This window comes from Colossoma macropomum, unplaced genomic scaffold (assembly GCF_904425465.1).
Source record: "Colossoma macropomum unplaced genomic scaffold, Colossoma_macropomum, whole genome shotgun sequence".
In the NCBI taxonomy this organism is placed as follows: Eukaryota; Metazoa; Chordata; class Actinopteri; order Characiformes; family Serrasalmidae; genus Colossoma; species Colossoma macropomum.
The window spans coordinates 1,416,590-1,488,678 of record NW_023495515.1 but is presented as its reverse complement, the minus strand read 5'-3'; the positions used below and the strand labels follow the sequence as shown (position 1 = coordinate 1,488,678).

At 40.6% G+C, this 72,089-nt stretch overlaps 3 protein-coding genes across 5 annotated transcripts in view; 1 reads left to right on the top strand and 2 right to left on the bottom strand.

The window, feature by feature from the left end:
- The window catches only part of clcn2c (chloride channel 2c), a 158,002-nt gene extending 154,027 nt beyond the window's left edge, over positions 1-3,975 (top strand). The window contains exon 23 of the mRNA XM_036562790.1: positions 225-3,975. Coding sequence (XP_036418683.1) covers positions 225-419 — 195 coding nt within the window. The 3' untranslated portion in view covers positions 420-3,975. The remainder of the gene's footprint in view (positions 1-224) is intronic.
- Positions 3,976-19,562: 15,587 nt separating this feature from the next.
- On the bottom strand, positions 19,563-29,311 carry hspb12 (heat shock protein, alpha-crystallin-related, b12). Its single transcript, XM_036562755.1, has 3 exons — positions 29,138-29,311; positions 22,955-23,097; positions 19,563-19,755 (listed from the first exon to the last, which is right to left on the bottom strand). Exons 1-3 carry the CDS (start codon positions 29,283-29,285, stop codon positions 19,573-19,575), a joined length of 474 nt encoding a protein of 157 aa, XP_036418648.1. The 5' UTR covers positions 29,286-29,311; the 3' UTR covers positions 19,563-19,572.
- Positions 29,312-41,716: 12,405 nt separating this feature from the next.
- zgc:165508 (uncharacterized protein LOC100101652 homolog) lies at positions 41,717-69,698 on the bottom strand. 3 transcript variants are annotated; one of them, XM_036562757.1, is made up of 5 exons: positions 69,633-69,698; positions 56,516-56,609; positions 53,108-53,290; positions 46,384-46,515; positions 41,717-42,981 (listed from the first exon to the last, which is right to left on the bottom strand). In XM_036562757.1, the coding sequence occupies exons 2-5, from the start codon at positions 56,583-56,585 to the stop codon at positions 42,458-42,460; spliced, it is 909 nt and encodes a 302-aa protein (XP_036418650.1). In that variant the 5' UTR covers positions 56,586-56,609; positions 69,633-69,698; the 3' UTR covers positions 41,717-42,457. The 3 variants fall into 3 exon arrangements, with proteins under 3 accessions (XP_036418650.1, XP_036418651.1, XP_036418649.1); XM_036562758.1 differs by lacking the exon at positions 69,633-69,698 and adding an exon at positions 69,428-69,465; XM_036562756.1 differs by lacking the exon at positions 69,633-69,698 and adding an exon at positions 58,531-58,637.
- Between the last annotated feature and the right edge of the window lie 2,391 nt (positions 69,699-72,089).

Here is a 72,089-nt window from a genome sequence, read left to right as displayed (position 1 = left end):
GTGCCATTTTTAAAGTCACTGAGCTTTTCAGTACAACCCACTACTGCTAGTATTTGTCCCTGGAGAAGCATGGGTGTGGCTGAAACACCGGAACTGGATAATTAGGAGGGCTGTCCACATACTTTTGGCCGTATAGTGTAGCTAAGTCTTGTTGCTAGCTGAACAGTTTGCCCTCTGATTTTTAGCATGGGCTCTTGTTAATTCGCAAAACGATTGTGTCGTAGCTCCGCAAAGCCATCGAGGGCTCCGTGACGGTGAAGGGGGTGAAGGTGCGCCCCCCTCTGGCCAGTTTCAGGGACAGCGGCACCAGCAGCAGCGACGCAGAAGTGACGGAGCTCCACAAACTGTGGAACCGTCACACCAACCTGACCCTGCCTCAGGACCACCAGCCCTCAGACTCTGATGAGAAGTCCCAGTGAAGGGAGATAAGAGAAGAAAAGGGAAAAATGGAGGGAAAACAGATGAATGAAGAGGACAGAACGGACGAGAGTTGTAACCGACGGCCGAATTTTCATCTTTTAAGAGCGACGGACAAAAAAAAATGTTCTGTATTCGCGGAGTGCTTTTGTCCCCGCCCACTCAGACTCCACCCCCTTTCTGACCCATTCTATCATGTCCCGCCCCTCCTGCACTGATTCCTTTCTTTATTTGAGAAGGCGAGGACCTTTTAGAGCTCTCTTTGCTGTTGGTTTTGAAAAGGGACCTACTTTTTTAACACTAAGCGCCACTTTTCTTCTGTTCTTCTCCGTCTCTTCTTCTCGAGCGCGTCTTCCTAATGAATGCGTCCCTCGCCAGAAAGTGCGATTATGTGAGTGAGTCAGAGAGAGAGAGAGATGAAGAAAGAGAATTTCAGTCCTCAGTGCTGCAATTTTTTTTAAAAATTGCAGAACTTTTTTAGAAATTTTTGAATATTTTCAAAATACAGATTTAGCTTTTTTCTCGTACACTAAGACACGCAAAGATAAACACTCATTTAGTGAGATCTAATGTGTCCTTAAATACTGACCAGTATCCTTTGTCACATACACTGACCACTAAACAGGCTAGTTTCTCCGCAGCCTCATTTGCTTTCATGTATATGTAATTTAATTCCGAACGCTACAGATTTTTGTACTAATTTAGCTAACAGCGATGCACTTTTATTTTGTAAAACCCTTTTTTTTTGTTGAACTAACAGCTACAGGACACTTCGCTTGGGCAAAGTGCCAAAACTTGCACGAGACTGACCAAACGCTAACACCACAGTTTAGTCGGAAGTGGCAGATTAACCTACGCTATCTATTTATTAGTATTTTCTCTATTTATTTAACTGACTGCAGTTATTAACCCGATGCTTTCTGCTGCTTAAAAATGGCAAGATTAAAGTTGTAGTTCGGCGAAAAGTGTAACATACACAATCCCAGCCTTTTCCCACATGTAGTCAATCAGCCAAGACACGTTTGGTGCCTTTAGTTTAGGCTAATGTAGCTAATAAGTAACATAAATATATTAGCATTAGCATAATGCAAACCACAGGCCTAAACTATCTCTCACTTGCCTCAAACAATGTCCAGCTGTCATTTCAAACAGGCACGCGGTTCACATAATGCTAACTGGTGAAAATAAGCTTCTATTGCTTGTTAGCTACATTAGCATCATAGCACAAGTGCTAAAACTAAAGAAGCAAAATTGTCTTTGGTGATTGGCTACATGTGGTTTAAGGGGGAAACTTCAATTGTGAATTGATTTTCCTCCAAACTATCACTTTAATTTCTCTATTGGCTCGAGTGAATTGTCTTGTATTCTGTGTTTATTCCTGTATTTAACATCCGTCTTACGATGTCATGCTGATTCGCTGATCTTTAAACAGTGTCCACCAACAGTATTTAATCTTTACTGTGCACAAAACATTGTAACGTTACTCGAACATCAGTGAATCTGAATGTCGGAACGTCTGAACACGCAACGCACTTGAACAAACATTTCTAATTCCTGCTGAATTCCAGCCTGCTCTTTTCTGAAGGATAGTGACCTAAGATGACCCGCTTCCAGTCCAGCCCTTATGGGTCCAACCACCTGTCCACGTTTTAGTCCGAACACACCCGGTAATCAGCACTTGTATGACCCAAGGTAGGTCTTAAAGGGAGAAGGTGATGCTACTTCTAATCTTCATGAGATGGAGGTAGAAATGATTAACAGTATTTACTTAAAGGAGTAGTTCAGTGAATAGTCCACATGTGCGCAGCTCACTCCATAACCTGAATGTAGTCAGTTAGCCAAGACACTGAAGTTTGCTTCTTTAGTTGTAGCACTGGAGCTATGGGGCTAACATTGCTAACAAACACTAGAAGTCAGTAGTCACCCAAATCTTTTCAGTTTTGCACTGGAGCCACTTTTTTGATATACAAACAACAACACGGGGTTAAATATTTAAAAATGAATTTATTTTAAACCAATTTTTACTAATATTTTCCAACTTAAGTGACCAAATTCTCATTAGCGCAGCATTAGAAGAAAAATGTGTAAACAGTACTTTTGTAACCAGTTTTGGTTTTCATAATCTGTATACAGTTGTAACTTAGTAAAACATATAATATACAGACATATAATGACTATATATAAGTATTTTGCAATTTTTTCTCATTACAGCAACACGTTGACAGACATTGGGGTTAGTCTTTTTACTTGTTTTTACAGTTTACAGTTAAGGAAATTAACAGTGAAAATTAATGCAGACTCAATTTTTTTTCTAATTAAAAAATAAAAAAATTGACACATCACAGTGATGAGAATTAGGATTAAAAAATTCTTAAAAAATAATAGAAATAATAAAATTAATGATTAGTCATTTTGCTGTACCTGACAGAGCTCCAGGTGATCTACAAAGTTATATAAATGTAGTTTATCTCTGTGATGATTATGACCGGATTTTTCGGACATGGTTTGAAACGGCTTCGTAAGAATGATGTCACACGACCGTTTTCCAGTGTCTCTTTAGCCTTTAGAATTAAACCAGCTAATCATGCTTTACCAGTTGCAGAACACTGTTGATTGTTTTGGATAACATTATGCTTAATGAATTACTGATATAACCTAATTGAGTTAATGTAGAGTAATTCCAGGTAGTTGCTATGGTGTTGTTAGGGCATTGCTTGGTGGTTGTTAGGTGGTTCCTAAGGTGTCACTAGGCTGTTATAAGTGTAATATCCCAGGTGGTTGTTAAAGTGTTGTTAGGCCATTATTTTGGAAATCCCAGGTGGTTGCTAAAGTGTTGCTAGGCTGTTAGTGTTGTATCCCAGGTGGTTGTTAAAGTGTTGTTAAGCCATTGCTTTGGGTATCCCACATGGTTGCTAAGATGTTGTTAAACTGTTGCTATGGTATCCCAGGTGGTTATTAAAGTGTTGTTAGGCCATTACTTTGGGAATCCCAAGTAGTTGCTAAAGTGTTGCTAGGCTGTTAGTGTTGTATCCCAGGTGGTTGTTAAAGTGTTCTTAGGCCACTGCTTTGGGTATCCCAGGTGGTTTTTAAAGTGTTGTTAGGCCACTGCTTTGGGTATCCCAGATGGTTATTAAAGTGTTGTTAGGCTACTGCTTTGGGTATCCCAGATGGTTGCTAAGGTGTTACTAGGCTGTTGCTATGTTATCCCAGGTGGTTGCTAAGGTGTTGCTAGCATACTTGGTGAAACAAGCCATAAGAAATAAGAGGAATGTACAGAAACATTTGGCTACAGAGTGTATACTCACTGGTGAAATAAAAAGTAGAAGTATAGTGATTTTAGAAGTGGAAGGTCTCATTTTCAGGATGTTGAGCATTCGTTCTTTCATTCCTAACGAAAAATCTAAGACTGTGTTTGAGTGCTGTATGAACACTAAGTCAAATTTTAGTCAAGTTAAAAAGGAAAAGCAACCTAATAAGGTATATCCTCTGTGATCCTACAAAGTTTGGCAGTTTTAAAGAGCTGTAGAAGGAGTAAATGTTTGACTATAGAATAATTATTAAAAATAAAAATAAAAAACGCAGAACATTAAGTTGGCTTTTTCAAGTCAGAATCAGAAAGTGACAAAAATTCTGTTTTGTTTGATATGGGCCCTTTCAGAAATCTCAGACTTCTGATACTGTACTGTACTGTACTGTATGGGGAAAAACTAAGGCTCCAGGGTTAGTTTAGCTACATTAGCCTCGTAGCTCCATCACAAAACTTATGAAGCGAATTTTAGACACGCCACATCTTACCTCACGGTCTACATTAGGAGTAAGTGTGTCAGTTTTTCACTGAAGTATTCCTTGAATATGTCTTAAGGGGGAATCCTAATGATTTTTAAAAATCTCATCATTTACATAATTCAGTCACTGAGATGTAAAAGTAATTCAGAGTCGTTTGATATGAAATGCTTCATTATAGAGGAACATAGTCAGATTGCTTTACATGGGGGGTTCTTTAAGGACTGTTTCGCCCTCCACCATGAATGGACTTTTCTCAAAACAATAAGTGCATTTACATGCACTTAATTATGCGATAACTGCAGAAAATCAGATTTTGTCAGTAGTCCGATCAATGTGCTTACATGCACTTGAGTAATCAGGGGGAAACTTCAGGTCTACATGAGTCAGGCAGTAATCAGATTTCTGTTTTGCAACCAGCAATAAATTCACAGAAACATCGCGCCACTTTACCTGAAAATATGAACATTCATCATCTAAAAGATTAAGAACATTTTAATCCGTCATTTCGTCAAGCATGTAGTCGGTTTCAGCGTCGCTCCAAAAGTGTTTTGCTGTGTCTCGCTTATTTCCAGTACCGTAGCCTGTTTTCGCACATGCCAGACTGAGAAATCTGAAAGAAATCAGAGTAAGAGTCACATGCACTGAGAAATCTGATTACTGAGCTAAATCCAGCTCTCTTTATCGAATTTCTTAATCGGATTTCTAGACCTCTAAGAAATCGGAGTGTGCTGTTTAAACGCACTCAGTGTCTCAGGTGTCAGGCAGTGTATTTGTAACTCATGTATTGTCTTTATGTGAGGGAGCTTTTAAAAGCTTTAAACTCTTCAGACGTCTGGTTCCTATCACCACCACTGTAAACAGCTCTTACTCTGGGTTACTCTAGAACAAAGCATTTCACATCAAACCACTCTGAACAACTTTACATCTTAAAAACTGAGTTATGGGAAGATTTAGAGAAATAAGTGGAGTTTCCCTTTAACCAGCACATTCCATAAGCACTCAACCTCTCTCTGTCTATCTCTCTCTCTCAACACAGCTTGATGTCCAGCTTGTTTCCTATGTTGTGACCAAAAACAAAAGTATTTTGAGACATAACAAGACCTAACGAGACAAAACGAGTCTCATAGAACAAAAACAGAGAAGGACAGTTCTAACGTCATTGTTTGACGGTCGTCTTATTCGTTATTATGAACGTTTGTTCTGTGCCTTTTGATTTTTGTACCTTTTTTTTGTTTGGTTATTTAATCAATCGAGTTGATTTGATATTGATTCGCCATTGACGAGTGTCCATCATCTCACCTTGACCAATAAGCTTTAATCGCCGGTTATTTGCGTGTGGGTGGAGGGCGGGTCTAACGTGTTTGATGGCGCACTGTAGAAGTATGATTTTAGGTTTACAGATTTAATATATATTTAATGTCATTTAACATATCATAACTGTAATGAGCGAATTAACTTAAGATCATACTTTTGTTTTAGTTGCCTTTTTCTTTCTTGTTGTTTGTTCGTGTTTGTTTTTTTGGTGACTCCAGTCCCTGTTGGGAAATCTGTTCATATTGTATTCGCAATCTCCAGAAATGTTTCTTGAACTTCGGCCCACGTTGCTATGGCAGCAGCGTAACGTTGCCTGAATGTTTGGTCTGTTTTCCAAAATGGAAAAGATGTTTAAAGAAATAGTTTGGCGAAAAATCAACCAGTTTTCCTCTCACCGCAGATAGAGTCAATGTTTGGTGTCCAAATTTTACTGCTTTAGTTTAGAACTGAAAGTACCAGAATGTTGCTAACAGACACTTGAAGTCAATAGTCACCCAAATCCTTTCTGTAAATAAATGGGCTAAACTTCTCTCATCTTGTTCAAACTGCATCCAAGTTTACTGTGAGCTATTAAAATGAACAACATTTCATCGTGCGGCTGCGGGCAGCAACAGGGTCAAGTTTTGTTCATTTTTATGAGTCATAGTAACTCATATTGGACCATATTCATCAAAGCTGCGTATGGTCAAATCTGTAAAATAAGAGTATGCAAATTTCACAGATATATTACTCATAAGTTTCATTTCTGGTGTAGCTGTACAATCACATCTGGTAGAAGTTTCAAATCTTATTTTTCCCAGTCTTGGTAAATTTAAACACTATAAAGTTTGATCAGTAGGGGGAGCAGCGCACTCACTGCTCAATCTCAAACTCCGCCTACAAGCTCAGCAATTGGCTTACGAGCTGCTGAATGCCGTCGTCTGCCAAAACATCTGCATGAATTAGGGCGTGCTTCATGTAAATGAGATGTAAATGAGGCTCGGGCGCTTGATTTCACGCACGGAACCTAATTGATCATTTGTGCTTAAATCTCCACTCGTTCGAAACGTTCACGAAAGTTTCACAAGTCAGATGCAAAGCGCACTTTTGACACATCTTTAAGGAATAAGGGTCCCAATGTTGCATAATGACCAACGACAAAGTGGGAACTGGGATGTTTCTGACTTCTGAGTAGGAAAATTCCCCTTTGAGCAGCCAGTTTCTGGAGTTTCTGAACGGAGTTTCTTTCTAAGTTGAGGTTTCATGATGTCACAACATGGCGGCCCATAGAACAAGAAGCAGCAGTGTGTTGTGAGCTTTTAATCAGACGTCTGAGTTGATGTTTTTATATGATATCACTGAATACAGAGGGATACTAGGATAACTGCAAGCTTGAGTTGAATCCAGCTGTGCACTTTCATGAAATTGGTGTGGTTTTACTCACATATAAAATAAAAGAACACTAACAAACAGCTCCGTTCTAAGAGCTTTCTAAACATCCACGACAGCCAACAACAGGTTGCTAGCAACACGGTGCTAGATCCAGTTTTCATCAACCTCAAACAGTTGCTTGAACGCCTTCAGATGGGAAACGTGAGTTTGAAAAGAGTTTCCAGTTGACATGAACACAGCTTCTAGTTTAAAACTAATGTGGGAAAATTTGGACACCAAACATGCCTTGGTTGATCGACTGCATCAGGGCTAAGTGAGTTCTCAGTTGTCATGAACGTCACCTACAAACCACATCAGCAAGTGACTTTAATGCAGAGCTGGATGTGGTTTGAGATGTTTCGTGCATATATTTACAGATAAGATTTGGGTGACTATTGACTTCAAGTGTTTAGCAACTTTAGCCTCGTAGCTCCAGTTTGAAACTAATGAGGGAAAATTTGGACACCAAACAAGCCTTGGTTGATCGACTACATCAGGGATAGGTGAGTTCCCAGTTGTCATCAATGTTGACCATTTGGGTGACTATTGACTTCTAGTGTTTAGCAACGTTAGCCTTGTAGCTCCCGTTTAAAACTAATGAGGGAAAATTTGGACACCAAACATGCCTTGGTTGATCGACTGCATCAGGGTCGGGTGAGTTCCCCACATTAGCTTTGTAGCTCCAGTTTAAAACTAACAAGGCAATGTTTATCCTGGCTGACTGACATCTAGGTTGAGTGGAGAAAATTGGGTAAATGAGATTTTTCGCCAAACCGTTCCTGTAACGTATCATCTCACTTAAGTGCCTACAACATCTCAGATGAATGTGATCTCGGCAAGGGTTGCAGAGTATATACGGAAACACAGGTCCATGCTACCCACACTCCTTACTCACACTTTCCTCACACATGTAGCTGCGGCGTGACGTCACTCGCAGTCACGTCAGGTAACCATGGTAACAGCATCTCTCCTCCTAACGATGGGACAGGACCGTTTTGCGTTTTTGTGGTCTGTTTCATTTCATCCACTAGCGAAATCACAAGTGCGTATTTATTAACAATCATCTATAAGAAATCGAGTAGAGCAATATAGAAGTTTTATTTTTGTTATTAATGTCATTGTTGTATTTTGATGAACGATCTAAAGGTAATGAAGATGTGCAATAACGGTTTGTGGGGTTTGTGCGTAACTATATTTGAAATCTGGGACTTGACATGGATGGGAAATAACCTTAAAAAAGAAAACAGACAGCCAAAAAGGGGCATAGTAGGCCTAGCCATGGCTGAGTCTCCAATGGCTCCCTGTTCCCTACATAGTGCACTACATAGGTCTTAAAGTACTGGCTCCTGCACCCAAACAGTGCATAATACGTCTAACAAAGATATATATATATATATATATATATATAAAGTATGCACACATCCCGAGTGAATTCCAGACAATAAACAGAACACGCACACGTGCGCCTTGTTATTTTTCAAAAAGAAAGGAGTAATAAAGCATTGTTTTTTGTATCAGGGATGAATAAAGAGATTTTAACATACAAACCTGTGTTTTCCTGTCTTTCTTCCCCTCATTTGGGCCTGTCGTGGCCTCCCCCAGCCGTCATCTGTCCTTTCTTTTAGCCCCTTGTGTTTTTAAACGGATAAACAGCATATGCTCCCGCAGACTGAGTTGTTACTGTTGCCGGGGGGGGCGTTCCCGCCACACTTTCTCGGCTTCTGTTTGGTTGTGAACGTTACGCGCGGACCCCGCTGACGCTCGTCCCGGAGCTGTGATTGGTCAGTGGAGAGTAAGTAGGTTGCTAAGCCCCAGGGTGTGTTTCAGGCGTGAGTTACTCTGTTCTCTAGAGAACCCGAGGAGAAAAAAGAACAAAACGTCTGAAATTATCTCGGCCTCTCTGGGATTAGCACCGTTAGCCTGTAAGTAATACTCCTGATAAACTGTTGGGGATTTAGCACCGTAATCTGAGGTGATGCCTACATGCCGTAATCCCCTTTAGAGATTATGCATGTGCGTGTATGTACACTATAGACCGACCAGCCATAACATTAAAACCATCTCCATGTTTCTACACTGACTGTCCATTTTATTAGCTCCACTCACTATATAGTATATACTATATACTTTGTAGTTCTACAGTTACAGACTGTAGTCCATCTGTTTCTCTAAATACTTTGTTACCCTGTTCTTCAGTGGTCAGGACCCCCACAGAGCAGGTACAATTTGGGTGGTGGATCATTCTCAGCACTGCAGTAACACTGACGTGGTGGTGACTTGTTAGTTTGTGTTGCACTGGTGCAAGGGGATCAGACACAGCAGTGCTGCTGGAGTTTAAACACTGTCCACTGACTGTCCACTCTATTAGACACTCCTACCTTCTAGATGTAAAGTCAGACACTGTAGCTCATCTGTTGTTGCACAGTTTGTTTTGGTCGTCCTCTAGTCCTTCATCAGTGGTCACATGATGATTTATCAGTCTACTCAGGCTTTAGCAGAGCTCAGTAACACTGAGATTAATAACTGATCACATTGATGTATCAGTCTACTCAGGCTTTATCAGAGCTCAGTAACACTGAGATTAATAACTGATCACATTGATTTATCAGTCTACTCAGGCTTTAGCAGAGCTCAGTAACAGATTAATAACTGATCACATTGATTTATCAGTCTACTCAGGCTTTAGCAGAGCTCAGTAACGCTGAGATTAATAACCGATCACATTGATTTATCAGTCTACTCAGGCTTTAGCAGAGCTCAGTAACACTGAGATTAATAACTGATCACATTGATTTATCAGTCTACTCAGGCTTTAGCAGAGCTCAGTAACACAGATTAATAACTGATCACATTGATTTATCAGTCTACTCAGGCTTTAGCAGAGCTCAGTAACGCTGGGATTAATAACCGATCACATTGATTTATCAGTCTACTCAGGCTTTAGCAGAGCTCAGTAACGCTGAGATTAATAACTGATCATCACATTGATTTATCAGTCTACTCAGGCTTTAGCAGAGCTCAGTAACACTGAGATTAATAACTGATCACATTGATTTATCAGTCTACTCAGGCTTTAGCAGAGCTCAGTAACACTGAGATTAATAACTGATCATCACATTGATTTATCAGTCTACTCAGGCTTTAGCAGAGCTCAGTAACACTGAGATTAATAACTGATCATCACATTGATTTATCAGTCTACTCAGGCTTTAGCAGAGCTCAGTAACGCTGAGATTAATAACTGATCATCACATTGATTTATCAGTCTACTCAGGCTTTAGCAGAGCTCAGTAACGCTGGGATTAATAACTGATCATCACATTGATTTATCAGTCTACTCAGGCTTTAGCAGAGCTCAGTAACGCTGGGATTAATAACTGATCATCACATTGATTTATCAGTCTACTCAGGCTTAAGCAAGAATATTATACCTATTATTATGAATATTGCACTAATTTTAAAGCGTTAATGAACAAGCATTGACGGTGACTTTTTTGAAGACTTTATTTTAATTTTTATTTGGTTCGAAGTTATGCTAGAAATATTCTTCAAAAATATGTCAAAAGTAACTATATTCTGAATACTGCCTTCTGAAAAGATAATGTATGTATACTTCATTTCTGTATTCTTGATATAAATATACACATCTTACAGTGTCATAAACCACATATGCAAGCCTCTGAGATTACTTAACAGTTTTAAGCAAGTTTTGATGATTTAAGCATGCCGTTAGCATGTTGCTAATTGCTAAGGTATAAGGTCCATTACTCTTTAGCTACATTATCCTCAGTGCAAAACTGAAGAAGAAAACTTAAGACACTGATCGATTACATGTAGGGTAAGAGAATAACTGTTTAAATTGAATTTTATTGGCAAACTATCGCTTTAGGAAGAATGGGGTTCCAGTGCGCTGTGCTCTTGTCAGCCTTGTAGACCAACTTCACAATGATACGTCTGGACAGCAAAGAGAAATGGCCATAACAGGTTTGATTTTCCTCTTTGCCTTTTCATTTCAGATGCAGTAGCAGCCCCTGACCATTTACTGAAATGACAGTCACCTTAAGGCTGTGCTTCAAATTGGAACTGAAAAGATTTGGTTAGATTTGACTGTCTTCTTTTTGGACTGCAAGGAAAAGGGCAGATAAATATTGGACATGTGGAACAACAAATTTGATTTGACTGTCTGTCTAAACCAGTTCCAAGCAAAAGCCAATATGCTTTTGCTTCAAGACTGAGACACAACAGCTGTTCTCCATTTCGATAGCACCATTTTATATGTCTTAGTACACCCTTTCCAGTAAACCAATGAGGAGTTCCAGTAGTTCTAGTTATCCACCTATTTCATCTATAGTTATTCATCTACTAGTTCCACAAACCGCATTTCCAGAAAAGTTGGGACGTTTTATTAAGTGCAGTTAAAACAAGAATCTGTGTTTTGTTAATTCTCTTGCATCTTTATTTAACTGACAAAATAAAAAGAAATGGCTTTTAATGTTTTGGCTGACCAACCTGATTGTATTTTGTAAATATCTGTGAATATTTGTCAATTTGATGCTGCAACACACTCAAAAAAGTAGGGATGGGGCAAAATAAGAGTGAAAAGTTTATAGAATATTCATGTTTAACCATTTTGAAACATTTGACAATAAGCAGGTGAATTAGTAACAGGTGAGGGCATCATGATTGGGTATAAATGGAGTATCCACCCAAGGCTCACTCTTCACAAGCAAAGATAGTTGTGGCTCATCACTTTTTGCCAAACTTCATAACAGAATGGTCAAATAGTTAAAAAAGAACTTTTCTCAACACAAAATGTTAAAGGATTTAGGTATTTTACCATAATTATTGTAAAAAAAAGACTCAGGAACCCCAGAGAAATCTCAGTCTGTGTAGGGCAAGCCTGGAAACCATTGTTGAATGCGTATGACCTTCAAGCCCTCAGATGGCATTGCATGAGAAACTATCGTGCTACTGTTAAATTTGGCAACATGGTCTTGGGAGTACTTCCCAAATGTTATCACTTAATACAGTCTGCTGCTGAATCAAGAAATGCCCTATTATGCAAGGTGAAACTCTATTATGCATCAGTTCTGTGCAGAAACACCGCCGAGTTCTCTGGGCCCGCACTTATATTAGCTGGTCTGAAAGACAGTGGAAATGTGTGCTGTGGTCAGATGAGTCCATGTTTCTGCTTGGTTGTTCTCTGTGCCGAAGAGGAAAGGGACCATCCAGACCGAGCCAACATCTGTTATGGTATGGGGGCGCATTAGTGCCCACGGCATGGGTGAATTCCATATGTGTGAAGGTACCATTGAAGCGGAGGTGTATGTTGGGATTTTAGAGAGAAATATGCTGCCATCAAGACAACGTATTTTCCTGGGAAGTCTGTAGTTATTCCAGCAAGACAATGCCAGGCCTCATTCTGCATGTGCTACAACAGCTTGGCTTCATAGATACGGAGTGCGAGTGCTTGACTGACCTGCCTGCAGTCCAGATCTGTCTGCTATTAAAAATGTATGGCACGTCATAAAGAGGAGAATCAGACAGCATCAACAACAGACTTTCGAGCAGCTAAAGTCTCGTATGGAAAGCAAGAATGGGCAAAAATTGCACTAGTAAAACTGCAACAATTAGTATCCTCAGTTCCCAAACAAGTGTAAAGAGTAATTAAAAGGAAAGGTGATGTGACACAGTGATAAACATGCCTCTGTCTCAACTTTTTTTAAAGTGTGTTGCAGGCATCAAATTCGAAATCAGTTTATTTTTATGAAATACAATGAAGTTGGGCAGCCTAAACATTAGAAATCTTTCCTTTGTACTTTTGTCACTTACATAAAGGTTCAATAGACTTTACAAATCATAGATTCTTGTTTTTAATCTTTTTACAAAATATTTTTTTACAAAATGTTCTGGAAATGGGGTTCTAGTTATCCATGTAGGTATGGTTATTTATGGTCTAGTGGTTATAATCATCCATCCAGTGGTTCTAATTTTCCGTCAAGTGGTTCTAGTTAAGTACTTAGTTCTGGTTGTTTGTCTAGTGGTTCTAATCATCCTTTTAGTTCTAATTATTCATCCAGGTGTTTCTAATTACCTGTGAAGTAATTCTAATTAGCCACCTAGTTCTTGTCAGTTCTACTGATTCTGGTTATCTGTCTAGTTCAAGTTGTTGATCGAGTGATTGTAATTATCTGTCTAGTGTTTCTAGTACTTTTATACCACACATTCCCATTCAATCAAGTAGAGTCAGTATACACAGATGTTGTGACTTCAACATAAAGTTTAATTGCTGGTGGAACAAAATTGAAACCTTTAAGTGCAGTTTATTTGGGTTTCATTTGAATTGAATTATCTTTGTATCAAAATAAAGAGTTTTAATTAATTGAAATGTACTTTGTGGCATGCACTCGCCTCCCGGCCCCTGATGACAACTGGGAAGAGCTGGCAGGAAGGCGGGGCCCTAAACCCAAGCCAGGACGAAGCCCTGAGAGGGCAGCAGGGAGAGGAGAACCGTAAGTGAATGGGGGACGGTGTGCAGGTCCCGTGACCCGCCTCCTGGTCACCTCCCCCGCTCCACAGCTTGTCCGCCTGGATCAAATAAGAGGCAAATTAAAGTGGCCTTGCCGCAGGACCGGAGGCGGTGCCCAGGAGGCAGGCCTTGGGACTCGTGCACTGTCCCCCACTTACTTGCAGTTCTTCTCTCCCCAGTGTCCTCGCAGGGCTTTGTCCTGACTCGGGCCCCACCCTCCGCCGGCTCTCGCAGTCGTCATCGGGGCCCAGGGGACGGGCGCATGCCTCATACTTTCATTAATTTTTATCCACTTTAAGACAACACCACTTATTATTTTGACTTATTTACATGTTTCAATGGAGCCAAACAACCATGTTGGTTAATTTTAGTGTAGTTATTTGTTATTAATGTGGTTTTAGTGAAAATGCTTTGTTCTAGTTATTAATCAAGTAGTTCTAATTTTTCATTTAGTTGCAGCAGATATTTGTGTAGTATTTCTGATTCTCTGTTCTGCTGGAAGGTTTGTCAGTCTACTCGTCTGTCTCTCAGCTTGTGTCTGTTTCTGCCTCAGTGTGTCTCCTTCCATTATTTGACCTGTCAGTCTAGCACAGTGGGTGTGGCCAAGCAATCAGGGAAAATCTTCTAAGGAAAACTTTAAGTGCGACTGGAGAGTGTCCAGAGGACGTCTCATCTTGAGCGATGTATGCCGTGTGTGTAAAGGACATGGGGGTATAGGGTGTGTGGTGTATGAGGTATGACAAGCGTGAGATTTCATTTTGCTGCTTTTAAAACTGTGTGTCAGACCGATTAACGTCCAGGAGCTTCATGCCCTATACAACACACACATATCTCAACACAGGACAGAAACAGAGCATGAACACCCACCACATGGGACTGAACTCAATAAACCAATATGTGTACCAATGTTTGTTGATGATTATTGGATCTAAAATTCAAGCGTCTCCTCAGTTCAGATCGGAATGCTATTGTCACTATTTTCATTTAATAATAAATGTAGATGTATTATCATGTCTCCTCCCTCTTGGGTGACTCAATATGGACTCTCCCTGGCTCCTCCCACTTGCACACCTGCATCTGATTTCGGACTCACTGACCCCTGCCTGTTTTATGGACAAAGTATTGGACTACCCCTAATAAAGACGTTACAGAAGACTTCGCCGATCAAGGATGCAGTGAGTGGCTTCACACCCCAGTGCCATCAAGCCTAACTCTACACTGCCAGTACACCCCCACTTCTACAACAGGCCATCATCTTAAAAGTAATATCACAAATAATAAAGCAATAAGCCACGAGAGGCCGTGGGTTACTGTGATTTTACCACGGGGAAGGGTGTTCTTAGGCACCACGCGAAGCAAAGTAAAACTCCCTTCCCTGTGATAAAATCACAGTATCACACAGCCTCAAGTGGCTTATTGCTTTTATAAAAACAACGGCCAACGTGAAACATGATTAAATTCACACTTTTGTAGAGAATTATTATTAACAATAATCAACAACAACAAGAATTCTGCAAAGAAATGTAGTTCCTTTAGAGTACGGTATTGTTGCTAAGCAACCATGGACCGCTGAATCAGGAGAATGTTCGCCCATCACTGTATATTGTGGCCATTTCATGAATTTTTAAAACTTTTTGTCATATAATAATGAACATATGATAACACAGCACTGTTTAATGCAAAAATCTTGGCTTTATAAATACTTTTTGGTCATTAAATTACCACCGTGAGTCTTATATAGGACCAATCCAGCGGCGCCCTCTTCTCATGCTGGGGCTGAATCTCAAATAACTCCCTGCGCCCTACACAGTGCACTATGTAGGAGTTTAAATACTGGATCCTGCAGCCCAACAGAAAATAACACAGCTGAGAAACAGTCATTTGGGATTCAGACTCATCCACACTCGATACATGATGCACTATTTGGCTGTGGAGGCTAGAATTTCTAAACAGTCATACATAGAACACTACTTAGGGAGTACGGAGCCGTTTGGGATTCAGTCTGGGTTTGACTCGACTTCTGACTGAAACATGGACATTTGAAGCATGTAAGACATTCAAGTGACATTGTTTAGTCTTTTATACTGCTGTTTTACAGTGAATCACACTGTAAGTGCTTTAATTCAGCCTGTGATATTAATGATGGAGCTGTTTAGGCTGTTGGCTCCTCTAGCCTGTTAGCTAGCTGACCAGCCTGGTTCTAGTTAAGAACATAAGTTGTCAGCCCCTCAGTTTGAACAACGGCTTCAAACGCGGCTCAGCCAATCAGATTTAAGGAACTATCCATTTTATAAAGCTAGTTATATCATAATAAAGCTGTAACCAATCTAGCACAGTATTAGCAACAATATTTCCAACAAAATCATTTTCTATCAGGACTAATCATTCATTATTTTCTCAACATAATTGTCTCAGTTTCTATTTATTTATTTGTATATATTATATTATTATATTTTTATTTGTTTTACAAAATAAAAGGCTCTGTGCATTTAAAATCTGTTTGAGGAGACTAAAGACCTTATAGGCAGGACAGTAATCTGGGTGGTCCGAGGGTGGACCAGCAGTGGCATACAGTGAGCGGGGTGCCGACCTTATCGGGCCAGTGGACTGATATGTGCTACGTTAATGAGGCCACTGAAGTATTTTTCACCCAGTCAGTCATAAACAATGACAGAAACAATGAAAGACTTTTATTTCATTTTGATTTTTGAGTACTTACATATTTCTCTGTAGTAGAAAAGTAGAAAACATTCAATCACTCTATGACAAGAGTGAACAATGTGAGTATTCTACTGTAAAACGCTAACCTGGCTAACAATAACAACAGGTACTGATGTAGCACATCATGCTAACTGGTTACTAGTTTTTTTTAATTTCATCATTATTAGCATTTTTCTGTGAACCAAACATCCAAAGTAGTAGTTCCTCACCACAACATGTGCATTTTTAGTGAACGTTGAGTGAAGAAGAGCTAATAACAATAAGAGCTAACAGTAGCTGTGCATATTCAGAGTGTTGATGTCTGAACAGTGCTGAGAAAGCAGGCTGCTGACTTTAGCACACATTATTTGGCAGTATTAGCATTTGGGGGGTGAAGCTTTTGAAAGCCCACCTCTGAAATTCGACACTGTTTTTGTGAGCAGGCTAACCGCTAAAAGCTAAGCACTTAGCACTTGCAGCAGTGCTTGGCTGGTGCTGAGTAAGGACCCAAAACCAGTGACTGTTTTGACATCATTATGAATTAAACATGCTAAAAAGGCTCTATATGCTTTGAAATTTTGCTCTGTGGAAAAACAAATATACTCAATGTATTTATCAAAAAAAAAAAATTTGTAATGAATGAAAATAGCCAATATATTATATATTATATTTTTCAATTGTATGTAGTAGGGGTGCGGGAAAAAATCGATTCTTAGATGCATCGCGATGCGGACGTGCACGATTCTGAATCGATTCATTCAACCTCAAAAATTTTCTAAATATTTAATTTATAACGTAATGTTGACGGAACGCAAAGGGCGGAACTTGGAAGATCGGAAGTGCAGCGCCCGGACAGTCTGTGGCGGCACACAACAAAAACACTACTGGAGGAGCGAGAAATCCGACCGGCTCCCTCTGCATTAAAGCCAGGTCAGGTCAGGAGTCACAACACAAATGATAAGAAGAGCCATTTTGTCCTCTCAACAAAAATCAAACCAGCTTGGGAGCCGCAGCATTTAATGTCCAGCATGTCTCAGTGTGTGTTAATGTCCTAGTATGGGCTAAACAATATAAACGAAAACGCGGACTTACTCTACTCTGCTTTAAGCTTTAGCTACAGCCGCTTTTCTTCCATCTCCGCCAGAAAACTTTTCCTCAAAAGTTGAATAGTTTCTTGTAAAATGTCTTTCAGCTTTCGGCTGTTTTACGAGGCTGAAGTCGCTTCTTATTCTCCAGCTTCTTGCTGAACTTTCCCGTTCCACCTTAAATTCTGACTGAGGCGCCGAAGGTAAATGCGGCACCATTTAAGGTGGAACGGGAAAATTAGAAAGAGAAGCGAGTTCGCCTTCACAACGTTTTAGTGTTTGACAGTCTCTCATTGCAGATTTAACGTATCAGGAAACCAACTACGTTGCTTATAAATGCGAATAAGTCCATTCATCTCCAAATGTTCGTCTGTCTTTCTCTTTTCCTTTTTCAATCTCAGTCGTTGCGAAACAGGGCTTTCTCGCTATGTTGCACACGCCCCCCACCCCCGCGCCAACTCCGTCTCTACCACGAGACCGAAACCGAAGTTATAAAATCACTGAAGAAAACGGGTAGGACGGCTGTTACGTATGCGTGGTCATCCATTATTTCACCCTAACAGCGCATTTTATCACAGATGAGTGGCAGCAGCGTCTCCAAACGAGCAGTGAATGAGAGCCTTCCAGTTCACTTGCCACATCACTTCCATTTGTTTTATTAATAAAAGATATTGGACATAAATGCATTATGGATCAATACAAATACTTAGCTTTAAAAGTACCAAGTCCTCAGACAGTAAGAAAATAGAAATCATGTATCGAAAAAAAGATGCATCGAGATGCATCGATAATCGTTTTATAATCTTATCGCAGCCTCTGAATCGTAATCGAATCGAATCGTGAGGTGCCTAGAGATTCCCACCCCTAGCATGTAGTTTTAACAAAGGTTACAGATATAACTGAATATTCATGAATGACTGAATGAATTATATTGACTTCTGTGTTTTGCTTTGTGCTTTGCATCAACCATGTTTGTATGAATGCAGTAAGACACTTGTGCTAAATGTATTTCAAATAAACAAGATATCAAATCATAACTGCATTTTCACAGAGTATCAATACCTACAACCCTCACTCTTGTCATGTTAAAGGTTCATTTGCTAATATGTAAAAGTAAGATACTAAAATACAAATTCATTTTAAAACATATTCCAAACACTAAAGTGTATTAGACAGTATTTTGGTTATTTTCATACATTTTCAAAGTACTTGATAAATATAGTTACATACGTGTATTTTTATATGTTACATTTCTATGTGTAATGTTTCCCAATACATTTAAAAATTAATGCATTTTATATGTTGATAATATTTGATTAATATGGCAATATATTCTGAAATTTCAGCATGGTTTGCAACGTTTTTGAAAGGTATTTCAAATATATAAAAATACATATGCATATATTTTTCCCATAATAGTGTTCCATTGATACATTAGCATCTTCAGTAGCACAAGGAAGATATTAAAGTGGATTTCCACTGTTTTGTTTTTTTTTCAAAATTTCAGTATATATCAGTGGTTGAGATGTAAACAAAGTCATTCAGGGCTGTTCGATGTGAAATCGCTCACTGAAGAGAAACTTAGATTTTCCCTGATTTCTTTACAGTGTTGGTCATAGGAACCAGGAGTCATGTTGTCTACAACACAAATATAGCCACCAGTGAACCTACATGTGTCTTCTGAGTTTTTACATGTAATGTTTATGATGGTAAAATAGTGGAAAATCTAAAAACAGTATTTTTCCTTTAGGTACTTTTTTCCCGCTAGTACCTCCTCTGCATGAATGTGTTTGAGTAATATATTTAATTTCAAAAGCTTTTCGTAAAATGTCTTGGCGACATATTCGTAACCATGTAATGACATAAATATCTGTAATGGAGCTTTTAGAAACACTTAACTCTTCAGATATTTGGGTCCTATCACCATCACTGTGTTTCTGACTTTGTTTACATCTTAACTATATCGCTGTTGTCAAAACCTCGTATCTCCAAAATAGTAACTTTACAGGAGAAGGAAAAAACATAATTTACTTTTAATGTAAGTCAATTGAACCAGACTTTTTTCCAAGTAATTTTTGGCCGTTTCTTCTGGTCCATTCATCATGAAATATACACACAATGTAAAGAACAACAGGCATTTTCAAATTATGTCAAAAACAGAAAAAACAAAAAAACAAAAATGGAGATACAAGGTTTTCTTCCGACAACAGGGATATATTTCTGCAAAAGTATCAGAATCAGAGCCAAGATTTGTGTAATTTCACTTGAACTTTCTTCTCTGTTGTGTTTGTAGGTGTTCTTGGCTTTGTGCTGGTCATCGCAGGTCGGAGTTCAAAGGTGGGCTTCGGAGTGGAAGGCAGAGGTCACAGAGGTCAGAGGCTTGGAGCTGCGTCTCACACTGATCACGAGAGTTCCCTCCGGTGTCAGAGTGCCGCTCACCGACAAAGGGTCCATGTCCTCCGGCAGCAATGACTTATGGGTAAACGTGTCTCTAATAGTTCCATCGTCTCCGACCTGAAAAACCAGAAAGCATGTTTAACACTGGTGAGCATATTGGTCTGTTTTGCCTCGTATTCACGACAGGTCAAAAGTTTGAATTCACTTCACTGGTTTTCAATAATACAAAACCAATTTTATTACAGATTTATTGTCGCTGATGTCGGAACAAAATTTCCATTTTTGTTATTTTTCAGTTTTATAATAATTTGACAATGTTTGTTGTCCTTTACATTACCTGTAAATTTCATGATTAATAGATCAAAAGAAATTACCCAATATTACTTGGAAAAAAGTCTGGTTCCATTGACTTACATTGAAAGTAAAGTACGTTTTTTCCCTCTCCTGTAAAGTAATTATTTTGAAAACGTGTGGTTTTGTTCCAACAACAGCGACATGCATTTGACAGACACTTTTATCTGGAATGCCTTATGTTAAAGATCTAGTGTTAGAGGACGTGTCCAAGGACTCTAATTGGTTTTGTGTGGTTTGGTTACCCAGGCGGGGAATCGAACCCCACTCTGCCACACAGAGGGCAGCAGTCTTATCTACTATACCAACTACAACATATACAAGACATAGTAAAACAAATAAATAAATAAAAAGTAAAAAATAAGTTAACACATCCTCCTTAAGTTGACACCCTTAAATATGGCATTTTCCTGCAAATTTTAGTGCACAATTTCTACTAATTTTACTGACAGATAAATCAAAATTTTGCACACTCCACATTTTGTTTAATTTTTTCCACATTAAATTCAGCAAGTAAACAGTAATTGTGTATTACATGTGCAGTTTGTTCCTTGTAGATTGTTTGTTAACTTACTTTCACATAGAAAATCAACAAAACGTCATTTGACCAGGGGTGCCTAAACATTTGCATGTGACTGTGCATATAAGATATGTAGAAAATGATAATATGATTTGTAGGAGGCTGTAAAACTGAAGACATTTTTGATGATGAACAGAGCTGTAGATGGTTCTATAATAACTGAGAAAGCTGGATAGCAATGTGAATAATCTTACAATAACATGAATATCCAGAAAACCTCATATTAAAAAAAAAGCCCAATCTCGTTGATCAGACTGCTATTCATAGTAATTAAAGACAAGAAATTTACTATAAATAGTCATTAAAATATGTTATTTAATAATGTTTGGGTTTTTTTGCCATGTCGTAATTTCTTGTTGTCCCCAAAGAACTTCAAATACTTGAATAAACCATCAGTTTATGCTTTGGAGTCCAGTTATGTCTTTGACATCAATCAACACTGTATAGATTTAGTATTATATAGTATAGTTAGTATAGTATATAATACTATACTATATAATACTAAATCTATACAGTAGTATATAGTATTATAACAATCATTAAAATGACAAATGATAGTGCTGCTAGTGGATGTTGTTGAAAGGTTCTATTAAAAGTCATATTTTTGTAATTTCGTAAAGTCTTAAAAAATGGCATAGATAAACCTAAACTATATAGACAAAAGTATTGGGACACCCTCCTGATTATGGAGTTTAGGTGTTTCAGCCACCCCATTGCTAATCAGTGGATAAAGCAGCCACCACTGGACTCTGTGGAAACGTATTCTGTGGAGTGATGAATCACACTTCTCTATCTGTCAGTCTGATGGACGAGTCTGGGTTTGGTGAATGCCAGGAGAACGTTACCTGCCTGACTGCACTGTGCCAGCTGTAGAGTTTGGTGGAGGAGGGATGATGATATGGGGCTGTTTTTCAGGGGTTGATCTAGAACCCTTAGTTCCAGTGAAGGGAAATCTTAATGCTTCAGCACCAAGACATTTTGGACAATTGTACACTTCCAACTTTGTGTGAACAGTTTAGGGAAGAACCTTTCCTGTTCCAGCATGACTGAGCCCCAGTGCACAAAGCAGCTCCATAAAGGCTTGACTGGGTGAGTTTGGTGTGGAAGAACTTGACTGGCCCTCACAGAGCCCTGACCTCAACCCCATCACACACCTTTGGGATGAACTAGAACAGAGATTGTGAGCCAGGCCCTCTCGTCCATCATCAGTGTCTGCCCTCACAAAGATATTAAAAAAAGCTTCTATGGGTGTAATGTGTAGGTGTCCCAATACTTTTGTCCATGTAGTGTATATGATATATGAGGTGTGGTGTGAGAGTCTTTTGCCACATCTGTGCTTTATAATAGTGTAACAGTATTTTGTTAATGTGATGTGATTCTGTGCTATATCAGCAGGGATGGACTGGCCATTGGGAATGCTTAGAGTAGGACAGTTCCTGGTGGGCTGCTATGTGGGTGGGCCGCAGAGAGAGTGAGCGAGATGCAAGAGAGAAATGCGTGGTCAATGTAGTCCTATATAAAGTGAATGGAGACCACCCGGGACAAACAGCCCGTGCTGAGATAATGCTGGAGTGCTCATATCTAGACTGTCACTAGATTTAGAGGGCCACTGTGGTTGTAGTGGGCTGGTCTAGACAAAAGTCCAGCACTGAATCTGTATATTTATCTCACATGTTTCTGGACAACATGTAAGTATCAGAACAAGAACTGATGTTTTCATCTGAAATAAGACACATTTACTGAGAAACAAGATGGACACAAGAGCTGAATGTTAAGTTATATTAAAGAAAATATACAAAATATAAAATATATCAAAATAAAATATAAAATATTTAAAAGGGGCTGGGACTACAATGACAGACAAATTGTTTTCTATTACTCTTTTTTGCATCAACTGGAAAATTAACCTTTTATTTATAGGTAATTAGAGTTTGTTACCTTTATTTTCCCATTTCATAGCCAATTTGTTACTTCTACAATTTCTAACTCGAAGTAGAAAACTGGCATTAAATCTTTAGGTTAGGACAACTTGTTACTATTATGTTACCATTTAATTACAGACTTCTTACCCCTACAATTTACTTACAATTTACTAACAACTAAAACATTAGTATGTATTTTTTTAGGTTAGCAATACTTTTTACCATAATATAACAATATAATTACCCACTTATTACCAATAAATAAAGTGCTACTGAAATACCAACCAGTCTTTCTCCACCATGATGTAAAGGTCAGTAACGAATCAGAAACTCTGGCATCAAAACCTTTTTAACTACGACTTGAAGGGTCACTGAAACGTATCTTTTACATGGGAACTCACACTGACGCTAACTCTAGTAGCACATGATGGCAGAGTTTGTCTCAACATCCCACAACACAAACCTTCTCAGCATGTATAACTACACTGTGGTTGTAGGCCATCACCACCACGTCATGCGGCTCAAACTGGCTGACGTTCACAGACAGGTAGTAACTGTCACCCACCGCCTGAACCGCTCCCACACTGGCAGGACGCCCGGAACTGGCTGGAAAGAAGGAAAGAAAAGGAATGGGTAATTAGAATGGGAGACAAGACAAAATGAATTTGAAGCGAAGGGAAAAGAGCAGTGTGCTTCACTCTTCATCTTCACTCTGGTCCTAACAACACGTGACGGGAGCGTGGGGCAACGACAAAACCAAAATGGTCCCGTTGTAATCAGTGAAGCTGTCTACACCAGCTGTGACCACAATCCATTTCTACTTTTGATATACTGCATCTTGCTGCTCTGCCATTCCACAAAATGGATAAGGGGAGATGCACCCCTGAAGGTGTGCATGTGTGTGTGCTCCACTGGGGCAATATGGCTGCCACTTTACATCGGTTTTTCATTTGTTTTGTATTGAACGATTTTCCAACCACAACTCAGGGGCTGGCTGGTTGGTTATACTGCATCACAGCTATGATGCAGCCTGGACCGGCCGCTTGAGTGACGCTGTATCGCAGCTAGGAGGCTCTCTGGACTGGGGACCTGTTTAACGTGACATCACAGCCTGGGCCGGCTGCTTGTTTAACGCTGCACTGCAGCTGTGGGGCTGCCTGGACCGATAGTGTTCGGCTACATGAGCAGCGCTACACTGCAGCTACGAGGCCTCTCAGGCCGCCTGCCTCAGTGACTCTACATTGGCCTCCTGTGTAATGCACAGTCATTGCAGTGTAAGACTTTCCCCCCCAACGGCTAAAGACTCTTTCCGGACTAGCACAGTGACTCTATACTGTGGTCAGTGAAATCCCTTCCGCTAGCTGTGGGAACTGTGGAGTTTGTGTGTGTGTGTGTTCTGTGTTATGTATTGTTGATTATGTATTTTGCCGAGCGTCCTTGAGTATGGGAAAGGCACTATATATGAGGGGATCTCCAAGACCCTTCCAAGAAAACACTTTGGAGAGAAACTACCACCACAGTGCTGGAAGACAGAGCAGGGCCATAGCCAAGGAGTGGCCAGGGGTGGCCAGTGCCACCCTCTTGTGAAGCATGGCAACTGCAGCTAAACAAAGTAATCATCAATGAAGCAGTCACCACACCACTTTGTATGAACAGGGCAGCTATCCATCAGTTATGATCGGAGTAATGACCGTAGTCACAGGCGAGTGAACACTGCTTAAAACCTCGACGTTATTCTTGTTCGCTTTGCTTAAGAAAGCAGCTAACATTGGCCTTCGACATGAGGAAAATGTGTAAAAGCACCCGAATGGATCTCTACGTCAGTGTATGAGAGTATGTATGTGGTTTACTGTAACATTACTGTAACTAAAGATTTTAACAATGATCAGCACAGAGCACAAACATCAAAACTAGTAAATAGTCATGCTGGTTGACCAGCATACCAGCATCCAACATGCAACATATGCTGGTTTAGCGGGTGACCAGGCCACGCAGGCTCTAGCAAGGTACAAACCTCAGGCTTATTATTACATACTAAGGTTATTATTCAGTAACTACAGTGACTTCAATGCAAACTGGCTGAGCTGTTCTCAGGTTATAGAAGTGTGTAATAAAACTTTGGGCCCACTGGCCATTTAAGGGGTTAACTATGTTGTTTAGACTTAAATGTGGTGCTAAAACATAACCTCTTATACTCTATTTTATACTTTATTGGTCCTGAAACCAGTAAAGCAGCTATTTTCTGAAAGGTTCATGGTTTGTTTATATTTTGATTGTTGTGAAGGCTTTGCAACTTGATACAGTACTACATTTGAGGGCTCACTTGCTGTTAGGATGCTGTTTTCATGCTTTGTTGAATCTTGCCGGTTGATGGCAAACTGGATATTGCATTGTTTTCAATTCTGTTCGAACAGCAGTGGAAAATTTCACCACCACAGTGGTCACTGGAATGGCCGCTTGGACAGATAATCCTGACTGTTTCACTTTACACAAACAATCAACACTGCTAGAGATCATCTGTTTTTGCCGGTGATGCAGCGGCGCTGTCACCATGCCAAAGCATGCCACCAGGGGACAGTTTGGCTAAAGCCATCCATTTAGGGATGGACGTGGACACAGGGCATGGGAGATGGATTCATGGGTTAGGTTTGCGGGCTAGGTTTTGGGCAGCTGTAATCAAGGGTTGGGTTTAAGGGATAGGGGTTCAGACGAGGTGTAGCGGTCAGATCATGTGTCAGCGGGTTGGGATTGTGGTCAGGGGTTAGATTTGGGGGCTAGGTTTTGGGCAGCTGTAATCAAAGCTGGGTTTAAGGGATAGGAGTTCAGACGAGGTGTAATTGTTCAACTTTTCTATTGGTCCATTCATCATGAAATTTTAGCACACTGTAAAAGCCAGCTGGCATTTTCAAATTCTGTAAAAAGTACAAAACCGCAAAAATTGAGGTACGAGATTTTGTTCCAACAGCAGTGATTTACACCCCGTATTGACAGGTTTGACTGTGCAAAAATGTTTGTGTTCGTTTTGAGGTCAAAAAAAAAGAATGTTTTTCTCTGCAAACAAGACACAGGCGACAACAATAACACTCCTTTAAATTCTAATTGTGATAAAACTTCCACTCTTCAGCTTACAAACCAAAATGAGGGATGGATTGAAAGCTAAGGATCCACACGTACCACAGAATTTCTCCACGCTTTTCAATGAGTTACGAGCAAGAAGTAAACAAGATATTAGAAGAAGGATTTATGGTGTATGAATCATGGGAGACCTAGGAGAGTTAATAAACGGCACTTGATTTATTTTCCCCCAGCAGCGAATGTGCAATGGCTGTTAGATCAACTTTGGTGTCGTGTAAGCTGCTTCTCTCAGACGTTAGCCGTGGACTTTGCTGGGTCTCCTTGGTTTCATTTGGCCCCTTTATCTCTTGAAGCAAGCGTGTCGTCTCCCACTAGTCACACCGAGGGTGTTTTGCGACTGTAGCTAATGCAGGGCTTTAAGTGTCCATGGCTCCACTGTCCAAACATGTGAGGAATGACTCTCTCTCTCTCTCTCTCTCTCTCCCTGGATGATAGCGGCACTCTGCATGAGGTACTGGCCAGTCTGGAGCCCAATCTGTGACAAATAGCGTCTCGGGAGGAATAAAGTCTCCGAAGAGAAATGGCCTCCTGCTCCTCCTCTCTCACTTCCCTGACATCTCCTCCATAATTCAGAGCAGGCAGAGCAGAGAGAGTGAGGCTAGCTTCTGACGCTAATACCAATATTTTAGTACCCTTTTATACAGATTTTTTGCCCTTCAAGTCCAATTGGCAACACTTAAAGGACCCATATTATGGAAACACCATAAGCTTTTTTAAATAATGTTTGATGTAGTATGTAAACATTGTTAAAGTTTCAAAAGTCCTGACCATAGAGTCCATATATGAAAGCTAAGGAGCCCTGCTGGTGACATCCCATGTAAATAAAAATAATGTGTGACCATGACATATTAACGTGTGGGAACAAAATCCTAATGCATGGCCAAGACTTAGTAAGGCGTGGGAATGAGATTATTAAGTTGTGGCCACAATGTATTAACGGATGGGAACGAGATAATGCCTTATCAAGCTGTGGCCAAGGCTTAATTACCTTGTTCCCATGCCTTACTAAGTCGTGGCCGTGCATTAGGATCTCGTCCCCACGCCTTACAAAGTCATGGCCATGCATTAGGATCTCGTCTCCACAACTTACTAAGTCGTGGCCATGCATTAGGATCTCATCCCCACGCCTTACTAAGTCGTGGCCATGCATTAGGATCTCGTCTCCACAACTTACTAAGTCGTGGCCATGCATTAGGATCTCGTCCCCACGCCTTACTAAGTTGTAGCCATGCATTAGGATCTCGTCCCCACGCCTTACAAAGTCATGGCCATGCATTAGGATCTCGTCTCCACAACTTACTAAGTCGTGGCCATGCATTAGGATCTCGTCCCCACGCCTTACTAAGTCGTGGCCAAGCATTAGGATCTTGTCCCCACGCCTTATGAAGTCATGGCCATGCATTAGGATCTCGTCCCCACGCCTTACTAAGTCGTGGCCATGCATTAGGATCTCGTCCCCACTCCTTACTAAGTCGTGGCCATGCATTAGGATCTCGTCCCCACACCTTACTAAGCCATGGCCATGCATTAGGATCTTGTCCCCACGCCTCACAAGTCGTGGCCATGACTTAATTATCTCGCTCCCATGCCTTACTAAGCTATGCACAAAAAAACACAAAATGTGGCCTGTGCAAAAGTTATGGCACATTTGGTGTGCTATGTTTATTTTTTCCAATATGTTAACCTAGAAATTGTGTATTAAAATTTGCATTAAATGTAAATATTTAAATATTTAACTTTGTTCACTGTAGAAGATGTGTTAACTTATTTTCACTGAAAAAGCAACAAAGCATAATTTGACTGTGGGTGCATACACTGTACCTCAGTCTTAAAAGCACAGTAGCAAAAACAGCCCATGGAAGTTGACAGTGGTCAACCTCAAACTTCATACGTTGACCTGTGTTTGCACCAATGTTGCCAAATTGGGCTACTTTTGCTACTTGTGCAGATAAGACCATAGCCTAGACAGTTCTTATATTTGCTTGTAGAGGCGCATCAAAATCTTAAAATGCAATGAAGTTTAATTTCAATTGCATTTGAGAAGCTTTTAAGAAGCTTACAGGCCCAAACAGAAGACAGGATATTCTGGAGAAAGCCTATCTTTAGAAGTGCACTCAGAAGTGCGTCAAATCTTTTACTCAATTTAGCACAAGTGGAGCCCTCAGCTAGGTTATCATCACTGTGCTCAGTAGCTAGCCATGAAAACTTTGGAATGTCTGCAGAACATGTGGACATAAGGGCTCTTATTCATCAAAGTTGCCTACCATCAAATCTGAGTGTAAAACAGTTTTGTTATTCATCAATTGAATCTTTGGCATATGTTTACAACTGTCATAATAAACATTTTCTTTATTTCACATTTTTCTTTATAGTTGTAATTTTAACACTATAAAATTTGGTCAGTAGGGGGAGCAGTGCACACGCTATTTGACCTCAAACTCCTCCCATGAGCACTGCCATTGGCTCACGAGCCGCTGAACATTGTTGTTTTATTGGCTCCCTACCTATACATTAGCCTGAATTAGGATGTGCTTCATGTTAATGATATGTTAAAGAAGTGCTGGCAGGCTTGCACTTGATTTCACGCACTGAAGCTTATTTGCACTTAAATCTCTGTTTGTTTCTGCACTGTACGAATGTTTTGTGGACCAGAAGTAATTTGATTTATGTATTGCCTTGCTTGATCATGCAGGAGTGAAATTTTGTAAAATCCCCATATTCATTTATCAGAACTCTGACAAAGCTGCAGTGTATATGAAGGCACATAACTCAAAACACATCTCCACTTCATGGTGGTGCAAATGATGCTATGCCCTATTATCACAGTTAAATTTTGGCTTTCAATTTTTTTGAGCATTTAATATATTTAGGCAGGTTTTGATCTTTCATTTGGCTGAAAACAGTTTTTGCAGTCTGGTAACCCTGTACAGCACCAGCATTCAGGGAGGGTGGTTTCTGAGGATTGTGAGCACCTGTACATTTGAGAGCAACTAGCTTAAACATAGATGGTCTCTCAGAAGTATAAACCTATGTATTGCTGTTGTCGGAACAAAACCTCGTATCTCCAAAATGGTAACTTTACAGGAGAAGGAAAAAACCTACTTTACTTTTAATGTAAGTCAATGGAACCAGACTTTTTTCCAAGTCATATTGGGTCATTTCTTTTGGTCCATTCATTCTGAAATTTACACACAATGTAAAGAGCAACAGGTATTTCAAATTATAAAAAATGGAGATACAAGGTTTTCTTCTGACAACAGCGATAGGCACATGTTCATATGAAAGCTATGAAAGACGTTTGAAATACAATTAAACATTGTTCCATGTTCCCATGTATAATAAGCTGAGTAAATGTTTGCTTCATTTAATTGCAAAGTTAAAAAGATGGATGAGTGGATGGATATTAAATATTTACTCATTGTTTTCCCCTCTCCAGCATTCATTACCCACACTTCTCCATCACCCCTCATTCCCTCCCACCTGACAGAAGCAGCATCGTTTGTGCTCTCACCCTGTACGCCGTCTCCATGACTCCAGTCACCTTGGTAACCCCCAGCACAGGACTTCATGTCTCCCTGGTAACCTCCAAAAGATTCTCTCTCACTTCCGTAGCTTCCAATTGACTCCTGGTCCTCGTTGTAACCCCCAAAAGCGCTCATGTCACCACAGTAACTTTGGAAGGAACCTTCTGGGTCACTCTGGTTAGGAAGGTAGGACCCCCTCGGATGGTTGTTAAAGGCTGGTAAGGCCATTGGGTCTTCCCGAAACAGATTTTGAGACCCGCAATTAAGGAAGGGCTGGAAGAAAGGATCTGTCCCAGAAGAGCCATCTGTACGAATTGAACTAACGCTGCTACAGCTGTACCGTGAGGAAGATCGGAAGGAGGATGAGGAGGAGCGAGAGGAAGAAGATTTGGTTAGTGAGGTCATGGTGGAAGAACAAATATCTCGGAGGTTGATGAAGCTTCTCTACAATAGGGTACTATGACTTGACCTGTCACTTAGTCAAAAGAGCAGGATGCTCTACTCAATCCTGGAATGCTACGATAAATCCTGCAATATTTTGACCAATTCTGGGATACTACGACAAATCCTGAGGACTATGACTTATCCTGTGATATGACCAATACTGGAACACTATGGCCAATCCAAGAATGTTTGACCAATGCTTAAGACTGTGACCAATCCTGGAATTCTATAACCAATCCTGGAACACTATAACCAATCTTGAACACTTTGGTCAATCCTGGAACGTTCTGCCAATGTTGAAGACTCTGACCTATTCTGGAAGATTATGACCAATCCTGGAACACTCCAATCAATCTTGGAACATTCGGCCAAAGCTGAAGATTTTTATCTAAAATGAAAGATTATGACCAATCCTGGAACAGTGGCCAATCTTGGAATGCCACAAACAACCCTGAAATGCTGCAAGCAATGCTAGAACACTGCAACTGATCTTGGAATACCACAACCAATCCTGGAACTCTACAAGCAATCCTAGAACACTTCAACCAAACGTGTTACACTACGAACAACCATGGAACGCTACAAACAATCCTGGAATGCTGCAACCAATCTGGAAGACTATGACCCATTCAAATAGTGGTGTGTCAAGAAGCCGTGTTCCTGCTACTTCTCCTTGCACGCTTGGTGCTCTGAAGAACTCTGCTGCTGTGTGGGCCTGATTTAATCTGTGCCCCAGTGCATTGTGGGCCAGCATGGTGTCCCCCCCTTCTCCATACATGGCTTTACTCCTGGCATTGCACTCCTGGAATAACGGAAAAGGTGATAAGAGATGGAAAAGCTCTTGAGAGGACACTTGAATACAAGCAAGAGATACCCAGTCCCCAACGTCCAACCATCTTATCAACCACCCAACTGCCCAACTCCTGTTTCTAATTCAAACCTGCTCCACTGACCTGTTTAACATGGTATAAACAACTGTTCAGCATTATAAATGTTAATCTAGCAATAACATTGATACATATAGCAGAGTGAACATGCTTTTTTGTCATATGCACTGCAAAAAAATATATTAGCAAGTGTAAACATCTTAAATGTAGTTAACAGATCTACTGTTTCTGATTATGAGACTGTTGTAAGAATATTATTAGATTATTAAACTTATTTCTAGAAATTTTTACTTGTTTAAAGCAGTTTTGTCTTATGAAAGTGTCTTGTTCCATTGGCAGATCATTTTACTTGTTTTAAGCATTATTTCTTGAAATAAGCAAAATGATCTTTATTATTTCTCAAAATTGCCAATATAATAAGACACTTTCACTAGATAAACTTACTTAAAATGAGTAAAAATGTACAGAAATAGGTGGAATCATCCTATAATATTCTTACAACAGTCTCAAAATGAGAAATATTAGATTTACTGATTTACTGAAGTTTTCACTCGTTAGGATATTATTTTGAAAGCTATTTTGTGTTTTATACATACTTTTACTGAATGAATTAAATAAATATACAGTCGTATGGAAGAGTTTGGGCACCTCTGGTCAAATAACATGTTTTGTTGATTTTCTACGGGACAATAAGTGAACACATCCTCTACAGAGACCACACTTCTGCACATTTTAATGCACAAGAACTGTTTAATTGCTGAATTTAACATATAAGGAAAAATTTAAACATAAAATGTGGCCTGTGCAAAAGTTATGGCACACTTTATATTTTGTTTTGTATTTTTCCATGTTATTCACATTTTTGCATATGACTGTATATTGTTCAAAATATTTCCAAGAACGTCTAGGAAGGCATAGAGCAGAAAACTGCCATTAAACAGTGAGTAGAGCTATGATGGGTCATTAAAAATACATATTCTGGACTCCTGTCTGGAATTCTTCCCTGAGAATCTCAGCACTGTCAGTCAAGAGGACAGCGAGTGATGTCACCAAGATATTTCCGATGTGTTTCCAAGGCAAATTGAGTCCCAGTATGCTTGCTGACTACTGTTGGACCCTTAAAAAAGACGTTCAGCAGAACATCAACCACTTGAACTTTTTAAGTCATGTAATTATTGTGTGTAATTTAATGTAAATGTATATTTACTTGAAATGTTCAGTCATACGTCACATAAAAATCCTAGAAAAAAGTCTGAAACAGGTTAAAATTCTGCACAAAATACTGTTAAAAACAGCTTCTCTAGTTCATGTGATGAAATATGTTCATTTAGCAAATTAATATTCATTTTTATACTAACATATTTTTTATACTAAAATTGACTATTATAAACTAGACACTTATAAAAGAAGGTTCTTCAAGGGTACTATGATGAAAGCAATGGTTCTATTTAGAACCATGAGTTTTATATAGAGCCATTTCATGCTTAAGTGGTTCTTTGCGTGGTAAAATGGTTCTTCAGCTTAATAGAAAATGTGTTGTATGTATGGTTCTATATGGAACCTTTTTGAACCATGAGTTTTATATGGCACCAAAAAGGGTTCTTCTATTGTTACAAGCTATACAGAACCATTTTCAAGAAGGTTCTATATAGAAAAAATGAGAATGGTTCTATATAGCTTGTAACAACAGAAGAACATTTTGTCGTGCTACATAGAACCATTTTCAAAAAGGTTCCATATAGAACCATATACAACACATTTTCCACCAATCTGAAAAATGATTTCACCATGCAGAGAACCATTTAAGCATGAAATGGTTCTAAATAGAATCATTCCCTTTACTAAAGAACCTTTGAAGAACCATCTTTTTATAAGTATATATTTTTGTAGCATAACAAAACTATTAATTTTATGTATGGATAAAATATAAGAACATATTTTAAAAACATTAAGTAACATAAATGTAAGATGTTTTGGTGATAACATTAATAAAAAAGTATACATAAATATGATGCCAACCCCCTATAAACATCACATCATTATATAATAGCTTGTTAAGGATGGTTAATAACGACATTTGTTATTTAATAAATGCTACCATTTGAATGGTTTGTTAACCATTTACTTGCTTTTTTATTAAGATATTAAATTTAGGTGTATAAGTAATTAATATATGTTCAAAAAGTCATAACTTAATAGTGATGATAGTGATATTTATGTTTTAAAAAGTATATTTTCACCATTTAATAATAATAATCATTAAATAAACATTTATTAATCACAAAGTAGGAAGATAATAAATAACTACTTAATCGTTTAAAACAAAACATAGACAATTACTAAATAGCTATAAAGTATATTATAATTATGAATAGTTTAATGTAACTAAGTGAATGGCTACTATTTCAAATTATATAACGTGAGTTATAGAGTAACTTAATAATTATTAACAAAATATAATTAATATTAGGTTTCTACAATTCAGTATGATTATTTCTATGTCACTAAACGGTTAATAATTCAAATGGTACCATTTATTCAATATGCATATGTGACTGTTACATAATTGTTAAAAGTCATTAAGAAACTATTAGAAAATGATTAAGTTGCTATTAATTAGGGCCTGCCTGTTATTATAAAGTGTTTTATTAAGTATAATTACGCATTTTAGAAATATTAAGCAACATATCACTGTTGCTGGAACAAAATCTTGTATCTCCATTTTTTGTCGTTTTTCAGTTTTTGACATAATTTGAAAATACCTGTAGTCCTTTACATTGTGTGTAAATTTCATGATGAATGGACCAAAAGAAACGGCCCAAAATGACTTGGAAAAAATTCTGGTTCCATTGACTTACATTAATAGTAAAGTATGTTTTTTCCTTCTCTTGTAAAGTTACCATTTTGGAGATACAAGGTTTTGTTCTGACAGCAGCGATTTAAGAAAGATGTTCTACATGTTTCTAGACTTTGTAGTAACTATAAATCAAGAATTGAGAAGCTTGATTCGAACCTTGAATGCTTGAAGCTGATAGTTTGGGAGCTCTGAATCTGCATTACGTTGAGTGTGAGGTCAGTTTCAGTCTTCACGCCTCTCTGAGCTAATTGGGACACAGCCGTTCCTAAGTAGAGGTCACTTACCAACTGTCTTTGAAGGCAGCTTTGGTTTGCAGACTGGCTTAACATTTCATCTGTCACAATGTATCAGTGCTGAAGTGGATCAAAAACGCCTGCTAGCACAGTGGTTTAAAATGAAAGGAGCCCAACAGACGTGTGCCCATTTTCGCTAGTAGGGTCTACTGTGATAATCAACACACACAACACACAGCTCACAGTAAACGTTCCCACTCGATGTGCTATCTAGAGTAGGGTCTACCACCCGGCCCGAGAAACATGCCCTGAAACAGGATCACCGCCAACACATTATTGCTATTAAAAAGGTATGTTGAGCTTCTCTACACTGCAGTTAGTATCTTATACCCTGATTAAGGTTAAGTGACCCTTATTCCACAATGGGGAAACTTCACCTCCACAATTTAATCCACCTGTGCAGTGAAACACCACATACACACTAAGGGAGCAGTGAGCACACTTGCCCTATCCGCAGTGCCCGGGGAGCAGTTGGGGGTGAGGTGCCTTGCTCAAAGGCACTTCAGTCACATACTGTCAGCTCCGGGTATCGAACTGGCGACCTTCCGGTCACAGGGCTGGTTCCCTAACCTCCAGCCCATGATCGCCCTATACAAGGTTTATACAGCGCCCTCAACAATTATTGGCACCCCTCGTTAAGATGTGTTAAAAGCCTTAAAATCAATTCAATTTTTATTTCAGAAGCATAATCTCACACTGAAAATTGTAGAAAAATGTAACCTTTAACTCAAGTGAATTAAAAAAAAAAATCCCTGACTAAGAAATCATTATTTTTCATAAAATCACCTCTTCCACAATTATTGGCACCCCTAACAATTCCTAGAAAATAAGTGTAATTGAAGTGAATTGCATAAACGTAAACGTCTGGAGTTCGCTAAGTGGTACTGGGACTTCAACTGGGATCGTGTGCTTTGGTCAGATGAGACCAAGATAGAGCTTTTTGGCAGCAAACACTCTAAGTGGGTCTGGCGTAACACAAAAGATGAGTATGCGGAAAAGCGCCTCATGCCCACTGTGAAGTATGGGGGAGGATCGGTGATGCTGTGGGCCTGTTTCTCTTCCAAAGGCCCCGGGAACCTTGTTAGGGTGCATGGCATCATGAACTCTTTAAAATACCAGGACATTTTAAATCAAAATCTGAAGATGGGCCGTCACTGGGTCTTTCAGCAAGATAATGACCCTAAACATGTGGCCAAATCTACACAAAAATGGTTCACCAGACACAAAATCAAGCTTCTCCAATGGCCATCTCAGCCCCCAGACCTCAACCCAATTGAAAACCTGTGGGGTGAGCTGAAGAGGAAAGTGCATAGGAGAGGACGATTTAGAGAGATTGTGCAAAGAGGAATGGTCGAAGATCCCTGTCTCTGTATTCTCCCGTCTTGTGAAATGTTACAGGAGAAGATTAAGTGCTGTCTTGTTGGCAAAAGGGGGTTGTACAAAGTATTAACATCAGGGGTGCCAATAATTGTGGCACAGATGATTTCATGTAAAATAATTATTTCTTAATGTGGGGTTTTTTCCCACTGAATAAATGCACTTCTCTTTTTTACATTGTTGCCCTATATTATTTAAAAAAAAAAGAATTTATTAGAAGCCTAAGAACACATCTTAACAAGGGGTGCCAATAATTGTTGAGGGCGCTGTAATACAGGTTAATAATAAAGGTTAAGTAACTGTTGTGACAGAGATGGGGACTCGAGTCAGAGTCACATGTTGACTGATTTGTGACTCCACACAGACTCACCATTAACTGACTCAGACTTTCAAGAGGCAAAAAGCACAAACAAAGCTGATTAAATCAGGGCCGCTAAAACGAAGGCAGCAGTGAACAACCAACCTTGTATGTGTGACTTCGCCTGTATGTTTGCTACAGTAGTGCTCAGTGCTACAAGGTGATGTTTAGAGGAAAAACAACCTGAAGTGGTTGGCTAGCATGTAGTTCGGATAGTAAGTGTGCTAGCTAGCATACTTGAGTTTAGCACCCGAGAGACTCGAGATTTGACTCAGACTCGTACCCCAGATAATCTCGATTCACACCTGCACCCCAGAGACTCAAGACTTGACTTGATTTGATTTGGACCACAGAGAGTCAAGACTCGACACGGACTCAAACCCCAGAGACTTAAGATTCAACGCAAAAAGGTCCCACTACTGAGACTGACGACTTGACTCAACTCACACCTTAGAGACTCAAGACTTAAGTCAGACTCACATACCAGAGACTTGAGACTTTACTTAGATTTACACCCCAGACACTCGAGACTTGACTTGGCTCGCACCACAGAGACTCCAGAGTGTACTCAGATTCACACCACAAACCCGAGACCTGACTCAGATTTACACCACAGACTTGAGACTTGACTGAGATTTACACTCCAGAGACTCAAGACTCAGCTCAGACTCCGACCCCAGAGACTCCAGACTTTACTCAGATTCACACCACAAACTCAAGACCTGACGCAGATTTACACCCCAGACTTTACTCAGATTTTCACCACAAACTCAAGACCTGACTCAGATTTACACCCCAGAGACTCCAGACTTTACTCAGATTTATACCCCAGAGACTCAAGACTCAACTCAGACTCTGACCCCAGAATCTCTAGACTTTACTCAGATTTACACCCCAGAGACTTGAGATTCGACAGAGTTGTACCACAGAGACTTAAGACTTGACTCAGACTCATACCCCAGAGACTCGAGACTCAGCTCAGACTTGCACCACAAAACTTTGAGACTTGACTCAGAGTCATAGCGCAAAGACTCGAGACTCAACTCAGACTTGCACCACAAAAATTTGAGACTCAACTCAGACTTGAACCCCAGGGACTCAAGACTCTACTCTGATTTGTATGCCTGAAAGTTGAGGCTTAACTCAATTGATTTATACCCCGTTGACTGGAGATTCAATTGGAGTCATATTGCAGAGACTCCAGTTGACTCAGACTTGACCCAGAGACTCTAGACTCAACTCAAACTTGCACCACAGAGATCTGAGACTCGACTCAGACTTCAGCCCTAGAAATTTGAGTCTTTACTCAGATTTGCACCCCAGAAACTTGAGATTTGACTCAGACTTGCACCCCAGAGACTTGAGACTCAACTCGAACTTGCACTCCAGAGACTCGAGATTCGACTCAGACTTGCACTACAAAGACCTGGACATGAATGATGCAACTTGTGAACATCTCTGTATCACGATATTGAAAGTCTTAAGTTTTGCATAATCCATGTTCCACATCTTATTAAAGCTTTAGACACAAGTTCTTGCAAATGACATAGATAATTTTATTGATAACTTCAAAACAGGGCAGATGCAGAAAGAAAGTCGCATATTTTAAAACAACTGGCATTCAAATACTTATAGTCACTTAAAAGAAAAAGGAAAATCAAGAACAAAGAAAAATCAAGCAAACGTGAGAGTTTGTAGAACTGTGCAAAAGTCAGAGTCCACCTATTATTTATATAATTTACTGTCAAAACAGCATTTAAGTGCATTATTCATTTTTCAGGAGATATTTCTGAGGAGATCTGATGTAAGATAATGCACTTGCATCAGGAAACAGAACTGGAGTTTAAAAAATGATTGAAAGCTACAGTGAAAATGGGACTCCTAACAACCACCCGCAAGACCTGCAAGACCCCCAAGGCTGTCCCCCTCAGATAAACAGAAATTAAAGCTTTGCAAGTGGAATAAAGAAGCTGTTGGTGTTCTCAGAACAATGGACTGACCACTTCAAGAGTCCTGACCTCAACGTCACTGAATGTGTTTGGGAATATTCAGATCCCGAGAAACGGAAAATGCAACCAACTTCTAAGACTGAACTTTGGAGGTGTGGAAAAATATCCCTGCAGATCTGTTAGAAAAGAACTGAAGCTGGAATAAAGGCAGGGTGCACACATGAAATACTGAACATGTTTAAATTTCATATTTAGTTGTTGATTCTGTGTAATTTTCTATTAAATATATGTTTTCTGCTTTTTTCCTGATATTGAAAAATGAATAACTTCTACTTAATTGCTGTTTTGACTGGAACTCAAGTAAACCTAAGGTGGTCTCTGACTTTCGTACAGTGCCGTATGTATGTCAGTCTCAGGAGATTTACTGTTAGCTGTTAACATGTGTGAGTCTGTCTGTCTGTCTGTCTGTCTGTCTGTCTGAACATTGTCAAGGGACCAAGACGGCCTAATTAACCTGTGTGTGTGTGTGTGTGTGTGTTAGACGTGTATCATTTCATAGCTGAAACCTCAGAGAGATCATAGGAAGTCTTAATTAAGAGTGTGTGAACGGGTGAGACTAATGTGTGTTTAACACACACCGTCGTCAATTTCCCAGCTCTATTTATGGATATATATTCTCTCTCTCTCTCTCTCTCTCTCTCTCTCTCTCTCTCTCTCTCTCTCTCAATGCCGTCCCCGGCCTGCGGAATGGGGCCACTAGGAGACGTCTGACACTTGTGACGTTTCTCGCGCCATAATTGTCCATCAGCGTGACAGGCGGCCAATCAGATTGCTCAAAGAAGAGCAAAGCCCCGCCCTCAAAAACTTAAATAGCTTTTTAGAGCTATTAACCTCAAAACAGGATTCAGTGGAATCGAGAGAGAGAGAGAGAAACGTAGAGGGCATAAAGATGGAGAAACTGAAAGAAAGAGAGATGAGGCAGAGAAAGGAAAGGAGGAGAGATAGAGAGGGAAGAATGTAAAGGGGAAGGAAGAAAGAAGAAAGAGGCAGAAAGAAAAAGAAAGGCGACAGTAAGGAGGGAAAAAAGAGGGTGAGAGAGAAAGAAGAGGAGAGAAAGAGGGAGAAAGAAAAGGGGCGAGAGAGAGATGAGAAAGTAAAGGGGAAAGGGTGGAGGAGAAAAAGAGAGAAGGAGAGCAGAAGAAGAAAGAAATACAAAGAGAGAAAGAGAAGAGATGAAACAGTGGAGGCAAAGGGGGGGTAGAGAGAGAGAGAAAAAAAAGAAACAGACAAAGGGTGAGGAGACAAAGAGAGAGAGGAGACAGTGAAGGGGAAAAGGTGGAGGAGAGAGAGAACGAGAGAGAGAGGTGAAAAAGGACAATCGGAGCTAGACATGCTGGAGTTCGTGGGGCGCTTTCATAATCGCTGGTTAATTGCCTGTCGGCAAAGGTAACACTCAACTTCTTACATAATCCTCCCCTGTGGCGAGAGAGAGAGAGAGACAGAGAGAGAGAACTAGAAAGAAAGCAGACTTTTGATTGCTTGTCAGAAATACAAAGACGATGAAGAGCAAGTAAAAGAGAACAGGAGAGGGAGGGGTAGAAAAGGAGTGCGAGTCCTGGTAGAACAGCATGTTGGTATCAATCAAATGTGAGAAAAAAATTATATTGGAGTCACTCGGCCTCAAAAATATAAAACTGTGGATGGACATTTCCACCATTTCTTTAGAGCTCGTCTCCAGGTTGACTCCACAAAGACAGTCCACCATCGAAGTTGACCAGTGGTGGCCGAATGGTGCCCAAATACAAAGCATGATGAAGCCTAATTGGCTTCCATTGTAAGTCTACTTTGGGTCAATGGGCTTTCTGTTCAGCTCTAAATACAGGGTAAAACTACTGACCACAGTAATATGCAGCAGATAGACCTGGTTAAGCATTGCATTATCACTTTAAAGGGGCACTCTGGCCCAAATGAACAATGTAACCATCTACCAGTTGTCTAATCGCATCTTACAGTGGTGCTACAGTGGTCTCAGAAGTGGGATTTTTCAGTTCAGTAGGAATAAAGACTAAGTAACACCCTTTTGATGATGTATCTTGGAGGTAGGAGGAGCTTTTACACAAACATTGCTGTATTTCCCGCTAGCTGGCTAATAAAGAAGGAAGCCGGAGAGCTAATGCTAAGAAACTGAATCCCTGGTACATCACTGGGGGGTTCCCGATGGTATATCTGCATAATGCATGCTGGGAATTATAGTGAAAGAGTGCTGATGGATACAAAAACTATGCAAAAATTAAAGGGGAATTTCACAAACTTTTCAAAACCGCTGCGTAATTAAATGGTAAAGATGTAAACAGTCATTCAGAGTGGTTTGGTGTGAAATGCTCTATTCTAGAGAAACTTACAGAGTCACAATTGTTCACAGTGGTGGTGATAGGAACCAGACATCTGAAAAGTTTATTGCCTGTAAAAACTATGTTATAGAAGGAATGATGGTTATGAATATGTTGACTGATTCCTAAGTTGTTGGCCTAAAAAGTATTTTCATGGGGGAGAGGTACTTTCAGGACATGGTAAGGCAAAATAGTCCCCAAAGAAAACGTATTTTTCAAATTTATCACTATTTTACCAATATCAACTTTTCACACGTGTGGGTTCACTGGTGGTTTCGGTTACTAAATAAAGTGGCCAGTGACGCCCAGTTCCTATCACCACCACTGTAAAGAAATCTTTATGGTAAGTTTCTCTACAACAGACCATTTCACACAAACACTCTGAATGACATTGTCTACATCTCAATGACTGAATTATGCAAAAAATTTGGGTGGAATTCACCTTTAAATGCTAGTTTTAGGCCAGGATGTCCCTTTAAACGAAGCTCAATTTAATAGATATTTAGTGAAGGTCAGCAGCACATCTACAGTGGACCACTGAAATAAAGTGATACCCGAGAAAAAAACAGCACTCTCAATAAACAGTAGCAACAGCATTTCCCGTTGCCATGGGAATGGTTTATGTGCGGCTGAGCGGTCAGGGGGTGACGTACGGGAGGGTTAAAGGCACAGAGACTCCCCTGAGACACCCAGAAAACACCCACACATACATACACTCACACACAGCTGTACTCGCAGTCCAACAGGCCAGCAAGTGGACACCGAGCTAATTTCTATCATTGTGAAGTGGCTCGTGGGCGGGGCTTCATAGAGCTGGGAGCCAATCAGAGTTTCTCAAGTGGGCAGCTGGAGGGTCCTCGTTTAGTCCTGAGGAAACGTGGATAACCATGGCAACGATGACATGAATGTCAGCGAACAGAATTAGCCGCTAGAGAGAGAGAGAGAGAGGGGGCGAGAGAGAGTACTTGGAGTACTTGACATTTCCAGCGAATAAAGAGAAAAATGAGGCGTTTTGAAAAGTGGATCCGAAGAAAAAGGCCGCGAGTGCCCGAGACGCGGCTAAAGAAACGGAAAAGAAGAAGAAGAGGAAAAAAAATTAATAAACCACTTGGTCTGTTCACACTCAGGTCGATTCATTTTCTTTGTATAGACAATATCACACAGTGATAGCTCTGAACGAGAGAGAGACAGAGAGACAGAGAGAGAGAGAGATATAGAGGGAGAAAGCTGGCAACAAGCGTCTTCCCGACGCAATGAACGTTAAGAGTGACCCACATAGTCTGGAAAAAGGACACACTTACAAAAATAGACTGAACTCTCCCACAAAAACCCCCGAATGACCTCTACATAAACCAAGGCTCGGTCAGTTACAACACTTCTCTTTGTACTGGACTTTTTTTACACCACCAAACCACCTCGAAGAACATTCTGTCATGGTTTCTTGTTAAGACTATTCAGAGAAAGTAGCACTTCAGAGTAACAGGCCCCTGTAATATATAGCAACTAATAGTTTGTTATTGATTATTAATAACTATTTAATTGTTCCTTGTGCATTAATAAGTGCATTTGAATTATCCTCCACTTACTTAGTGACATGCAAATAATTAAAGCACGGTAACTGCATTTCATAAATACACTGACCTATATTAAGTGATAGCATGTATATTTATGAATACATTATATGATTACATAACTAAGCATTATGGAAATGTTTACGCCACAAAGTAGCAGGATAATAAATTACTACCTAATAATTTGTCATTATTTTGTAATGAATATTAATTGATTTTTGTGCAACTAAATGCTTAATATGTCAAGTTAAATCATTTATGGATTATGAGTATTAACAAACTATAATTTGTATAAGTTTTTATGATTCAAAAGTGATTCCTATGCATGTCGCTAGGTAAATAGTTAATAATTCAAATGGTAGCATTTATTATTGCAAATATCATATATATATATATTGGGGCCTATTATTATAAAGTGTTACCGAAACAAAAAAGTCAAATACTGAAATTCTAGCAAATTCTATGAATGCAATAATAATAATAATAATAATAATAATAACAGTAGTGGTTAAAAAACTAGTTCAAACCCCAAAAAAGAAACAAAAATTCAAAATTAATCTCTTTTTTATGCTTCGTTTTGAAATACATATTCCCGTCACTGTACAAACATTCAACATTCCAGCAGTATTCTCGGAGCTGATTGTGACAGGCTAAGGAAAGTTTAGTTTGGCAGTTCGTTTTTTTTTTCTTCTTTTCTTTTCTTTTCATTTTCGAGTTTTACTCAGCAAGCAGCCATGCCCAAAGGATGCAACCGTCTCTTGCAAAAAAGGGGGCGGGACAAACCAGGCCCCATAATGCATTGGGGCCTGAGCACTTTTGGGTAACAGGACAGCCAAATTCGCAAACCGTGCTAAGGAACTGTCCGAACGTCCAGACACATGCAGAAGGGTCCGTTGTTTTGTTTTGTTCTGTTTCAGTCCACTTCCAGCCTTTCGTTCCTCTGACTCGTCTATAGCTTCGCCAGTTTTTCCGAGTTTAGCGTAATTTTTCTCGGAACGCTTCTTCTTCTTCGTCTTGCTGACATCGCATCCTCCCCGCCGCGCAGTACAAATAAAACAACAAACGTCTCAAAAAACAGACCAGAGAAGGCGGATACAGATGCAAATGAGAGGGGAGGAGCCTTACGTAAACATGCTAAGTCATTCCGAGGAGGCGGAACCAGGACAGAAGGGAAGGCGCAGTCACTGTTCCCTTTCCTCTTCGTCCACTTCCTCCTCTTCCCCGTCCTCCTCATCCAGCGACACTATGCCGGATGAGGCCACGTCCGACACCTTCCTCCGCGCGTGGTACTCGGGTGGGCAGCAGACTCCGCCTCTGCAGTCCTTGCATGGAGCGTCCTCGTCTTCGAACGGGCAGCAGGGCGACTGTCCACCCCGTCTGAGTCCGGCCCGTTGGAGCCGTGCCAGAAGTGGGTCGTCCCCTCCGTGCAGTGCCCCCAGGAGCTTGGCAGCGAGGTCAGCCGCTGTGTCGCCACGATGACCCAGGTCGCCACGGTGACCGAGGTCCCGGAGCAGTGGGTGTCTCTCATCTAGGCTGCACAGGCTGGAGCAGAGGGTGTCGGACGGGGAGGCCGGCGAGCCCACAGGGGGCGAAAGGTCAAAGGCCACACCGCTCTCAGCCTCACATGCCCCTCGCCTCCGCAGATGTGCCTGACACACTTGGGTGTGTAAGAGGTCCCGCAGGTAATGAGGGTACGACGACAGATCTGTGGACAGAGAATAAAGAATGAGGGCTTTACTAGCACATTTCACTCATCAACTACCATATTTCACTCAGTTATTAGCATTTTTCACTCCGTTATTAGCATTTTTCACTCAGTTATTAGCATATTTCACTCATCAACTACCATATTTCACTCAGTTATTAGCATTTTTTACTCATTAATTAGCATATTTCACTCAGTTATTAGCATTTTTCACTCATCCACTACCATATTTCACTCAGTTATTAGCATATTTCACTCATCCACTGCCTTTTTTCACTGTTATTAGCATATTTCACTCATCCACTACGATATTTCACTCAGTTATTAGCATATTTCACTCATCCACTAACATTTTTCACTCAGTTATTAGCATATTTCACTCATCCACTACCATATTTCACTCAGTTATTAGCATTTTTCACTCAGTTATTAGCATTTTTCACTCAGTTATTAGCATTTTACACTCATCCACTACCATATTTCACTCAGTTATTAGCATTTTTCACTCAGTTGTTAGCATATTTCACTCATCAACTACCATATTTCACTCAGTTATTAGCATTTTTCACTCAGTTATTAGCATTTTTCACTCAGTCATTAGCAATTTTCACTTAATTATTAGCATATTTCACTCATCCACTACCATTTTTCACTCAGTTATTAGCATATTTCATTCATCCACTACCATATTTCACTCAGTTATTAGCATATTTCACTCATCCACTACCATATTTCACTCAGTTATTAGCATATTTCACTCAGTTATTAGCATATTTCACTCATCAACTACCATATTTCACTCAGTTATTAGCATTTTTCACTCAGTTATTAGCATTTTACACTCATCCACTACCATATTTCACTCAGTTATTAGCATTTTTCACTCAGTTATTAGCATTTTACACTCATCCACTACCATATTTCACTCAGTTATTAGCATTTTTCACTCATCAACTACCATATTTCACTCAGTTATTAGCATATTTCACTCAGTTATTAGCATTTTTCACTCATCCACTACCATATTTCACTCAGTTATTAGCATATTTCACTCAGTTATTAGCATATTTCACTCAGTTGTTAGCATATTACACTCAGTTATTAGCATTTTTCTCTCAGTTATTAGCATACTTCACTCATTCACTACCATATTTCACTCAGTTATTAGCATATTACACTCATCAACTACCATATTTCACTGAGTTATTAGCATTTTTCACTCATCAACTACCGTATCTCACTCAGTTATTAGCACTTTTCACTCATCAACTACCATATTTCACTCAGTTATTAGCATTTTTCACTCAGTTATTAGCATATTTCACTCATCCACTACCATATTTCACTCAGTTATTAGCATATTTCACTCATCAACTACCATATTTCACTCAGTTATTAGCATTTTCCACTCAGTTATTAGCATTGTTCACTCAGTTATTAGCATTTTTCACTCAGTTATTAGCATATTTCACTCATCCACTACCATATTTCACTCAGTTCTTAGCATTTTTCACTGTTATTAGCATTTTTCACTCATCCACTACCATATTTCACTCAGTTATTAGCATTTTTCACTCAGTTATTAGCATTTTTCACTCATCCACTACCATATTTCACTCAGTTATTAGCATTTTTCACTCAGTTATTAGCATTTTTCACTCATCCACTACCATATTTCACTCAGTTATTAGCATTTTTCACTCAGTTATTAGCATTTTTCACTCAGTTATTAGCATATTTCACTCATCAACTACCATATTTCACTCAGTTGTTAGCATTTTTCACTCAACTACCATATTTCACTCAGTTATTAGCATATTTCACTCAGTTATTAGCATTTTTCACTCAGTTATTAGCATATTTCACTCAACTACCATATTTCACTGTTATTAGCATTTTTCACTCAACTACCATATCTCACTCAGTTATTTGCATAATCCACTCAGTTATTAGCATATTTCACTCATACACTACCATATTTCACTCAGTTATTAGCATATTTCACTCATCAACTACCATATTTCACTCAGTTATTAGCATTGTTCACTCAGTTATTAGCATATTTCACTCAGCCACTACTATATTTCACTCAGTTATTAGCATTTTTCACTGTTATTAGCATTTTTCACTCATCCACTACCATATTTCACTCAGTTATTAGCATTTTTCAGTCAGTTATTAGCATATTTCACTCAGTTATTAGCATTTTTCACTCATCAACTACCATATCTCACTCAGTTATTAGCATTTTTCTCTCATCAACTACCATATCTCACTCAGTTATTAGCATTTTTCACTCAGTTATTAGCATTTTTCACTCATCCTCTACCATATTTCACTCAGTTATTAGCATTTTTCACTCATCAACTACCATATTTCACTCAGTTATTAGCATTTTTCACTCAACTACCATATTTCACTCAGTTATTAGCATTTTTCACTCAGTTATTAGCATTTTTCACTCATCAACTACCATATTTCACTCAGTTATTAGCATTTTTCACTCAGTTATTAGCATTTTTCACTCAGTTATTAGCGTATTTCACTCAGTTATTAGCATATTCACTCATCCACTACCATATTTATATATATTATTTATTTTTCAGCATCAGGGAAAAAAGCGCAAAACAGAAAATTACACAGAAGCCTCAACAACTGAACATAATATGATTTTTTAGTATTTAAAGTGTCCGTTTTTGGACTTTTTCCAGATTTTTCAGAAGAAATAAAGGAGCTTCTACCCAAAAACGAAAGCTTTAAGTGCTGTTTATCTGACAGTGTTTGTCTATGAGGTCTTCCAGGTGGTTGTTAGGAATTCCATTTTCTCTGTATCTTTTATTGTTTTATTTTTAATTCCAGTTTTGGAAACTCTCTTGTTTTTTTCACTGATTTCTTCAGAAATATCTCCTGAAAAATTAATAACTTGTACTTAATGTCTGTTTGACTGGACATTAAATAAATAAAGGGCAGTCTTAGACTTTTACACAATATTCTGTCATGTTTATATTCTTGTCACATTTACTCTTTTTCTGTCTGCCTCTGTCTCGGTAAGATCCATCCCCCTTTTTTATTGCTCTTCCTTTTCTCTCTCCTCCTCTGCTCTCTGCCGCCATCAGTCAGCTTGAGCACATTAAACTTGCAGGAGAAATGAATGCTGGGATATCAAATTGCGCGAGGGAGCAAAATGAAGGGGGAGAGAGAGAGAGAGAGAGAGAGAGAGAGAGAGAGAGAGAGGGTGTTTTCGGAGGATGAAAGTAGGGCACTGGGACAATAAGCATTCATGCCATGCTGGAGAAAGAAAGGGAGAAAGACAGGGACGTGTTAAGAGACAGAAGAGAGAGAGAGATAGAATAACAGCACGGCTGAGGATGTAAAGACAATTACAGTGTGAAAAACTCGTACCTGTACTCTGTGTGGTGGGTTCGTTAGCAGGTAGGAAGTCTTCATCGTAGGAATCGTCGTTAGACTCATCTCCGTCTACTGAAGACCAGGCCCGAAGTTTTGCCTCCGCAATCGCAAACTGTTCAGCAACACCTGGAAAACATGCATAAACACTGTCAGGCCACGCTGAATTATGGGACTGTTCTGTCATATTGGCAGGGTTCATTTTTCGTTTACATGCTACAAATAATCAAACACAGCTCGAGATATTAAAGAAGCTGCTTTTTTATTGTCCTGCAGAGGTGGACAGTAGCGAAGTGAATGTAATTCGTTTCTGTACTTAAGTAGTTTTTTCGTGTATCTGTACTTTACTGAAGTATTTCCATTTTGGGACTTTTTACTTTCACTCCACTACATTTCAAAGTCAAATATCTCACTTTTTACTCCACTACATTATGAGAAATCTGTCGTTCCTTTTGGTTTATGTGTGTATAAAAACAACATCAAAACGAAAGAAGGGTGAAGCAAGAACACCAATCAGGGCACAGCGCACTTTGTTTTGAGCTTGTTTTGACCTGTTGGTCATACCGACCCAGTGCAGCACACGGTTCAACATCAGTGCAGCAGCGTAAAATTTTGGGAGAGTCTATTCAACATAAATGATGAACTAAGCTAACTTTGTGTAAATAGACCACAATATAGAAATATGTACTCATATGCAGTTGAGACTGACGGGTCTTTATTCTGAATTTATACAAACACATTTCATTTTATAGTAAATTAGTTTAGGCTAGTTTATGTTTATGAACAGAGACCTACAGATGCAGTTTAGTAAAGGAAACTCATTTGTGAATCTGAGTTTAAAGTTTTTATTAAACTTAAACTTGTAACTAAGTTCAAATAAATCTTAAAGTGAAACTTTGCTTGTTTGTAAAAAGTGATTTCAGAGCCACTCAGTTCTACCTGATGGAAACTCTTCGCCTTCAGTGTTTTGTGCTTATGATAATTTTAATAGACATCAGTGTCACTAATTAATGACATTCTATTAAAAGACTGGTTTACCAAGAGAGACACTGGAGTATTTTCACCTAAAATGAGTTAATGAAGTGAGTCTTGTTATAAAAATGATAATAGGACATCAGAGCCATAATTAATCTTTCAGTACTTTTACTTCGGATACTTAAGTACATTTAAAGGGGAATATTTTAGTACTTTTACTCAAGTGGAGGTCTAAAGGGAGGAACTTCTACTTTTACTGGAGTAATATTTTACCTTGGGTGTCTCTACTTTGACTCAAGTACATGGTTTGTGTACCTCGTCCACCACTGTTGTCCTGCTTTAAAGTGAATCAAATGAAAGAAGAGAAGTATTATAACTCCAACAGAACGCTAAACAACAATATATGGATAAAATTAGCCGTATTGAGGGTGTGGATCCATACAAACGCCCAAACAAACAGTGGAGTAATGATCTGGATATGCGAATGTTACCTCTTCTTCCTTTCACAGACGTTTTCCTAGCTGTTAGTGTGGTTTAAGGGCCTGTTCTTTGGAGTAATTTAGAATTTTAACTCATTTGAAGCCACTCGCTTTAACTCAGTTAACTTATTAACATGTTTCACTCATCCACGACTAACTCAGCCTCTGAGTTACTGCCATATTTCACTCAGCCGCTGGTATATTTCATTCAATTATTAGCATATTTTATTCAGTGTATTCAATATATTTCACTCAGTTAGTAGTATATTTTACTCAGTCACTAGTTTTCACGCATTTGATTCAGTGACTAGTTTATTTCACTCAGTTATTGTCATATTCTGCTGTTAATAAACACTGCCAGCGTAGCTAGTAAACTAACCACTGACACTATTACTGTACTGCATCACAATAAACCCCACAAAAATCCACAGTAGATTACGTGTGGTTTGAAGTTGACACCAAAATGCAGTCAATCTAAAGTCTTTAAGATCAGTTACCTCAGCTGACGTCACTAGCCTAGCCACATCATAACTTACTTCACCTCGTACTTTTTAGTTGGAAAACAGTGAGGGAGCGAAGATTTAGCTGATACCAGACATTATAAATCCACTAAGAAGTTTATTCCATTAAATTTATATGACTGGTGTATAAAATCAGCTTAAGCTTGACATTTATTGGCACTCTCACTTCAGTGCTTCCTACATGCCATTTAACTAGGGCTGTGTAAGCATAGTTAAATGAGACTTACTTTCCTATCTAACTACTTTCCTTGATTTTGCTCTAGTAGGCATGTAGATCCACTATGCTTATACAACCCTAGCAGTTAATCTAGTAGTTAATCTAGTGTGTAAGACCTTCTGTTCAGCTCCTGAAGGCCTAACCAATGGGAGAGCTTGCTTGATTGTATCTGATTAAAAATTCCTAACATCAAGCACGGACTCCAAAAGAAGGTCCAGCTCGATGTTTAGGTCTCAAATGCAGCAAAATAAACATTTTACTGATGAAGATATGATGGCAGTGGTAGATAATTCACTTATATCCTCAGAAGACACGCCTTTCACCAGGTTCTGACTTTGAATAGTCTTTCAATCTTCATGTTTATCCTCTCGAAGCACAACCGATGTTACAAAATGTTCTTCCACCTGTTGTGTGCAATGACACATTTTCACCAGAGAGGCCGCCAAATCCCCCAAACTTACATAGCTGAGGTCACTCAGCTTACACTGTCTCATCATACTGTATACTACACATACAGATCCAGAGGGCGTGACGTCGCCACGGAAATGGACATCTGACTGACCGCTGGGATGACGAATTTGACAAAGTACGATGATGTCACGCCAGTGTCCTCTACTGGACAGGAAGTGACCTCGCTGGTCAGCATTGCTAGCAAAGTCATGGCGTGCACACACACACACACACACACACACACACAGATGCGTATGATGCTGATGGTGTGGCTGCGTGACTCAGCAGAAAGCACAGCCCTAAATTTCGTCATATCACCTTCACTGATTAATCCACCAATCAGAGGTCAGTCCTCCCCCTCCCTGATTGGACGGCCAATCACGGCTCTGCTCGCCCGCCCCTCCCACTCCTGAATCTGTGAGTCGGCTCCCGGATCAATTCTGCCCATTCATCTCCTGTCCTGCTCGCTCACTCGCTCACTCACTCACTCACTGCAGGTTGTTGTTGGGGGTCTGGCAGGTTTCCCAGATGTAAGCGGAGTTCGATTTTATCCACAGAATCACTGCACACTCCTCTGTGTGTGTGTGTGTGAGTGAGTGTAGGCACACAGCCAGCATCCTGCAGGGGATACCACACACACACACACACACTCACACACACACACACACACACTCACACACACTCACCACACCACACACTCACACACACACACACACACACACACACACACACACACACTCACACTCACACACACACACACACACACACACACACTCACCGGAACCACTTTAATGTTTTGTGTTTCTGTCCCAGAGTAGAGACGTCATACAGAGAGAGAGAAAGAGAGAGAAAGGAAGGGCAGAAAAAGAGGTAGAAAGGTAGAAAAGGAGAGAGAGAAAATAAGAAGGTAAGAAAGGAAAGAGTGGGCGAGGTACAAAAGGAGAGAGAGAGAAGAGGGACAGGTAGAAAGAAGAGAAGAGGGGAGGTAGAAAAGTTGAGAGAGAGAGAAAAGAGGAGAAAAGGGAGAGAGTGAGGGAGAAAAACAAAGAGAGGCAAAGGGAGAGAGAGAGAAAGAGCAAATAAGTCAGAAAAGGAGGGAGTGAGGGAGAGAAAGTTCCTTGCAAGTCACTTTGGCACAAAAAACGACAGAAAAGCTTTGTCACCAGAGCGAGAGAGAACTAATTAACCTTCACAGAACCTGCACTGCAGAGTCTGTGCCAGAGAGAGAGAGAGAGAGAGAGAGAGAGAGAGAGAGAGAGGGAACAGAAGACGAATGCAGGTGTACATTTCACTGCGGGTTTCACTCTTTTTCCCAAAGCAACAGGCGTCACTGTACTCTGGTATCGTGTTCTGTTGATGGTTAATGAAGGTAGACAGTGACGTCTTTTCACTGGTCACATCCTGACAAACTAGGAGTCCAGCTTAAAACCACTCAACACACCAGAAATAACAATGAGTGTTTTAGGCCCTCATAGGTAGCATAGCTTCATTAGCTCACCTGCTAACCTGTTCATATGCCAGTCTTTCTTCTTTTAGCTAATGATTATAGTTACCAACCTTAGGGGACAAAATCAGAGAAACCGTTAAAAGTTTCTGTTGGTTCCTGATGGTGTCCAATAGTCACTAATATGGTATTTTGCATTACAGTGTAAAGAATTATTTTTATTCTATTGTAGCAAATCAGTGTTAGTAGCTGTTATTTCTACTGTAGCGAATGTAAGAGCACAGTATTCCGTACGCTTCAGTATTCTGTACACTTCAGTATCCCGTACGCTTTAGTATTCTGTATGCTTCAGTATCCCGTATGTTTCAGTATTCCGTATGCTTCAGTATTCCATATGCTTCAGTATTCTGAACACTTCAGTATTCCGTACGCTTCAGTATTCTGTATGCTTCAGTATCCCGTACGCTTCAGTATTCTGTATGCTTCAGTATCCCGTATGCTTCAGTATTCCGTATGCTTCAGTATTTTGTATGCTTCAGTATTCTGAACACTTCAGTATTCCGTACGCTTCAGTATTCTGAACACTTCAGTATTCCGTACGCTTCAGTATTCTGAACACTTCAGTATTCCGTATGCTTCAGTATTCTGAACACTTCAGTATTCCGTACGCTTCAGTATTCTGAATGCTTCAGTATTCTGAACGCTTCAGTATTCTGTATGCTTCAGTATTCTGAACGCTTCAGTATTCCGTATGCTTCAGTATTCTGAACGCTTCAGTATTCTGAATGCTTCAGTATTCTGAACGCTTCAGTATTCTGTATGCTTCAGTATTCTGAACACTTCAGTATTCCGTATGCTTCAGTATTCTGAACACTTCAGTATTCTGAATGCTTCAGTATTCTGAACGCTTCAGTATTCTGTATGCTTCAGTATTCTGAACACTTCAGTATTCTGTATGCTTCAGTATTCTGAACACTTCAGTATTCTGAATGCTTCAGTATTCTGAACACTTCAGTATTCTGTATGCTTCAGTATTCTGACCGCTTCAGTATTCTGTATGCTTCAGTATTCTGAACGCTTCAGTATTCTGAACGCTTCGGTATTCCGTACGCTTCGGTATTCCGTAAGCTTCGGTATTCCGTACGCTTCGGTATCCTGTACGCTTCGGTATTCCGTACGCTTCGGTATTCCGTACGCTTCGGTATCCCGTACGCTTCGGTATTCCGTACGCTTCAGTATTCTGTACGCTTGCAGCTTTTCCTATTTGTGTAATAAAAAACAATTTCTTGTTATTAGCGATGCATCCGATACATTGTCATATATAGTTGTTGCCATCAAAACAGTTGGCGGGACCATCTAAGCTCAGTTTGGACATCAAACTTGTGTAAATAGTGACCGCCCCCAACGCGACCCGAAAATGGTGGGTGGGGACCAAGAGGGATGCAAATGTGAATGGGGTGGGGAAACTTTCACAGCCAGTTTAAATGCATTTTAGCATGTTTAAACCTCATATTTAACACTCCAACGAATGTTAAACGACTCATTATCACCACAGTACGTTTAATACTGAGTTAAATTAAGTTTACACCATCAGCTGAGTGACCTTAGCTGAGTCCCTTCACACCACTGACTCACTTTACTAGGCTGGTTGCCTCATTCGTCACACATATTGTTTATACATTTTTAAAAACTGAATTAATATAATCAGTTAAGGGCCGTTTTTATGCCACTAGATTTCATTAAAAAAAAATTAAATGCAGGAAAACACTGTACGGAAAACTGCTCCTGTGGAAGCTGGTGTATGGAATACAAGCAAAGGAGTCCAACCAATCATTGCATTCTATATGACTTCAGGTATTTCCACAATAACTACTGGAAAAACGAAAGGTACTGTAGCTACCCAGCAAACACACAACATTGTCACAACATTGTCTACTTTCCTATAACGTTACTACAACGTTATTATTCATACATATACAACGTCACAACCTTATTATTCAGTAATGTTGTCATACGATATTATGACTACCTGTTGGCAACTTAGCAACATTCCATGGAGTTCCATGCACAACATAATGGAACTTGTGAGGATTCCAGGAGGTTGTGACAACGTACTGACAACGTTGCTAATATGTTGTCACAATGTTGTCAGATAACGTTGTCACAACTTTCTGAGGAATTACATTTCAACATTGTGGGCATCAAAACAACAGGCTGTCCTGATGTAACTGTTTTTGCAGGGTAGCTATTCTTTCTGTTGTAGTGAGCAAATCACTACAGATAGCTATTACCTCTACCATCCTAGTGGTGTCTTAGGTAAGGTTAGTGTTTATCGTCATGTTTATATCCAGCTGAAGTTATTTGTCTTAGTTGTGCGAAAAGACGAGCTCCATATTGTTACTAGTTCTCCTGACACTGTTGGTCACTGTAGATGTTCGCCAAGCTAATGTTGTGGTTGTTCGGGCAGCGTCTTTCCAAGGTTGACCAAACCAATGATTACGTCATGACGACCAGCAGCTGTTAACCCAGCACCATGAAGGAAAACAGTTTGATGTCGCTGACGGCTTATCAACTCTGTCGACTCATTCCTGAAGTCCGACACATACAAAGACCCCCAGGCTCGTTACGCACTGACCTGCTGCGAAGCGCGCCTCCTGCTCGCCCTCCGTCAGGTCTGAGTAGGAGTTGAAGTCGGACTCCAGCGCGTTTGGAGAGTCCGTGGGTTTGCACCAGCCCTTCCACTCGATCAGGTGGGCCACCCGGCCCTGAGCCATCGCCGTGGGCTTCGTCACATGGTCCTTGACCACCTGAGAGATACCTGATCACACAAACACGTAGGTTTTATTTCGCCATTTGTGAGCATGTTTAAAGGGGAGTTCCACTGGCTTTACCGAGTCTCTGCGGAATCAGCTAAGATGTAAACTAAGTCTTTGAGAGTGGTTTGGTGTGAAATGCTCCATTCTAGGGAAACTTTCCGAGTCAGAACTCTTCACATTGGTGGTGATAGGAACCAGACGTCTGATGCCTCTATGCCTTCCCTCAATGGAAGTTGTTACATGGCATGTTTATGAATATGTTGCCTGGTATCTGGGACACTGTTTTACAGCAGTTTTGAAATAATTTTTTCGCCCTTTTTTAAAATGCATTTAAGGAGGAGGGATTCACAGTGTTAGTGATAGGAACCAGACGTCTGAAACGTTTAAAGCCACTTAAAGCTTCACTGTAACATGAGATGGTTATGAAGTGGTTATGAAAACACTGCCCGATGCCTGAGACGTAGTTTTACGCTAGTCTTGAGAGAAGGTTCTGGCCTAAAACATATTTTTTTTAAGCCAATCATGGTGGAGGGGTGCATGCATAAGGCTGTTATAAGGCTTATCAGGTTTACTATTTACTATTTTACCATCATCAACATAACATATAAACTCAGAAGACTCGTGTAGGTTCACTGATGGTTTTGGATAGTAAATAAAATGTCTATATTTGTGTTGTAGTCATGGCGACCCCTGGTTCCTATCACCACCACTGTAAAGAGTCTACATTTCTGTACAGTAAACCATTTCAAATCAAACCACTCTAGATAACTTGGCTCACATCTCAGCAACTGAATTATGCAGAATTTTGAAAAATCTGTGGAGTTCCCCTTTAACATATACTAACATGCTAACAAATATCAAAAGAAAAATAAGGCGTACAATTGAAATGCAACATAGAGATAAAGGAAAAAACCTGAGATATAAGAAGGAATGATGGGAATGTCCAGTGGTGTAACCATGTCTCCATGGCAACGGACCCCTTTATAATCGCTTCTTATGCAATTTCACTCACATTTCTCATAAGTAGCTACAGTATACTTATGCTTCAGCAATTAGCCTACATTAGACTAGCACACTAACACAGCGCCACATTATAGAACAGATGACACTTCTTGGGTTGTGGTGGCTATAGAGGGCTGAAGGGGAATTCCACCCATTTTTCAAAATTTCTGCAGAATAAACAAAGCAGAATGGTGCACTCTGAGTTATTTTCTTTACAGTGGTGGTGAATGGAACCAGGGGTCGCAACCCAAATATAGTCATTTTATTAACTATCCAAAACCACCAGTGAATATGCATGTTTTTTTTATATGTAATGTTTAAAATAGAGAGAAGTCTTCTTTGGGGACTACTTGGCCTCACAATGCCCTGCATGTATCCCTCCACCAGGAATGGATATAAAAAGCCCAAAAGCTTGTTTCAAAGCTTCTATAAAACAATGTCTCAGGCATCAGGCAGCACATTTGTAGTGATTTCATGTACTTTCTGTGTGGGAGCTTTTAGAGGTGGACGTCTGGTTCCTATCACCACCACTGTGAACAATTCTGACTCTTAAGTTTCTCAAAAACGAAGCATTTCACACCAGAGCGCTCTGAAGTAGAGCTTGTGAGAGGAGTGGCGGATGTTTTCGCTCCTCACCCACACCGTTTCTGTAATCACTCCACTTCAGCTCTGCTCCGGGTTTTCTATCCCCTGCCCCCACACTCAGAGAAACTCCGCTCCATGTCACTGTTGTCGGAACAAAACCTTGTATCTCCAAAATGAAAACTTTACAGGAGAAGGAAAAAACCTACTTTACTTTTAATGTAAGTCAATGGAACCAGATGTTTTTCCAAGTAATTTTGGGCTGTTTCTTTTGGTCCATTCATCATAAAATTTACATACACTGTAGGGGGCAACAGGTATTTTCAAATTATGTTGAAAACTGAAAAATGCCAAAATTGGAGATACAAGGTTTTGTTCCGACAGCGGCGATATGATCCATTCTTATGAGTTATTTTATGTCTTGAATGTATGGACCAGACACTACACACTTTATTTCATTAATTATATAATTTGTAGTCCTTATTAAACAAAGAACCAGTAAAAAATTCTGTGCTGCACAGGCTTTTTTTGGGAGGTCCAGACTTGAAGCGATGGCCCAACTTTAGAAATCCGCCGAGGGTAAACAAATATACAATGCTTTTAACACCATCTTTATCATTCGTGCCTCAAAATTGACGACGCATAGCTGACTCTAGCTGTGTCCCAATAAAGGAGCTGCATCCTTCAGAGGACACGGTCTGTGAAGGCGTGTCCATCGAAGGCTGCGTAGACCCGTGAAGGCTGAACCGAAATGAATTTAAAGTTTTTAAAGATGACAGAAACTTTGATTTTAGTTTTTTAGTTTTTCCTTTATTAGAGCTGGAGATGCTTCTCTCTGTCGGCTCTTTGCTCCCTAAAACAAAACGAAATGTTAGAGTAAGTTCTGCTTCAGACCACATTGGCTTTCTTTACATCTGTATCGTTAGCTATTCGACTCAGTTTAAACCCAATACATATATTTAAAGTGTCTCCTCAGCCGCCGTTCGCTCCTCTGCTGACGCCGCCACGTTCTCGAATCCTCACCCGCACACAATGAACCTTGGGATATGTTGGCTGGTGAAGGATCCATCCGTTGCATCCTTCATTGCCATGGAAAAGAGGGACACATTTCTCGGCCACATATGAAAGATTCTTTGAAATGGGACGGTCTACTCGCGACCCTGTGATGCAATCGGCCTTTGAATGCAGCCTCTGAAGGACGCAGCCCCTGAATTGGGACACAGCCTCTGTGTAATATCTGTAGATTGTTGTGATCGGTGAGAATTTCCAGTATGTAGGTCTGCTGAACAGCTCTGCAGATGCTGTGTATGAACGGCTGTGGTGTGCAGAGGGAGCCTATGTGGAAAAAAAGGCCTGTCTGGATGGCGGGATGGAGCGATTTCAGAGCGAGAGAGAGAGAGACACATCTGACGCTCCGACTTTCTGAAAAGCTGCTCCGAGCAACATCACGTCGCTCTGCTCTCTCTCAAGCTCTGCTCTGTTTACCTCTGAGCCCTTCACTGATGCAGAGTTTGTGGAGATTCTGTGGGATTCCCCTTTAATACGCAGGGACACACGCAGGTGTAAGAGGCGTAATAGTGCTGTAAGTGATACATTAGAGTGTAAAAGGAGCCGAAACGCTGCAGGTGAGGGTGCTCGTTTACCGTGAAGTGAAGATCTGGCGAGAGCTGCGATCTCCTGAATGGTGAGCGCTCGTCTGGATTTGGGTAACATGTTGTTTGAGTCCTCAACATTTACCTGGAAAACAGAGAGACACACAGAGACACAGAGACACACAGAGACAGACAGACAGACAGAGACACACAGACACACAGAGACACATAGACACACAGAGACAGACAGACAGACAGACAGAGACACACAGAGACAGACAGAGACAGACAGACAGACAGAGACACACACAGACACACAGAGACAAAGAGACACACAGAGACAGACAGACAGACAGAGACACACAGAGACACACAGACACACCGAGACACACAGAGACAGGCAGACAGACAGAGACACACAGACACACAGAGACACACAGACACACACAGACACACACAGACAGAGACACACAGACACAAAGAGACAGAGACAGACAGACAGAGACACACACAGACACACAGAGACACAGATACAGACAGAGACACAGAGACACGCAGAGACAGAGACACGCAGAGACACACAGAGACATAAAGTCACACAGAGACACAAAGAGACACAGAGACACGCAGAGACACACAGAGACACAAAGACACACAGAGACACACAGAGCGATTTACTGTTAGAGCTTTAAAATGACCTGAAACTAAAGAGAACAAATCACTGTTCACAGTTTACAGAGACCAGAAACTGAGATGAAGGGATTTCATTCAGTCTGATTCGCTCTCTCTCTCTCTCTCTCTGTACATCTCTCTCTTCACTGTTTCTCTCTCTCTCTGTATATCTCTCTTCACTGTTTCTCTCTCTTTTCTCTCTCTGTACATCTCTCTTTTCACTGTTTCTCTCTTTTTTCTTTATCTCTCTCACTCTTTTCTCTCTTTTTCACTCCTCTCTCTGTAAATCTCTCTCCCTTTTTCTTTCTCTCTTTTCTCTCTCGCACTCTGTAAATCTCTCTCCTCTCTTTCTCTCTCTTTTCTTTCTCTCTCCCTCTTTTCTCTCTCCGTAAATCTCTCCCTTTTCTGTTTCTCTTTTTTCTCTCTCTTCTCTTTCCTCTTTTCCTTTCTTTTCTCTCTTTTTCTGTATACCTCTCTCTGTCTTTCTCTCTTTAAATTTCTCTCTATTCTTTTTCTCTATCTCTCTCTTCTCTCCTTCTCTCTATCCCTCTGTCTTTTCTCTCTCTCCCTTCTATCTCTCTCTTCTCTCTCTCCTTTCCTTTTTCTCTTTCTTTTCTCTCTCCTTTCTTTTTCTCTTTCTTTTCAATCTTCTCTCTCTCTCTCTCTCTCTCTCTCTCTCTCTCTCTCACACACACACACACACACACACGCCACATACACACACTCTCGCTCTTCCCTCACAGCGCACGCGCGGTCATTCTACCGCCTGCTGACGTCACTCCCTGTACGGTACCGCTGTTTGTTTTCTTGTGTTTTGTTTTGTTCCTTTAACAGGTCGCGGCGAACCACGTGGGGCGCGCGCGGCACGTTCACCGACCCGCGCGAGCGCAGTTAAACTGAACTCGTTAAAATACGCGCCGGAATCCAGTTCATTTAAATACATCACACCATGACCCCCCAGACACACACCAAACCCTGCGCTCCCTCCCCTACTGGCCTACTGAACGCGGAGCGCGCGAGAAGAGACGGCAAGCGCGCGCGCGCGCGCGCGTCCTCACACACACACACACACACACACACACACACCGTCAGTGTGCCGCGCTCATCGCCATTTGACGTCACTCATCTGCCCTTAATGAGCGAAGCGGCGCTCGAGACAGAAATAACGCGCTATATCGGTCCATAGTGGTCCTCCTCGCGAGCCCCCGCGCTGCCGTGCAGAGGCGCGCGCCGCTCCTCTCTCCGGCGCCAACAGGTTTCATAACGGCGCCCCGGAGACTTGCGAGCAGCGCCGGCAATAACGGAGAGGCCGTTTCAGCACCGGACAGCGAGCAGAGCGCGCGCGCACACACACACACACACACACACACAGGTCTACATACACACACGCGCACCGGCTCCTCGCTCGCGCCGCAGAGGAACAGAAGCTTCTCCATGGAAAACGCCGACATGCCACGTAGCCGTTCAGCTCAGCTGCAAACCGCCTCCTCCTTCTCCCTCTATCTCTCTCCCTCTCTTCCTCCTCCTTCCTCTCTCTTCCTACCTCTCTCTCTCCTCCTCCTTCTCCCTCCCTCTCTCTCCTTCTCTCTCTCTCCCTCTTCCTCCTCCTTCCTCTCTCTTCCTCCTTCCTCTCTCTCCTCCTCCTCCTCCCTCTCTCTTCCTACCTCTCACTCTCCTTCTCTCTCTCCTCCTCCTCCTCCTCCTTCCTCTCTCTCTCTCTCTCCTCTCTCTCTCTCTCTCTCTCCTTCTCTCTCTCTCTCTCCCTCCTCCTTCTTCTTTTCTCTCTCTCATTCCCTCTCTCCTGCTTACTCCTCCTCTCTCTTTCCTCCTGTCTCCTTCTCTCTCTCTCTCTCTCTCTCTCGGCCAACTTCGTAAAAAACGAGCATTTCTATAGCAACCGGTCACCATGGAACGATTTTCTCCCGGGAAACGCGGCTCGATTCTCTGATGACGTCACGCACGCGCGCACGCACACACGCGCCAGAGATGGCTCCGGTTCAGTGGTTTTTCACTGTAAGCCTTACAGAGGCGCAGACAGACAGACTGACGCGCAGACAGACTCTACCGCTTGTTGAATGTTAGCTGAGCTGAATGACGTATAAAGTCATTGTAGTCTGTTTTTCATTCTCCTTTATTCATGGTTTCAGGTCAGTGTCACTCTGACTCTGTATGACGACACACACACATGAATATCAGTGCAGACAGCAGGTCCAGCTCCACACACAGATCCACATATGGATCATTCATCATTACAGGAGCGACCCACGACTTCACCACCATAAAATGAGCTCAAAATAAGAATAAACCACAGAAAGTCGATGTCCGTCTGTTCTCCGTTCGGTTCCTCCTGAATTAACCACAAAGAACTATAACAGTTCTTCTTTTTAGTGAGTTTTACTCGTGTTGGGGATGGAAAACAGCATCTACATCTACATAAACAATTCTAAGACATTCTTTTTCATTTTTTAAGCTGATAAATGCATTAAAATAATTGTCAATCTTTGTTAAAATTATTTAAAATATATAATATTTTTTAATAATAAGTCTCATCAAGATTTTTTGAAAAACATGAAAAATAAAAAAGATCTTTTTGAAGTACTTCTTGTACTTATTATATCCAAAGTGCTGGCTAAGGTTTTGCTAGAGTGTTGTAATGCTATCCCAGGTGGTTGCTAAGGTGTTGCTAGGCTGTTGCTATGCTATCCCAGGTGGTTACTAAGGATTTGGCTAGGCCTTTGCTGTGGCATTGCAGGTGGTTGCTGATGTGTTCCTAGACCTTTGCTATGCTATCCCAGGTGGTTGCTAAGAATTTGGCTAGGCCTTTGCTGTGGTATTCCAGGTGGTTGCTAAGGTGTTGCTAGACTGTTGCTATGTTATCCCAGGTGGTTGCTAAGCAGTATTGCTAGGCTGTTGCAACGCTTTCCCGGGTGGTTGCTAACGTATTGCTAGACCGTTGCTATGCTATCCCAGGTCAGTACTAGGGTGCTGTTGCTAGGCTGTTGTGATGCTATGCCAGGTGATTGCTAATGTATTGTGAGGCCGTTGCTATGGTATCCCAGGTGTTTGCTGATGTGTTGCTAGGCTGACACTATGCATCCCAGGTGATTGCGTATGTGTTGCTAGGCTGTTGCTATGCTATCCCAGGTCAGTGCTAAGGTGCTGTTGCTAGATTGCTGCAATGCTATCCCAGGTGGTTGCTAAGGTGTTGCTAGGCCACTGCTGTGGTATTCCAGGTGGTTGTTAATGTGTGTGTATAGTGTGCTATTTTGTACACGAGTCTGTATGTAATGTCAATGAGTGGCTGTGTAAGAGATGGAGGTCCTTTGTGACAACATGTGTGGTCAGATTTGAAATTCCTGGACATACCGCCATTCATGCACTAGATCACCAAAAGTGGACATCTGAAAGCCGACGAGTCTGAACTTGTGGTCACTTCTATTCATTTTGTTCAACACTGTATAATCAATTCTCGTGTATATTGTTAATTATGGCTTTGTTGTATTTCCATTAACATTTATTACATTTTTTATCCTAATTCAAATGAATGAAGTATTAATTATTTTTCATTTTTTCATTTAGCCAAAAATAACGTAATTGAGAAGCCTGGGGGGCCCTCAAGTTAGGATGTCGCCCATGAATATCAGAAATGGCCCCGGCTGCTGAAATAAGCACCTTGCACACTGTTCGGTGATTCTATTTGGGAGAAAAAAGTCATTAGAAATTAATTGCTAATTTCTTTGAATGACTTGCGGATAATTAGAAAACTAGCTGGTGAACGTTTAATGAAAGTCAGGGAGAGGAACCGACAGCGGTATGAGGCCTCTTAATGACTGGGACGGTTTAGTTAATTAGGGAATTATCATAGCGGGAAAGGTTGGGAAAATCATTTTCTGCTTCACATGGTGAAATTACTGAGTCTGGTCGGTGGGAATGACATTGGGATTTTTTCCCATTGCTACTAGAAGCATGAACACCGAAAGGTTCTCTGTGCTTGACTTAAAACCTCATTAACTTCCAATGAAACCTAATCAGGGAAAAACTGCTTCTCTCAACTTCAAATTACTTGATCTTGAGGGCAAAATCTACAATATGAAATTTCACAATCCAACAGGCGCTTAACAATGAGGTCCACAATTGTGAGACCTACCGCACCCTTGGCTTTGCAAAGCTCTACTCAAACAGGCAAAAATTTCAAATGTGCAAAATTTCGAACACCTCTGGTCAAATGACATTTTGTTAATTTTCTAAGGGAAAATAAGTTAAAACACTGACTACAGAAAACTTAAATATGGTATTTTTCTGCATATTTTAGTGCACAATTTCAATTTGCTGAGATTATATCGGAAAAAAAGCATATACAGTGCCATAACTTTTGCACAGGCCACATTTTATGTTTTTTTCCAATATGTTGGAAAGCAATTCAGATAAAAACAGCAATTATGCAGAAATTTGTTTCCTGCAGCAAATTTGTACTTAGAAAATCAACTAAATATGACATTTGACCAGTGGCGCATGTGACCGGAATTGCAATAGGATTTTTCCGTCCATATCATGGTAAACTATCAGGTACACTGCTTTATGTCCGACAAGCTGCTAACCTCATTAAGCAGCGGCCTCTCTATCGGCCCACGGCCGGGCCATTATAATGACGACAGAAACAGACCACGACTGACGGAGCCCGATGCGGGATCACAATGCCTACTATATATGGCTCCCCCTTTCTAGACGATTGCTGCATGGGGGCTGCTTCTGGTTCAAGTGCCACCCTAGTGTCGAAAGATGAAAGATAAAGACCGGCTTTCTATTCCTGGATGCTGTAAGATGTGGAACAAACGTGCTTTGGAATAAGATGTTGGCACCTCAAAGTAACGGTCCAGGTCCTTGAAAGGTGCGCCCAGGCCACGTGCCAGACTGGTCCGTGTGTTGCCCAAGAGTGCGAGGTCTGAGAACGAACCTTCGGTGCTCCAGTCCACGCGCAACCTGCCACCCGCCACTGTGGGAGAGGAAGAAGATACTGACGTGCACGAGGTCACGATCAATAATGGCTGTTTGGTCCACTGCCATGGTAACCACAAATGATGCTGGTCTTGTTCTGGGGATCCTAATTTCTAATGTTACCATTCACACGTTTGACAGATGCCAAAGTCTTAAGTGACCTAAAACTGAACAGATGTGGGCAAATGTAGCATTAAGAGTCTTGCCCAAGGACTCTCACTGGTATTGACCAGTGTGCCTGCCTGTAAGGGGAATTGAACCCTGCTGTATGGAGGTCTGCGATATTACCCAACACCAACCACCAGGTGAGCTAATATTTTTTTGTGCTGCACTTCATCTTACTTTCCTATTTCCTTCTCAATTCCAAAGGGCTACCATGGGAGGGGATCACCCTATGCAGATATGTATTGCATGCACTGACAGATGGGGAAGCACCACATTGATCATTTCTGTAAGAGAATACCTGCATCTCGCTTTCTTTCTTGCTCCGCCATCCATTCATTCTCTTACTTTGAGCCTCATGCAAGGGCTTGTGCATGCACAAAACCTTCCCCCCAAAACAGTCCTGAATGATTCATGCATACGTCATCAACACAAGGACCTCCGCGGGTGAACAGCAGGGGGTGCCTATCATCGCATTCAAGCGTCACGCTCCCTGAGGTGAGGCTTTATTAGCTTTAAGAGGCTCTTAAGACAACTGGGGTGGTCATTCCCCATGTGATTCACTCTGTCGGTTCCATAATAGACACCTCATGTTGGTGTCATTTATTTGGGTACATTAAAATAGCATTAACACTTGAACTCTTGACATGCGATAAACATGTCAGGGAAGATGTTCTTTGCTGTCATGATAGACTTTGTTTCAAGTTACCATTACTGGTAATTGTCATGACAGATGTCATAATGCTTGATGTCATAACAGCTTATGTCACATGCTAAGTATACTGTCATGATATCAAACATTATGACATATGTATATGTATGTATGACTTGTTTATATTACAGATTACCAAATGGATAGTTCCGGTTCTAAAATTTGATTATATATTCATATATATTCATTGATTATATATTCATCTATGACCATCTCACAACAACAGAATTCTGTATCGCTGCAAAAGACACGAAAAGTCTTTGTGCTGTTAATGAAATAATCTTCGACTGTTTTGTTTAAACTGAGGAGCTAACAACTTATTTTCTTAACTAGAACTACTGTGCTGAAAAAAACAGCATAGGCCAGCATGGAATACATGCTGGTCTAAGCTGGTTTAGAGCTGGTTTAGTGCTGCCGGTTTTGCTGATGACCAGCTATGCTGGTCTATGCTGGGTTTTCTAGCAAAGTAGGCTGATCAGCTAGATAACAGGCTAAAAGCTAACAAGCTAAAAGGTAATAGGCTAAACAGCTCCTCCATTATTATCACAGGCTTTGAATTGAAGTACAACTGATTGATTCACTGTAAAACTGCGATATAAAAGAATGTCACTGTCACTGTTGAATCCAAAATAGCTACTTGTTAGACGTACTATGCACCGTTTAAGTGCAAGAGCTAGTATTTTAACACCTACATAGTAGGGAGCAGGGAGCCATTTGAGATTTCCAGTGTGGGAGAAGGGACAGTTAGCTTGGTGCTAACTAAGACTGGAAATTGCATAGAGGCGCTAATGGAAATTAGTGCCTGGCAACTATAACATACACTGAAGGAACTACATTTCTTGGCAGAAGAATTGTTTAACTCGAATAATACTAATAATAACTTCAATTATTTATTGACAAATTGTGTATTTTATCATATTTTACGTTGTTCACCATTTTATGAAAGCAATAAAAAACATAAGGTCAGGCGTTACAGTGATTTTTTCATGGGTAAAGTAGGGTTCACTCCACCTAATAACACCCCTTCCCTGTGATAAAACCACTGTAATGCACGTCTTAACTAAATCTGCTATGACAGCTCATGATAGTGTATGACATCTTCCATGACATGTTTACAGCATGGTTATGCCGGTGTTATTAAGTCTTTCACACCTTAGCGTTTAACGTCACAAAGAGGGAATGAGGTGTAGGTGGTGTAAGTTGCAGCCTCGGGGTAACCTCTCTGAAACTGGTTCTGCATTTCAATGCTCTTCCTAAACCTGCCTCCCACACAGTCCCTGTAGCACCTTCTCTATCGCTCGATTTGCGGCCTGGTTGATATCCAATACCCTTTTCACTAATCACTGTGGTGTCCGTTGAGGCGATGGCCCCATGGCTTTAACCATGAAACCGAATCCGTGATGAAAAATGTCACTGCGTGAGAGGTGTCATGTCCCGCAAGGCCTACGGGCACACCTACTCTCCGGGAGGTCCAGGAGCTGTTCTTGGTTTATTAGTGGAACTAGAGCCTATTAAATGTCTCTGTGGACCTTCATTTGATAACAGGATCGACCTGTGCTGACAACTTCAACTGTGAAGAGCTTCTCACGAAGTCAAACACTCAAACGAGCCTGCGAAGGTTCCCAATTGTCCGGGTCAGTGGATTGTCCACACCAGTTGTTCTCAAAACAGTCCTCCAGGGCCCCCCACATGGTCCACGATCCCAACTGCCAACACATACGGATAGAACAAAAACATAGACTGTCTGGGGGGCACTGAGGCACAGATTGAGAACCATTTGTCTGCACTCTTGGCAAAAAAGGGATCTATGACTTCAATAGCAGAACCCTTTATGGACTTTTATAGAACCAATTATTAGAGGTTATCCATCAGGTTTTCCATCACAGAGAAGAACCATTTATGCATTCAAATGGAGTTTGAGTGGTCACAGTTCTTTATGCAACCATCGTGTTTAATACAGAACCTTTAGTTAATGAAATGGTTCTTTTTAGAACCATGAGTTCAGTACAGAACCATTTGATGCTTTTTTGCATGGTGAAATGGTTCTTCAGATTGATGGAGAACGCATCGTATATGGTTTTATATAGAACCTTTTTGAAAATAGTTCTATATAACACCAAACAGGGTTCTTTTATTATTACAATGTCTGGCTTGCAACAACAAAAGAACCATTTTGGTGCTATACAGAACCATTTTCAAAAAGATTCTGCATAGAACCACATACAACACATTCACATGAAGAACTATTTCACCCTGTGAAGAACCATTTAAGCATACAAATGGTTCTTTGAGTGTTCATTGTTCTACACAGAACCACTGTCTTTACTAGAGAACCCTTGAAGAACCATCTTTTTTAACAGAATATGTTCCTTAAACTTTCAAAAGGTTCTTCATAGTAGCACATCTCCTTCACAAAAATGGTTCCTCAATGGTTCTATGTAGAAACACTGTCTTTATTAAAGAACCCTTGAAGAACCATCTTTTTTGAGAGACTGTGGAAGGTTTCCCAAACCTTTAAAAGGTTCTTCATAGTAGCACAATGTGCTAAAATGTTCTTTTAGTGATACCATAGAAGAATCACTTTTGGTTCCTTAAAGAACCAAATCTTAAAAAGGAGATTTCTGAGTGTGAGCAAACTTTTTCAAGGTTTAAAGAACCTTAACATGAAGTAATGTTCAATATTTAAGGGTTCCTTAATTTAACTTTCCATTAATTTAACTTTGCAAAGGTTCTTCACACTCACATCTCAAAAACTCAAAAACAAAACTGGTGCTTTAACCTCTTAAATGCTCAGAACCGCTGGTTCTAGACTTGCATTCCTCACTCACATAAGAATAGCTCAGCACGTTTGCATTGTTTTCCATGTAATTATTGAATAATAATGGACACATAGGTTAAAGAACCAGATTCTTAGGGAACCAATAATGGTTCTCCTATAGCATCAACACCACAAACAATACCACAACAGTAAGTCTTGACGTACTACTAGTAAACAAATGCTCAAACACTTTTCAACCTGAAAACAGCTGTAGGCAAAATGGCTGGTGCACAGTGGGCACAGCTACCGAGGCAGAGGTCACTAAATGGCTAGAACAAAAATAAACGAAACAGCCGAGGGACAGAGCCCCTGTAGGTCTGAGTCTGGGCGCTGGCCAACCTACAGCCTGAGTCCATTTCAAGTCTCAGGCCTCTCCGGTGGACCGTGTCGAGTCCATCTGGACTCAGACCGGTTAGCCGCCACACACCGAGCAACAGGCGGAAAAGCGAGGCTCGTGCTGGCCACCAGCAGCTCGGGCCATCTGTAGACTCAAATGACCTCACCTAAACTTCATGTGTGTCCGTGTCGTGCCTTTGTTGACCCCCTAAAGCAGGTCTTGACTTTTTTGTTACTACTTTTTCGAATTAATTGACTTGAGAAGCCTGTTATTGTTCCTGACACAGCGGCACCAAGGTGAATGCGTTCCAACTGCAAACCAGGAGAAAGACTGAGTCTTTCATCCGTTGCTTCATAAAGTTTTAGCCTCCTAAGCTAAACCTACATTAGCCTACCACGTCAAAATGCTAGCCAGAGTGGACGATCCTCGACTGAGGATTACATCACACAGCTGACCGACATGCTAGGTGATTCTGAATCTTCAAGGTACACAAAAAACCAAGGTAAAACCCAGAAAACTAAGACCTAAAACCCAGCCAGACCACCTGTCCAGACATGTTTGGTGCCCAAACTGTTGCTTCTGTGGTTTAGCACTCGAGCTATGAAGCTAACATTGCTAACAAACACTAGAAGTCACCCAGTAGTCACCCAAATCTTTTTAGTCAAAACATCCACAAAACTTTGCTCAAACCACATTCAGGTCTTCATTGAGGTCGTGCAGGCCTGTCGGTGTGGTTCAGGACACAGTATGACTTTCTGTGAGCTGTAAAAATGAACAAAACCTCACCGTACAGCTGAACGCAGCAGCCATTTTAGACAACAGATGTTGCCACATTCTGAATCCCCTGCCGAATCCGACACCCCTTCACGTGCAGGTACGTCACACAGGCATTTGAACGCTGGATTACACTCGCTAGATTACATTTCTGTTGTTTCTACTTTTAAACATATATCTTCAGTTAGAAAATTAAATTTCAATTTTAAAATATTCACTCTACAAATTTGCATAAAGTATAGTTCATTTTTATAACTCATACTGTGTCCTAAACTACATCAACAAGTCTGAATGAAGAGTTATGGATTGTATTTACTGAAAAAATTTGGGTGACTATTGACTTCTAGTGTTTGTTAGCAGCATTAGCATCAGTGCTAAACTATAGATGCAACAATTTGGAAATTAAACATGTCTTGGCTGATCAACTGCATCAGAGGCAACTGGCAAATTCTTTAAGTTAGATTGGTTTTGCCTTTAAAATCACTTAATGATATGCCTGAAATGACAAACAGATATAAGTGATATCTATGGTAGTTATGGTATTTATATATAGCACTAGCTGTAAAAGTCTTAAACAGTTGTGAAAAAGTTGTTTAAAACCATTTATCTTGGCAATAAGTATATTTTTGTAGGTTAAAAAAACACTATAATATTAGAATAAATACAAATAAACATAAACATGGTAGAACGTAACAAGAATTGCCTGTTTTTAATAATGTTATTGATATTGTAGTTAGAAAGAGACCATTTTTCGTTCCTTCATTGCACAGCTCTGTTCAATCCTATCATCACCTGATTTTTAATTTAACGAAGAATTGATTAGATAAACTAGGTATTGGATAGTAACTGTAACTGGGCTTCCTTGAGGAGAGCTTTAGAAATGGTCAAACTCAAATACACATATCAAATCAGACTGTATTGTTTGTTTATTTGTATTTACAGTAATTTTTTTTAAATGAGTATTTTTTTTAACTTAATATGCTCACTGACCAGATAAATAGGCTTTATATATCATTTTTTTTTTCAGATAAAACTTTGCACAGCACTATATAGGCCGTGTGCAAAAGTTTTGGCGCCCCAGTCAAATGACGCTTTGTTGGTTTTCTAAGCGAAAATAAGCGAACACATTTTAACGCACAGTTATCTTACGTTTATTAAAATCTTAAATGTGGCCTGTGCAAAAGTTCTGGCACCTTTTATGTCTGATCTGCAAGTAAATAGAAAATGTAAATGCAGTTCGCTGTAGAGGATGTTTTAACTTATTTTCACACACAATATGAACAAATCGAGAGCTCAGTAACGCTGGGATTAATAACTGATCACATTGATTTATCAGTCTACTCAGGCTTTAGCAGAGCTCAGTAATGCTAAGATTAATAACCGATCACATTGATTTATCAAGTCTACTCAGGCTTTAGCAGAGCTCAGTAACACTGTGATTAATAACTGATCACATTGATTTATCAGTCTACTCAGGCTTTAGCAGAGCTCAGTAACACAGATTAATAACTGATCACATTGATTTATCAGTCTACTCAGGCTTTAGCAGAGCTCAGTAACGCTGAGATTAATAACTGATCATCACATTGATTTATCAGTCTACTCAGGCTTTAGCAGAGCTCAGTAACACTGAGATTAATAACTGATCATCACATTGATTTATCAGTCTACTCAGGCTTTAGCAGAGCTCAATAACACTGAGATTAATAACCGATCACATTGATTTATCAGTCTACTCAGGCTTTAGCAGCAACTTCAGTGTTTCCAAGGAAGCCATTTATTGAGTTTTTCTTTATAGTATGTTTTTATACAACGTGCATTTATTTTGAAAGTTCATAAACAAGCTTTAATGGTGTTTCTTTTAAAGATGGCATAAATTCTTGAAATTTCAGCAGGTAAGTATTCTAAACCCATGCATTCTATGATGGCCTAAGCTGGTCTGGTGCTGGTTTGGCATGTCACCCAGCATGGTCATGCTGGTTGACCAGCATACCAGCATCCAAAACACAACATATGCTGACCAGTACCTGTATTTTGAATATGTATTATTTATACAGAACATAAATGTATATATAATATTTATAAAATGTGCCTTATACTGAGCACAGATACTGCATTCTGAACACGCATTCATGATACTTGTATTCCGATACACCCCCAGCCTTATGTGGGGGGCAGTTGGGGGTGACTCCACAGGCAAACGGGGGTAAACAGGATCCGCGAGGGCGCGAATCCCGTCTCTTAGCAACAACAGCTAAACAGGTTTTAGCGCGCGCGCTGTCCGCTCGCTCCACAGGCACTTAGCGCGCGGTAACGGTGCAGTGCAGCAGCAGCAGCATCCTTTCGTTTCCGTTTAACGGCGTTAAACAAACAGGCGCGCGCGCCCTCGCGCTGGCGCACACTCATTCAGCCAAAGCCTCTGCAGCAGCATCCGCGTGCACAAGCGCCAGCAGCACGAGCTGGAGGCGCGAGGAAATAGAGAAAGGTTCTTACCTACGGGCGACTTAGAGGCGACGCAGCCCATAGTCTCTCTCTCTCTCTCTCTTTCTCTGTCTCTCTTTCTTTCTCTCTCTCTCTCTCTCTCTCTCTCTCTCTCTCTCTCTCTCTGTTATGCCTTTTTCTCCCTCTCTCGCCCTCCTCTGCCTCTCTCACTCTCTACCGCCGTCTCTCTCTCACTCTCTCTCTCTCTTGCACTCACCCACTACGTCACGCGGGGCAGGATGGACGGCGCGCGCGTTTCAGCTCCGCGGCGGCCAGACAGCGCGTGCGTGCTCGAGCTCTCCGGCACCATCGGCTCGCTGCTGCTTCCGTCTCACACTCGACGTGACCGAGATGCTCCGTCCGCCTGCACGAGGGAGAAGCGCGATAACGGGACAGAGAGCCCTGCACGCGGAAACGGCCTTTATAAACCAGGCTCGCTAAAGCGCCGCCCCCTGATCCACACCAGCTCCCCGGGCGAACTCTGATTGGACGGAGTGGCGGTGACTCCGCCCACTACACTTAAGGAGGTGTTAGAGAAAGAGAGAGAGAGAGAGAGAGAGAGAGTGAGAGAGAGAGAGTGAGTGAGGGAGAGAGAGAGACAGAGTGAGAGAGAGAGAGAGAGAGAGAGTGAGTGAGAGAGAGAGAGAGAGAGAGAGAGAGTGAGTGAGTGAGGGAGAGAGAGAGAGAGTGAGTGAGTGAGGGAGAGAGAGAGACAGAGTGAGAGAGAGAGAGAGTGAGAGAGAGAGTGAGTGAGGGAGAGAGAGAGTGAGAGAGAGAGTGTGAGGGAGAGAGAGAGTGAGTGAGTGAGTGAGGGAGAGAGAGAGTGAGAGAGAGAGAGTGAGAGAGAGTGAGAGAGAGAGAGAGAGAGAGAGTGAGAGAGAGAGAGAGTGAGGGAGAGAGTCTTGAGAAACTCCAGGATGCATCTTCATCTCCACTCTGCTGGTTTGTTCTGCGTCTCTGGAGAGATCATGGATGCAGTAACCACTGTTCCCAGATTACACTGACCTTAAATTTGGGGATTACACTCTTAAAAAAGGTTCTTTAGTACATACAATGGTTCTATATAGAACTATGAACACTCAAAGAACCATTTCAAGTGGTTCTCTGCATGGTGAAATGGTTCTTCAGACTGATGGATTGATGGAGAGTGTGTTGTATATGGTTCTATATAGCACCAAAAAGGGTTCCGCTATTGTTACGATGTCAAGCTTGTAAAAATCGAAAAACTAAAGAACCCCTGAAGAACCATCTTTTTTAAGAGTATAGGGTTCACTAAAGTTGGGGTGGGAATCTTTAGGATCAGGTGGAGTTTCAGATCTAACACACCTGATCCAGGTGATTATGAAGTGATCGATCAGTCGGACCATGTGAGGCACAGTTCGGCTGAATTTATGCTGCATCTGACTGAAGCTCGTAACTGGGAATTTCCCGCCTCTGACTAAGAAAAATCAAACTAAACGCCCAACTGGGAATTCCCATACTCGGAAAGTCGGGATGGTGTTCTCAATTCCAAACTAGGCGCATGATGTAAAAACAACATGCTCACTTTTCACATTGACCATAAAGTTCACTGTTCTGAGAAGGTAAATACACTTCACTAACATACATATTCATGTACAAACATATACATATACATAAATCATATACATATCTACACATATCATATACAAATATATATCACTCGTATAACTAACATTAGCTGGCTAGCTTATTGCTAATAATATTCGTTTTCATTGGGGCATCCATGTTTTTTTGATGTGACTTGGATGCAGGGAAAACATGTAACGTGTCCAGTGCAGGTGGACTACAGGATTGGAGTTGGAATCACTGGGCTATGAGTAGACCCATTCCCAATGGACATACCAACTCTTTCTGGAAAAATCAAATGAAATGCCCAACTGGGAATTCCCATACTTGGAAAGTCGGGATGGTGTTCTCAATTCCAAACTAGGTGCATGATGTAAAGAACAACATACTGGCTTACACCATCACATTGAAGTTCACTATTTTGAGACCTCCAAGCCAAGTGGAACTGGTGACCACTGGGTCCAGACTACACTCACTTCAATCTTAATAGGGAATAGGGAGAAAACCGAACCCTACAGATAAGAGGAACTCCAGGAGACCTTGATCAGCTGGATCAGGTGATCACAGGCTTGTTTTGGGTTCAATCCTCCAAATTAAGGTGAATTACGCATGAGACCTGATAATTACCCAACGATGTCCAGTGCAGGTGGACTACAGGATTGGAGTTGGAAACATTGGGCTAAGGGTAGACCCATTCCAAATGGACATACCAACTCTTCCTGGAGAGGTACAACCCTGCAGAGCTCAGGCTGATTCCTCATCCTAAAGACTGAGGTGAATGTAATCTGGGCCTAGTGGTGACCAGTAACCTTGCAGAGTTCAGCTCCAGCCAGATCTAAAAGCTCTTTTGAGGATCAAGGTCTTTTGAGGCGTTGGATCAAGTGAAGCTCCAGGAGGAAAAGCTGGTTCTATTCATCTCAGTTCAGAATAAACTCTGCAAGTAGATGGTGTGAAGCCTAATTTCTAAGGTTGGAGTGAATATATGAACCTTATACTCTTAAAAAAGGTGGTTCTTTAAGGGTTCTTTAGTACAGACAATGGTTCCATATCGAATGACGAACACTCAAAGAACCATTTGCATGCTTAA

Excerpts from the sequence above, each read along its gene's own strand:
- hspb12 (XM_036562755.1), bottom strand. The coding sequence starts at position 29,285 with ATGAGCGCTTTTGGGGGTTACAACGAGGACCAGGAGTCAATTGGAAGC. Across the intron at positions 23,098-29,137 it reads TCATGGAGACGGCGTACAGG|CCAGTTCCGGGCGTCCTGCC; the intron begins GTGAGAGCACAA and ends CCTTCTTTCCAG. Across the intron at positions 19,756-22,954 it reads TAGTTATACATGCTGAGAAG|GTCGGAGACGATGGAACTAT; the intron begins GTTTGTGTTGTG and ends CTGGTTTTTCAG.
- zgc:165508 (XM_036562756.1), bottom strand. The coding sequence starts at position 58,587 with ATGTCGGCGTTTTCCATGGAGAAGCTTCTGTTCCTCTGCGGCGCGAGC. Across the intron at positions 46,516-53,107 it reads GGAGGCGCGCTTCGCAGCAG|GTGTTGCTGAACAGTTTGCG; the intron begins GTCAGTGCGTAA and ends CATGTTTTCCAG. Across the intron at positions 42,982-46,383 it reads ACCCACCACACAGAGTACAG|ATCTGTCGTCGTACCCTCAT; the intron begins GTACGAGTTTTT and ends CTCTGTCCACAG.